The sequence below is a fragment of the Cajanus cajan genome, chromosome 9 (assembly GCF_000230855.2).
Source record: "Cajanus cajan strain Asha chromosome 9, NIPB_CcT2T_4, whole genome shotgun sequence".
Classification (NCBI taxonomy): Eukaryota; Viridiplantae; Streptophyta; class Magnoliopsida; order Fabales; family Fabaceae; genus Cajanus; species Cajanus cajan.
The window spans coordinates 11,825,947-11,898,035 of NC_138525.1; the positions used below are offsets into that span (position 1 = coordinate 11,825,947).

Here is a 72,089-nt window from a genome sequence, read left to right on the forward strand (position 1 = left end):
GTATTGAATGCTACGTTAACTTGTTGAACCAATTAGAGATTGTCTTCTTCTCCTTCCAAGTGAGTCCATTTGACAATGTAAGCTTTGATCATTAGAACAAGTATTGATAGAACTTCTCAGCAACAAACTCAACGTACTCCCTTCCATGAATCTTCAACCTATATACCTCAAGGAATATCCTTGGGTAGCTTCTAATCTCCACCTTGGATGTTGATGATGGTTTTTTCATCCTTTCTCTTGTTTAGATCTAAGAAATGAGGCTTGGAGTATATGTAATGTTGTTGAATGCCTATCCAAGTCATATCATTTGTATATAGGGAGGGAGGGAAGTTGCGTTGGCTCTTGATGAAAAGGCAAAGACGAATCTGGCATATAAGCTTGAGCCAAATGCACAAAGACATGATTTGAGGGGTGGCAAAGGAACAAGATGTGACAAACCTTCTCTAAATTTCACATCCTTTACTTGAGGGTCTATTAAGCTCACTTTAGCCTTACCTTTGATTCTCTCCATTGGATCCCCTATTATGTAGTGAATGTTGGATTAAGGATAATCCAAAGAAAGATCCTTGAACTCCAATAGAGGTAGTATGAGATGAAAAGTCCCTACTAGTGACTTCTACTGGAATCGATCTTTGATAACTAGCACAAGGCACTTATTCCTCCTAAAGCACCTGTTAGAAATACTATGATAATCTCAAAAGGCAAGGCCTTGTTTTCCTCTGAGGTGGTCAATGAGAAGTTTTCAACATAAGGTGTCACCCTTAGTGGAACCTCCTCATACTTATACACTGGTAAAAGGTAGTTGGTGCACCAAGGTGATACAAGTAAAAGAATAGACCAAATTCTATGAAGATCCTCATGAAACAAAACAAGAATCATTTGTCGTGTTTCCTCCCAACCCAAGGCCATGACTTTTAATAAGATAGATATGTCTTGAATATCATAATTGACTCTTCTACTAATGGTGATGGTGATTAGACGTTGCTTGATCCACTAGAAGCAAAGATGAGGCAATAAAGTCTTGATAGAAAAATACAATGAATTTTAAGCCTAACGTTGAGGACTTGAACATAGGGATGTGTTGATTATTCTCAAGATAAAGACATAGTATATTTAGTTTTAATGAATACAAATATAAGCCTCTTAAAAGAAAAGATTGCAAATTGTATCTTGTTATGTATTTAAGCCTTGTTGCTTGTGTGTTTTATGGGTAACTTACTCTTATATCTTTATCTAGATGATGTTTGATGATTAAAAGAAGTTTACAAAATGAGTTGAAAAGGGAAATGGTATGAAAAATCAAGATATTAAGTTTTCATTATAATCAATTATCTTAAGTAACAATCGATCATTTTCTATGTGTTTCAATAATCTGAGCAGCCTTGTTGTAATAATCATTTATTCTACAAAATAATCAAATATTTCACAAACAAGTTAATTTCTAGAATAATTGATTTTCCCCCAAAATAATCAATAAAAATATTCTTGGTTGATTTAAAGATCTGCGAAGAACACAATAATTGATTATTCATGTAAATAATTGATTATTTCTCTTATTAAACTTTATATATCATTTTTCACATTTAGAACATAAAGTACTTGAATATTTGTGATGTTACTTTCAAAAATACTCTCTAAAAAAAAATTTCTTTGAAAAAAGAGGTTTGACACCTTTTGTTGACCTCAACAAAGGATTTAAGAATTGAGTTGATCGTCATCTTCATGGAGTTATAGGTTATGCTACATTGGTTTGATTCACCTCCTTTTGTTACAAGTTAGTGTTTCTTACATTAGGTGAATTCGTTCTTTAATCTGTGACTTGTTTTCTTAAGTAGGTTTCTTAGGAAAAGGAAATCTTGTAGTGGGGTGTTACAAGTTAGTGTTTCTTGGAGTGCAAGAAGTGGTTTCTTTAATTATGTAGAAGTGTATTGCATGTGGTATTGTGATTGTAAAGCATTTGACATTAAAGATTAATAAAAAATCTCAATCAGGTTGATTGAAAACTAGATGTAGATCACAAGTGGATGTGGCTGAACCAATATAATATTGTTGTGTATTTTTCTCTATCCCTACACTTATCTTTACATTCTTACAATCCGATTATATGTTTAATGTTATATGATATGAAACATGAACATTGCATATAAGACTAATTCAATTTACATGTAATCTCAACATCATACACAACTATATATCAATATACTTCTTTGGAAAGTTTTAGAAAAGTTTTTTTCAAAACCAAAAAGATTCAAAAAGGAAATTTTAATAACCAATTCACCCATTTCTTGGTTAACCCATCTTTTCTACTAGGACGCTCCCTAAAGGAAAGGTTAGGGCCCTTATAGAAATATCTTGGATCTTAGGTTGAATGGTTGCTCACCAATACATTAATTATGTAATATCGGCCTACCCTTGGCATTAATGAAGAACTATCCATCTTGGTCCTAAACCGACTTCCTTACAGGAATCCATGAACATACTTGCTTGTAGTAGTTTAGGCAATGATGCATGGGATTTTGTAGGGTATAGTGTCTAGGGCACATAACCTCATACAAATCGTAGAGGATGCTAACAGTGGTTTCGATGACATAGAGCTTTGGTTTCTTTTGTTTCCCTATGTGGATGGGGTATTTTGGATGAGGATTTGTATTGACTTTTATGAAACCATTTGGTTAAGTGATGGCTCCTTCTTGACATGTTTCCTTACATGTGTTTTCCTAGCGGACACAAGTGCTTGTGCTTATGCTTCTACCTCAATAATAGCAACAAAAGCTTGTTCTTGGGCCTTCTCAACTCCTTCCTAGAGTACCTCCTTCTTAGAGTACCTCCTTACTAGGGTTTTCCATAAGAGTGAATGCGAAACTCATCCTCTTAATGTTGTTCATGCCAAAGTCCATCTACAAAATTTGATGTCACCCTAGTCCATGATGGCATTCTGCTCTTGTGGCTTCAAGTTCCAAAAAGGCTTGGTATATCTTTTGGTCCCACATAATCTTGTTTAGAAGAGCCATATCGATAATGGACTCTCATTGGTTCTTCATGGAGTGGCACTAGTACTATATAATCAGGTTTGACAAGTTGAATGGCTTGCTAGTAATAAGGTGAAATAAGGCCAATTTGTGATAGTTAAAGACACTATCCTTAGACTTGGCCTTATGTTAAAAAGTCTTTACCACCTTGGTGAGCTTGGTATATACTAGCTCTCCTTGGGCATCAAGATCCATCAAGGATGAGATGATGGTGTCCTAGCCCCAAATTTTTTTGTAATCAACCCCTCTTTTAATGTGTATTTTTCTCTCTAACACACCTTGAAACTCCTTATAAAATGATATTTAATTTCATTATATTTAACCTTGAAATGCATTATGGGATTTTTAGAAAAACTTACAGCTACAGTATTATAACAAAATATAGGAATATTACTCTTGTAACTATTGCAATCTTCAAGTTGATGTTTGATCCATAACTACGGTGAGCAACAAGACGCTCCTGAAATGTATTCAACTTCACATGTTAAAAGTGCAATCGACCCTAGATTTTTGTTCATCCAAGAGACTAAGTTTTGTCCAATAAAGTGACAAACTCCGGTAATACTTTTCAGTTTAATGCGATCTTCGACATAGTCAACATTACAATAACCTACTAAATTGTAATTTCCACTCCCCTTAAAGAAAAGAACAAAATTGAAGTAAATATTATTAGTATAGAAGAAGAGAGTATCGTTTGATATAATAATAATGATTAACGCTTGGTAGTTTTGGCTCCTAATAAAAAGTTTTTTTATTAGGCAAATAATATGTATATTTGGAAAATTTAAACACCAGTGATATATAAAAAATAAATAAAGGAAGTAGAAAACAGAAATATAATAGAAGTGGTTATAATTGATGTTGTGCGCTAGTAGACGTTGAAGGAAAGTATGGGAGTCCCCCGTGAATTCATTGATGGATGGTTGCAGAGTGAAGGACGCCTCTTGATGATTGTTTATAAATATTGGCGAAGATGATCAATGTCATTATATGCTGTCCTCTTGGAAAACTCGCAACCTATTTAAGACCGTTTGGACAGATATGTGGTAATTGCTCACGTGACAAGGACGAACAGACAGTAAACTTAATGTTTGTTTAGTTTATCATTTAAATTTCATTCATGGTGGTGTGTTTGGACGAGAAATTTTACAAATTCAAAGAATTTTAAATTCTTGGTATTTGAATTATTTTGATTTTAATTTCTATCATTCTTAAAATATTTTGTTTGGATAAGTCAATTTAAATTTCTCAAATTTTAAAATTGTTAGGTTAGATATGATAATTTGATTCCACCATGTTAAAATTAATTTTAAAAATATATTTATATGCTGAAATTTTTAAATTAAATTTTATAAAAATAAATATTAACTAATTTTTAAATATTTAATAATTTTAAAAATTAATATTAAATAATATTTAATAATTTTAAAAATATTTTTGAATATTCAATAATTAAAAACATGAAAAAATAAGATATAAGATAAAATATATAAGTAAAATAAGAAGAAGAAAATATGAGGAATTTTAAATTTTTACTCTTCTAGGAGAATTTGAAATTTTACTATTTCAAGGAATTTCACAAATACTTAAATTTCAAATTCCTTATAAATTTCTCATCCAAACAAAATATTTTACCTCAAAAAATTTGAAATTCTTCAAATAAATGAATTACTCCATTTAAATTTATCATCCAAACACACTATCAACAAACTTTTACACATTTTAATACACTAAACAAAAAAGTAACTCTTTTAATCTATTTAATTAAAAATAAGTTACGTTGAACGTAACTTTTTCTCAAACATACCCTTACTTTGTATAGTAAGTGATATGCATGAAGAAACCATGCATAATGTGAGTTAAACATTTTTTTATCTTTATAAATATATAAAAGTTGGATTTTAGTTTCTTATTTTTAAAATGATGACTTTTGTTCTTCTCTTTTTTAAAATTGGCAAACTTGTATCTCCATCATTAATTCAATTTTTAATTTAACAATGATGCCCAATAAACAGCACTATTTTTTATCCTTTAAGTTAGCATATGTGTATTACTTGTAATTACCATTAAATTAGATTAATAAAATTTGTGTCAAAAATAAATTTGATAAGTTTTATAAATAAATAAAAAGGGAAGGCCAAAAATAGGAAACTAGAAACGCATATTTAAATATTTAGTGACAAAAAAATGTTTAACCCAAAATATAAATTTTAAAATAAATATCTTTTAACTTTCCAAGTTAGTATTAGAATTTTTTTTTCACTTATACTCCTAATAACATTTTTAATATATTATTGGTGTCTTATATCATTTTAAGAAGAAATTTTTTTTTAATAATAAAGTTAATATTAAAAGTTATTAATTTTATTTATTTATTATTTTTTCTTAGTCTTCGTAAACGATTGTAAGACTTTGAACAAAAAAAAATCGATTGTAAGACAATTTATTGTGGATCCGAAAGAGAAATATATTGGAGTTTTTCTCTTTTTCTTTTAGTGTCTTTTTTTAAAACGTTAAAGTTATAGTGTGAATTAATGGACTAACAACTTCAACCTCTCTATTTAATCTCTACAAGTTGAGTAGAACAAACTCGAAGTAGTAATATATGATATCGAGTCCGTATGTATTGCGAGTTAAATGTTACAAAAGTTTTGCAATATTTTATAAACTAAATAAAACGTTGTTGTTAACATGTGGTAATTAGTTCGGAGAATATATATCTGATTTTATTTTAATAAGATTATATCTTTAGTCTTGCATTTGAAAAGGACTTCCATTTGAAAAGTTAATATCATGATATTGTTAATATTCTCAACTTGAATAGAATCACTTTCCATGAAAACTATATGTGACAGACTTAAAAAATATTATCAATTTGTTATCAATTTTATACCATTTAAAAGTTTTTTTTTGTATACTTATATTATTTGAAAAGTTACCAATATATCTTATAAATATATGACGATGAATTAATTAATTGTTAAAAAAAACAAAAAGCATACAAGAATGTTCATAAATATATCCTGAGATGTTCAGTGGTTGAAACTTGAAACTATATATAAAATGTTTGTAAATATTCAAATTAATTCATGCACGACAGAGGAAAGTCATATTAATTTTCCAGTAGCAGAAATTATAATTATATGTAATCCCTAAAATTGCATTTAATTAGGACATTACTCTCTGAATAATTTTTTACTGGTCATATTAATTTTTAGAAAAATGTGACATCAAGATAAATCTAACTGTACAAAATATTAATCAAGAACATATTTTTAATCATTCATAAATAAAAAGAAAAAGAATACTAAGAGTATCTCCAATGGCGGTTGCTCCGAGTGTTGCTTAACCCAAGCAACAGATCCTTCAAAAAATTAATTTAGGCTTAATTATACTTTTGGTCCTCCTAATTTAGTGTAGGAGCAGTTTTGGTCCTCATAATTTGAATTGCTTAATTAATTTTGGTCCATAAATTCAAATAATGGGCAATTTTAGTCTCACAAACAATTTACCATCCAAAATTTAACAGACGTTAATGATCTGGATTTTATGCTAAATAAACATTAATTATATATTATTTAATTTTTTACGTGTCAAATTATTTAATATTCAAATTTTAAAAATTTTAAATTCAAATTCGTTTTCTCATCCTTTGTACCCTTTCCTTTGTTTCTTCACCAGCACCCTCGCCAGCAACGCCGTGTACTCCTCTAGCACCTCCGCCACGATCACCACCAGTATCATCTCTTTCCAACAATCACTGCGAGAATTTTTTACTAAAATAAATTTTAAAATTTTTTTACCAAAACAGCACCTGTTCCAATTTATTTACAGAATTAGTACCTTTTACTGTTCATGCTCAGAATTCGATTCCCAGGGAACCGAATTCTGAGTAGTGTTTAATTTTTTTTTCTTTTCTTTTTGTAGTTCAGGTTGTGTGTTAATGTTACAACTGGAACGACTCGTTCTCAAAGCAGAACAGGTCGTTCTGCTTGCTCGCGTAGTCTGTTAATTTTGAAACTGGAACGTCCAAGTAAAAGGCCGGTTTTGATTCATTCGTCATTGTGTATTTTTGCATCCGGAACGGCCCGTTCTAAAAGAAGAACGAGCCGTTCTGGATTTAGTTTTACACCATGCTCAGATCCAAAATGCAAAAAAAAAAATTAAAAATTCTATTTTAGTGAAAATTCTCACTGCAATTGATATCAATATCGTTTTAATTTTGTTTTCAATGTTATTTGAATTTAAAATTTTTAAAATTTGAATATTAAATAATTTGACACGTAAGAAATTAAATGATATATAATTAATGTTTATTTAGCATAAAATTCATATCATTAACGTCTGTTAAATTTTGGATGGTAAATTGTTTGTGGGACTAAAATTGCCCATTATTTAAATTTATGGACCAAAATTAAGCAATTCAAATTATGAGGACCAAAATTACTCCTACTCTAAATTAGGAGGATCAAAAGTGCAATTAAGCTAAAAATTTGTCATTGGAAGAATCTTACATGGCATGAAAGTACTTAAATTTTTCTTTGGGTTGCTTGTATAAGCAACACTTGCTTAAATAAATTACTACTAGATTTTAACGGAAAAAAGGAAAAGGGAAAGAAAAGAGACCCGACGACAGCGGAGACAAGACAACGCAGAGGCACAGTGGTGACAAAGGCACGATGGAGACGCAAGCACAGTAGCAGTGAAGGTGCAATGGCGATAGAGGCGGGGCGACAAGGAGGTGTGGGAAGAAGAAGAGAGAAGAAAGAAGAAAAAAAATAAAAAAAATTGAAAAAAAAAGTGATGGTAGAGGAAGAAAAAGAAAAAGTTAAAAAAATGTTATTATTTTTAAATTAAAAATTTATCACATATTTAAAATCTTTTTTTCTAAATTAAATAAAAATTTTACTTGATATGCAATAATTAAAAATAAATTTTTAATTTAAATATATCTTAATTTTAATAAAAATTTAACATTAAAAAATTATAAAATATTAAGTTCCTTAGAGTTGTTTGAAAAAATTTACTATTAAAGTAAAAATAAAATAAAATTGTTTAATGTTGATGTGGCACAATAAGAATCATCAAACACGTAAACTCATGCACAAGCAACTCAAAGAGTTGTTCTTACTGAAGATGCTCTAAGATCTAATATTGTAAATGCCCCCACAAAAACGTGTCTAACTAACACGAAGAGAACATTCGTCCCAACTGTCATTGGGCAATCGGGACTACCACCACATGTTGATTAATAACTTAATATAGTGTTTTGGTTGAAAAAATTTAAAATTTTATGGAATATGAAAGTTTAAGAATTTAAATTACTTTGATTTTAATTTTTATTATTTTTTAAATGTTTTGATTGGAAAAAAATTAGTTTACATTTGTTAAATTTTATATTATTAATTTTGATAGGACAATTTAAAATTTCTACCACAAGTAAAATTGACTTTAAACACACACATATATATATATATATATATATATATATATTAAAATTTTAAGATTAAATTTTATAAAATTTAATATTAGATAATGTTTAATAAATTTAAAAAATAATTTTGAATATTAAATATAATTTCAAAAATATATTATTATTTTTTATGTTGACTTTGAAAGAGAAGAGTGGGAGGTAGGAGGGAAAAGAGAAAGAAAAATTTTTTATTTTTAATTTTTTGTAAGAATTTGAAAATTTTTAATTTTAAGAAATTTCACAAATGCTTGAATTTCAAATTTTTTTTAATAAATTTCCCATCCAAACAAAATATTTCATCCTTAAGCATTTAAAATTCTTAAAATAAAAATAAATTACTCCACTAAAATCTCCCATCTAAACATACTCTAAGTGTAACTTTTATCATTCAAAAGTTAATATGAGTAGGATATATTGATAAACTGTTACAAAAGTAATTTTAAAAGGAAAATAAATAAATAAATTTTTTTAAGTTAAAATTATTTTATTATCATAAGTTAATTTGTAGAAATTCTATTACATCACTTATTTGAAAAAAATATTTTTAATTTACACACAAACTACTTTTTAATTCACCAAAAGGTTGTTAGTTGAGGTAGTTTGACACTTGTATCTCTTAATTAATTAGTGAGCTTCAAACCTCAACTTAGGCATGGAATCACAATTGTAGGTACCACTATCTTTATAGGGACTGATGTAGTGAGAAGAAGTTATACCTCTTCATTGAAAAAAAACTAGTTTATAATTTATTAAAAAAATATTTTTATTTTTATTTTTTTTCATAAATATTTATGAAAAAATTTATACAGACATACCCTATAAACAAATTTATATTATTCATAAGTAAATTTAACTATTACTCAAATGTTATCACAAATTTATGATAAGTTTTAATAATACCTAGAAAAATTACTAATAAATTAAAATTTAAAATAAAAAATGAAGAAAAATGCGCTATAAAACAAAAAATAACTTTGTTTGACACTTATGCAAAAGACATCTAATATTTTTCAGGGTTAACGAGTGTTTAGTCCATGCAAAATAAATTATCTTTAGTTTTAGCCACAATCGACTTTTTTTAAAAGAAGAAGAAGAAGAAATTATTCTTAAATTTTAAATATTCAAATTTTAGAGTAATATAGGTTTTTAACCTTAGAATTTGTTTGAATAAACTTCTACAGAAATATTTATAAGAAAGAAAATGGAAAGAAAAAATAAAATACTTTTTTATAAATTAAAATTAATTTATATATAAACTATTTTATAAAAACTTTTTTCTATTAACTCTTTTTAAATTTTCAATAAGTTTTATTTTAATTTTTTTAATTATATTTTCTCTTATAAAATTATTTTTGAAGAAATTTATCTAAACAAAAACTAAAATGTTATTTTCTTTACCAATTTTTCCAAAAGCCCAATAATTGACACAAATATTTTACTGGTAGAACTCAGATTTTCCCTCCGTTTTCTTGCTTCTTTCCTTTACTTTGGTCGTTGCTTCAAGTAATGATGGGATTATTAAAAGGTTCAGTTTGATGGCCATCAATAGATTTGTTGTGTTGCTTTTATGAATATTGGCTTCACTAAGTTAGTTAAAAATGAATGCCCGACCAGAATCGTATGGCATGATGAGCACCTATATATTAAAAATAGTTTTCAACATATATATGTTCTTTAATCAACTAGTAAGGTTTGATTATTCCTGACTTGACATAAAGTAGCATATAAATGTACCATTTTATTTTATTAAAACTAACTATTACATCTCTAAATAATTACATCCGATAATTTTTATTAATTATTATTTCGTTGAATAATTTTTCAAATAAATGATTGTTTTTAAAATTTACCATTAAAAGTTTCCTTCTCCTATATCTTATATACAACATTTTTTATTAATCCAAAACTGTTTCATAATCCATTTATATTAGTCAAAATAAATATGATATATAAATTGTAAAATACACTAAAATATAAATAATTTCATTATCCTTCTTATTATTGTTTAATTTTAAAACAAAATTAACATACGTATTCAAGATAATATAAAATTTTAATTCAACGGATATATGAATAAAATTTATTTTTTATATAAAATTATTAAATGGTATAATTGTAAAAGTTATACAAAAATGGTTTGATCCTCCCTATATATATTTTTTTTTTATCATTTTAAAAGAATCACTTTTTGATCCTCCTTGAAATTTGGTGACTTAGACTCTATTAACGACTACTTATGAAATTTTTTTATTAGATTACATCCATTATCTCAAGTTTTAGATAAAAAATAATCTATATTTATGCAAATAATTTATTAGAGAAAATATAAATATTTGAGATACAAGGCAAATAACTAGTCTTTATAAATTAATTTATTTATATACATAAGTTAAAATATGAATTATATTTAAATATAAAAAATAAAATGAAAGAGAGCATAGAATTTTAAATGATTAAAATTTTTCCAATGCAAAAAGCGGTCACGCCACATATATAATTCTATAAAGGCATTTCCTTTGGTGTAAGATTTGTTTAGGGGGTACCAAAACCCTCTATGACTAGGACCATATAAATAATGACATGTGTTAACTTTGTTAGAACTTATATTTTTTAAGAATGTTTTAATATTTGCTATTTAACCCTCATTAATTTATAATCTTTTAAATAATAGTCTTTAGCCTATTTAAATATCAACATAACACTTTTCGTTCGAATAATCACCATCAAATTTACCAGCAACATCACCATACTCTTTTTTCAAAACAATTTATCGTATATACGGCATCGAAGAATCAAAGCCTTCTAAGTCATGCAACTTCACTACTTTGAAACAATTGAACAAATCAAGAAACGAATTGAAATTATACGTATCTTTAGGGTTTGCAAAATGGAACACCGCGAACCCTCCCGTTCTTAATGTCCAGCCGATCTCTGCCGTGAACTCCGCCAGCTTCGCTGACTGCACGAAGGAGTCCTCGTCGGAGAACACGAAATCGAATGTGAAAAATCATGGTATAGTATGTAGATTAAGAACCACAAAAGAAAGAATTCTGAAGAGAATTAAGGAAATTTCTTATTGCAGAAAAACAGAGAAAGACGATTACAAAAGTCACTAAATAAAAATACATGGCTGAGTATGTATAGAAGAAAAAAAAACAATGATAACAACTAACTAATTGTAATTAATTAAACTAATTGAGAAAGATAAAATAAACTAACTAACAGTAAACTGTTGTTTACATTATATTTTGTAACATGCCCCCTCAAGGTGGAATGTATATATCATACATTCCAAGCTTGGAAATAAGAACTTGGAAGGGACCAGAGGCTAAGGGTTTTGTCAAGACATCAGCAACTTGTTCCTTTGAGGTGATAGACATCAAATGAAGAAAGCCTGATTCAATTTTTTCTCTGACAGTATGACAATCTATTTCTATATGTTTGGTTCTTTCGTGAAAAACAGGATTTGCAGCTATGTAACTTGCCGATTGATTATCACAAAACAATATCACTGGTAATGTTGATGAAATACCAAAATCCTATAAAAGATAGACTATCCATTGAGATTCACATGTTGCTAAAGCCATAGCTCTATACTCTGCTTCTGAGGAAGATCTGGATACAACGGATTGTTTCTTACTCTTCCAGGATATCAAAGATTGTCCTAAAAAGAAGCAGAAACCAGAAGTGGACCTTCGAGAATCAATACAAGTACTCCAATCTGAATCTGTGTAACCTGTAAGTTTCAGATCTGATGCGACTGGAAAGAAGAGACCTTTCCCTGGTGCATTTTTAATATATTTCAACACCCTAAGGGCAGCTTGATAGTGAGCAACAGTAGGACAATCAAGTGACTGACTTAGCTTACCAACTGCATAGGATATGTCTGGCCTAGTATTGGTTAGATAAATCAATCTTCCAAGTAATCTTCTATACTTCGTAACATCTTCAAATTGCCTAATCTCTAGTCGATGTGGGACTTGAGTTTTTCCCAATACACCCCTCACGTCCAGCACTATTGGGCTTGGTACGTGGATAAATGGTGGGTGGCCCTTTTTTAATGATCTGGGATAGGCGGGACTTGGGTTTTTCCCAATACACCCCCTCATACCTATGAGGCATGCATCAATGGTGGGTGGCCCATTTTTAAAATGGATCTAAATGGCTCTGATACCATGTTATTATTTAAACCATCAATGTGTGTAAGGGCAGGTTCATTAGTATGAAACACATTTTCATTATCTAAATGAAAAAGATCATTTGCAAAGAAACTTTGTTGTATTGAAGGAACCTGAGTTTGATGTTCATTGTCTTTAGATTGATGATTATGCTTCTCTAACATAGGAAAATTCTGTTCATAAAACAAAACATCCCTAGAGATGAAAATCTCTCTTGTTTTAAGATCATAAAGAACACAACCCTTTGTGCCATCTTTATATCCTAGAAATATACATTTTCTAGCTCTTTCATCAAGTTTGGTTCTGTTAGAATGGATAGTAGAAGCAAAACACAAACAACCAAAGGTTTTCAAGTAAGAAATATCAGGAAGTTTATCATGTAGAATTTGATAAGGTGATTTTCCTTTTAGAAATCTGGTAGGTAACCTATTTATGAGAAAAATAGCATGATTAACAGCATGATTCCAAAAAGATTTAGGTATGCCAGATTGAAATATAAGAGCTCTAGCAATACCTAAAATATGTTGGTGTTTTCTTTCCACAATGCCATTTTGTTGAGGTGTCTCAACGCATGAGGTTTGGTGCAAAATACCTTTATCTTTAAACCATTCATGCATGTTAAATTCCCTGCCGTTATCAGCTCTGATTATTTTAATTTTCTTATTGAATTGAGTTTGAGTTTGAGCAACAAAGGCTTGAATCAAAGAGGCTGTTTCACTTTTTTGTTTCATAAAGTAAATCCAAGTATGTCTAGCATTATTTTCTACTATGGTTAAAAAATACTTATGACCAAAAATTGAAGGAATGGATAAAGGACCCCAAATATCTATATGTATCAAATCAAAGACATTGTCACAAGTATTACTACTGTAAGCAAAAGGAAGCCTTTTTAGTTTAGCTAAATGACACACTTCACAAGGAACTTTGTCTTTATTAAATTTCACAAAAGGGTACATAGTTTGTATATTTCCGAGTTTCTCATGAGAGGGATGACCTAGTCTCAAATGCCATACATCATTATTGTGACTGTAAAAATTGTTTACACTTTTCTCAAAAATCTCTGGTTGCATTGACGGATTCATTGTATATAAACCATTTTGCAAGTCAGCTGCACTAATCATCCTCAAAGAATTGATTTCCTGAATTTGACAAATAGAAATAGAGAAAATGAATTTGCATGATAATGCTTTAGTTATCTTGGATACAGAAACCAAATTGAGTTTGAAATTGGGAATGAAAAGGACATCTGTCAGGTAAAAGTCTTTGGAAAAGAAAACAGTTCCAGATATAGATGTAGTAACTTCACTTCCATCAGGTAGTTTTATATGAATGGGTTTAATTTTTCTGTATGTTTGAAATTGAGTAATCGAATTACACACATGATCGGTAGCTCCTGTATCAATGATCCAAGAGTCGGAATTCAAAGAATTGAAAATATTGCAAACAATACCTGATGGTTTTGAACCAAGATCTTGTGCAGTGGAGGTAAATTGATTAATGGTGTGATTGTTCTGAATTCCAGGTTGTTGAAGAAGTGCTAATAAGGCCTTATGCTGGTCAGGAGTAAATTCCAAACTTGAACCTTCTCCCATCTCCCTTTGAGACATCATGTTTTGTCTGTCATCAGCATCATCATCATGCTCAGCCACATAATTGTTGATTGCATAATTCTTCTTGAGATGTGGAGGATAACCATGTTTTTTATAGCATGTATCCACAGAGTGTCCATTTTTCCCACAGAAGGAACATACTTTTTGATTCTTTCCTCCTTGGCCCCTACCTCGGCCTCTGCCTGCTGATTGAAAATTATTATCTTTGAAATTCCTTTCTTTGAAGTTTCCTCTGCCATTTGTTCCACTATATGCAGTCAATACATGTTGACCACCATTAATGATATTCATCTGTCTTTCTTGCTGAACAAGAAGAGAGAAAACTTTACTCATTGTCGGTAATGGATCCATGAGCATGATCTGCGACCTCACAACAAAATATTGCTCATTAAGACCCTTCAAAAATCTTATCACGTAATCTCCTTCTGTGTAGGCTTTCATGGTTGGTATTAATTTGCAGTTACATTGATTGGCACAAGTACAACTCGGGATTGGTCTGAAATTTTCCAATTCCTGCCATAATCCCTTTAGTTGAGTAAAATATGCAGTGACCGACAATTCTCCTTGTCTTAAGGCATATACTGCTTCTTGTAATTCTAATATTCTGAATACATCACCTTGATAATACCTATCTCGTAGATCGTCCCATAAATCCTTTGCTATATCAATCCAAAGAACACTCTGAATGATTTCTGGGTCAAGAGAGTTTATGATCCATGATAACACCATATTGTTGCATTTCTTCCATGCAGGTAGCAATGCATCACCAACATCTGGTTTTGACAAAGAACCATTGATAAACTCCATCTTGCTCTTTGATGTTAGAGCCATTGTCATGGCACGTGACCAAGCATGATAATTGTTCCCTTTCAGAACAATTGGAACAATAGAAATAATTGCATTATCACCATTAGGAACATGATAAGGATTCAACGGATCCATGAGTGGGTTAAGATTTGCCATCGACGAAAAAAAAAACTTCAAAGAACTCACTAGGTCTTGAAAAAAAATGATAAAAGAATATCAACTGGTACCTTAAAGAAGCGAATTCTTGGCAGAATAATTGATCAAGAACCGCAAATAATCCTGATGAACGAAAAACGGTTATCATCTATATTCTAATCAGAGTACGAAACGCAGCAGAGCCCCTAGGAAAGGGGCTCTGATACCATGTGAAAAATCATGGTATAGTATGTAGATTAAGAACCACAAAAGAAAGAATTCTGAAGAGAATTAAGGAAATTTCTTATTGCAGAAAAACAGAGAAAGAAGATTACAAAAGTCACTAAATAAAAATACAAGGCTGAGTATTTATAGAAGAAAGAAAAAACAATGATAACAACTAACTAATTGTAATTAATTAAACTAATTGAGAAAGATAAAATAAACTAACTAACAGTAAACTGTTGTTTACATTATATTTTGTAACATCGAAGGTTCCATCGTCGAACGAGATGTGCTCACCTCGGCCGGACTTCACCAGCGGCTTCACCGCCTTTTGCATGACTCCAATGACGTCTTTGACGCCGATCTCCCTCAGCGCGAAGACGTCGCGACCTTTGGGCATCTCCATGCACAACGACTTCGACTCCGGCGAGAGGTAACCACCGACGATCAGGTTCTGGAACGTCGATGAGTAGAAACGAACGCCGTTGATCCAGTCCTTGCTGGTGTAAAGCTCCGGCTGCGACGAACCTCCTCCGAAAGCAGACTCGACGGCGAGAGGACTAGTGCCGGATAGGTTTTGGAGCACCAGATACCAGAGAATAAGAGGTGAGCGGAAAGAGAGAACAACAAAAAATCAGAGGTGAAACAGACAGAAGAAGCAAATGGTGCTTTTCGTATGGAGAATAGATTGTCCGAGAGCAAAGGAGAGAATGGGAGGTGCTTGCCAGAGATGCGACAGAAAGAAGAGGAAAAAGGAAAATGAAACGGGTAGGAAGATGAAGAAGATGAAGAAGATAAAACATATTTAAATAAACTGAGGGCTATTATTTAAAATATTATAAATTAATAAGGGTTAAATAGCAAATATTAAAACATTCTTAAAAAATATAAGTTTTGACAAAATTAATAAATTAATACATATCATCGTTTATGTGATCCTAGTCAGAGAGGGTTTTGGTACCCCTAAACAAAACTTGCACCCCTAAACAAAACTTGCACCAAAGCAAAATGTCTTCTATAAATATCCCCCACAATAGTTACAATCTTCCATCCACACAACTCGTGATGAGCCACATTTACTAGCGACGAAAACCATGCACGTACATACTCTTTCCCTTCCATGGGCCCCAAGAAGCCTTCGCCGCCGCCACCACGTGTCGCCGCCGAAATGTGCGGTGGCCGTCTCAGGGCCGGAGATGCTGTCAATGCCGCCGGAAAAGTTAGAAGTTTTCAAGTCACTTGATGGATGGGCCTGGGAGTGTGTGGTGCCAATGCTGAAGCCCGTGGAGCAGTGCTGGCAGCCACAAAGCCTGGTCCCTGACTCCTCATTGCCGCACGAAGAGTTCATGGAAGAGGTGAAGGCTCTTCGCCAACGCGCCAAGGAGCTACCCGACGACTACTTGGTGGTCTTGGTGGGTGACATGGTCACCGAAGAAGCTCTTCCCACTTACCAGACCTTAATGACCACCATGGAAGGGTTTCAAGATGAGCCCGGAAGAAGCCCAAACCCATGGGCCGCGTGGACCCGAGGCTGGACCGCCGAAGAAAACAGACACGGGGATTTGCTCAGAACTTATTTGTATCTCTCTGGTCGCGTTCACATGAAGATGATCGATAAGACTATTCATTATCTCATTTCTGCTGGCATGGTCAGTTTCCAACTCTTTTTAAAAAAATATATATTAAAAATAAATAAATTTATGAAAAATTTGAGGAAAAAAACACAGAAAGGAAGATGAGATTTGATTTGTTTTGTTTAGGAGCATGGTTTGGGGAACAACCCGTATTTGGGATTTGTGTACACGTCATTCCAAGAGAGAGCGACGTTCGTGTCACACGGCAACACAGCTCGGCTTGCGAAGGAGGGAGGTGATCCGGTGCTGGCGCGCATATGCGGGACCATTGCGGCCGATGAGAAACGGCATGAGAACGTATACACGAGGGTCGTGGAGAAGCTTCTAGAAGTGGACCCCTCGGGCGCAATGGAGGCCATAGCGTATATGATGGAAAAGAAGATCACGATGCCCGCACACCTTATGTACGATGGGGAGGACCCCAGGCTATTCGAGCACTTTTCTGCGGTGGCTCAACGTACGGGCGTGTACACCGCTAATGACTATGCTGACATCTTGGAGTTTCTGATCGGACAGTGGAGATTGGAGAAGCTGGGAGGTTTGACGGCTGAGGGAAAGAGGGCGCAGGATTATGTGTGTGGGTTAGCACCCAGGATTAGGAAGTTGCAAGAGCGAGCTGATGAGAGGGCGCGTAAGATGAAGCCTCGTGCCGTCAAGTTCAGCTGGATCTTCAATAAAGAACTGCTTTTGTGATTCTGGGATTGTTAGAATTAAATGCATGCATCTGCTTTTTTCAATTTCGGTTGAGATTAATTGTGAGATAGGTTCAATTGTTGATGTGTGTGATGTATGTCTTCACTCATGACTCATGAGGGTATTGTTAATTTGAAATTTATAATGATATTGTGTTTTTAGTTTGCTGTAATTGGATACATTTTAAAATGTTGTATATTTGTTTATTTACTGACAAAATCCTTTGGTAGGTTGGAAGCCAAGCACGTACCACAAATAGTTGCAGACATGCATGCGTGCTAGACATATTCTGAATGATAATCTTTTGTCCCAGTAGTAATATGGAAGAGGAAACCATGTTATTTTGAGAAAATGTTTTTCTGCAAAATTGGTTTAGAATCAACTTATTCCACAAGGTAGAAAAGTTTCCTTCTGCAGTATACGCAAAAGTTTGGCTATTGCTCCGGTGCCCTCTTATTTGAAGGAGTTTTGGTGCCCCGCAGTACAAAAATTGGGTTTTTAGGGACAATAAGGTAAATTGATAAATTGTTCAAAGACTATCAATTTACCTTATTGCCCCTAAAAACCCAACTTTTATACTAAGGGGCACCAAAACCCCTTCAAATAAGAGGACACCGGAACACTCCCCCAAAAGTTTTCCCGAATATAGTAGGATTGTCTCGACAGAATTGAGGAGAGAAGACAGATTTCACTTAAAAAAAAAAAAAAACCTTTTAATAACATTTAAATAAGATTTTTAATAGCACTTTAATGTGTTATCTATCACTCTGTTATTAAAAAAAATTATCTTTGACAACACAAAATAAATATTGTTGTAAGAAATATTTAGACAACACTTACAATAAATAAGTGTTGTCTTAGGGTCCAGACACCACTTGTTTAAAAAAAAAATTATTTAAAAAGATTTTATAATAATACTTATTTATTATAAGTGTTGTTTAATTATGTCTTATAATAACACTTGTTTATATTTTAAAAAAGTTTAGGATATATAATTTATTTTTTTACACTGCTTTTGTAACATTTTGTATTTAATATTTTTTTCTAACACAAATTAACAAAATATTGATTAAATGAATCTAATATAATAATTTAATACTAAAATTAAATAAAAGTTAAGTTATCAAATATATAATAATAAAATGTATCTATATCTATTTTAAATTTCTTATATAAAACTTTAAAACTATAAATAAAAAACAGTTAACTTTTTTAATAAATATATACGTTTCTAATATATAAGTAAATAAAAATATGATTAACTTATACATTTAATTTTATCATAATTTAAAAATAAATATTAATTAAATAAATTTAATATATTACTTTAAACAATTTTATTTTCCTTAAATTTAACTTCAATGAATATATTAATAAAATACATCTAATATAAAAATTTATAAGTAAAAAAAAATGCACAAATTTTTTCATATTTCATAATGATGCTAATTTTAGAAACTAAATGATTAAATAAATTATGAATATTTCTTTATTTCTACAAGTTAAGTAATTATTTAAATATACAATATTTTACAAAAAAAATTACTAAATAATAAAATAATGAATGTGACAAATATTCGATTCATAAAATTTAAACTATAAACTAACAAATATAACTAAAAAATATATCTCATAATCAATCCTAATTTTAGATACTAAAAAAATAAATAACCACATAAAAATTTCCTTATTTATAAATATTCAATTAATAATATTTAAACTATAATTTAATAAATATTATGAAATAAATTAATTTTTAAAATTAAAATTGTAATTAACCTATAATAAAAATACAAATTGGAAAACAATAAGTTATGAGACTTTATTAACACCAACTTGCAAAAAAAAATTCATAATATATATTAAAAATTGTACTAACCGTACTTCGCACCCGGGCTCCGAGCCCGGATTAGCAATACAAAACAGTCTCGGGCACGCGCTGCGCGACGTCAGCCCGGTATTTGAGCAAATCATACCTGATTCCGAGGATCTCGTCCCAGACCAGATCCGCCCTTCAATTATATCATATCATATCATGATATATCTTATCTCAAGCCCAAAACTCAAGGCAAACCTAGATCACCTCAAGGTACGTGCATTATATATATGAGACTATTACTCATGCAAACCGTAACTTTGGCATCAGAGTCTCTTTTGCAGGTACCTCCCCCATCTTGGAGCACCAATATATCAAGCAAAGGAGGCTCACCGATCTTACTGGACGGATCACCTCTACGACCAAATTCCGGTAAGAACATTTGGCGCCCACCGTGGGGCCGATCGAGACAGCCCTCATCGGCCACCTATATGGTTTCTACTAGAAGCCACATTAGACGAGCAACAGAAGACGTTGCACACTCAGCCACCATGGACAGCGACGCTGCGACCTTGAGAAGGCTAATCGACCAAGTCGAACAGATGCGCCAGCAGCATGACGCTGACCTGCGCAACACTCGTGCCCAGCACGAAAGTGACATAGCGACGATACGGACCGCCAATGAAACAAACCTCGCAGCATTACGAGCCGAGAATGAGTATATCGGTGCCCAGCTCCCTCGACACCTTGGTAACGTCTACGACTCTCAGCTCAACCTCAGCAGAGCAGCGCGGAGTGGGGCAAGTCGGGAACCCGGATCAACCCTCTCACGGGAGGTAATCGGTGCGATCGTAGGAGGCTTCGCAGGAGGGGGAGCCAGCAGCTCGGCCCGCAAGAAACACCTGCGCAAGGTTAATCGCGTACACTCTGCCACCTGCGCTTTACGCCAGAACCCGCCAGTGATAACTTTCACCGACGACGACTATGTCGGGGTCATAGCTGTGGCATTGGCCAATTGGGAAGTTCGCAAGACCTTGGTCGACCAAGGAAGCTCGGCCGACATCCTATACTGGCCAACATTCCTCAGGTTAGACATCCCCCACTCTCTCATACAACCTCATACCGAACCTTTAGTCGGTTTTGCAGGAAAAAGCAATCACACTCGGGGATATGTAGACCTACTGACGACTTTCGGAGCACCCCCGGTTTCCAGACAGGTCCTGATACGATACCTACTCGTGGAAGCCGACACCTCCTATAACGTCATCATCAACAGACCAACCCTAAATCAGCTCGGGGCGGTGGTGTCCACTTCGCACCTCACCATGAAATTTCCAGGGCACGATGGGAAGATCATCTCCATCAGAGCAAACCAACAGGTAACGCGACAATGCTACGCAGAAAGCCTGGAAACCGTCTCACCGAGCGAACAACGCAAGAACGACCTTACCGCTCTGGCTCACACCGACCACGAAAAAATCATCGATCTCGACCCGAGATCCGACACTCATGACGAACGACCCAGCACCGTCGATGAGCTTGACGACCTTCAAATCGGCAAACTCCCCGGACAAACCACGAATATCAGCCGGCAATTAACCCCCGAACTACGACAGCGACTCCAAGCGGAGATCCTCAAGAACGCTGACCTCTTCGCCTGGTCTAGCGCTGACATGCCCGGTATAGACGCAGACTTCATCTGCCACAGATTAGCAATACATAAGGAAGCAAAACCAGTCGCCTAGAGAAAGAGGAAGGTCGGCGGCGAAAGACGGGAAGCCGTCATTGCCGAAACGCAGAAGTTGCTCAACGCTGGCTTCATCCGTGAAGTCAGGTACACCACATGGATGGTAAACGTGGTCCTAGTAAAGAAGCACTCGGGAAAGTGGCGTATGTGCGTCGACTATACCGACCTCAACAAAGCATGCCCCAAGGACTCATACCCCTTGCCGAGCATCGACAGGTTAGTCGACGGAGCCTCCAGACATGCCCTCCTCAGCTTCCTTGACGCTTACTCCGGGTACAACCAGATAATGATGTACCCACCTGATAAAGTGCACACGTCCTTCATCACTGACCACGCCAACTACTGCTACTGGGTGATGCCCTTCGGCCTCAAAAATGCGAGAGCAACATACCAGCGGCTGATGGATAAAGTATTCCACCACCAAATTGGGCGAAACTTGGAAGTTTATGTGGACGACATGGTGGTTAAAACCATCTCAGCAACGGACCACGCCTCCGACCTCGCCGAGGTGTTCGCCTAGATCAGGAAGCACAACATGCGCCTCAACCCGGAGAAGTGTGTCTTCGGCGTCCAGGGGGTAAGTTCCTCGGCTTCATGATCACCAGCAGAGGAATCGAGGCCAATCCCGAGAAGTGCAAAGCCATCATACAAATGCAAAGCCCACAAAACGGTAAAAGAGGTTCAACGCCTGTCCGGACGGCTAGTCTCGCTATCCCGCTTCATCCCCAAACTTGAGGAGAAAGCAGGGCCAATCTTTACCCTGCTAAAAAAGCCAAAAAACTTCCTTTGGACAGATCAATGCGAAGAAGCTTTTCAAAGATTTAAAAACTTCTTCACAACTCCGCCAGTCTTACAGAGGCCGGATCACAATACCGACCTCCTTCTCTCCCTGGCGGTGGCAGAAAACGCCATCAGCGCTGTCATCGTACAAGAACACCAAAAGACACAGACGCCTATCTACTTCATCAGCCGAGTCCTCCAAGACTCGGAAAGAAGATACCAGATGATCGAGAAGCTGGCGTTGGCACTGGTCACCGCAGCCCGGCGACTCCGACCATACTTCCAGAGCCACTAGGTGGTAGTTAAAACTGACTACCCCATCAAACAAATTCTACGAAAACCTGAGCTCGCCGGACGTATGATTGCCTGGTCGATAGAACTGTCCGAGTTCGGCATCCAGTACGAAAACCGTGGACCCCTGAAAGCCCAGTGCTTAGCCAACTTCGTAGCCGAGCTCACGCCAGCTACTACTGAGGAATCCCAGGCATGGACCCTACATGTTGACGGGTCCTCCAACTTCAAAGGTGGGGGTGCAGGCATCATTCTGGAAGGGCCAAACCAAGTCACCCTGGAGCAATCCCTCAAGTTCGGCTTCAAAGTAACCAATAACCAGGCAGAGTACGAGGCGCTCCTTGCCGGTCTGAGGCTAGCCCACGATCTTGGAGCTCGAAGAGTGAACTGCAACAACGACTCGAAGCTCGTGGTAGAACAGCTCAGTGGGACATACCAGGTAAAAGACACCCTCCTATAGCGGTACTTCCACATTGCATCTCGCCAGATCTCGTCCTTCGACGAATTCTCTATAAAACATGTACCACGAGAGCAAAACGCCAGAGCAGACCTCGTATCAAAACTCGCTAGTACTAAACGGCCAGGTCAACACCGAACCATCATCCAGGAAACCCTGCACTCACCTAGCCTAGACGACAAAATCGTCAATGTCAACGACATTGAAGAACAGGAATGGATGGCGGACATCTGGAACCACCTGAAAGAGGGGACCCTGCCCAAAGACAAAGACGAAGCACGAAAGGTGAGAATGAGATCGGCCAAATTCATCATCATCGATGATGAATTATTCAAACGCGGGATTTCCACTCCACTGCTCAAATGCCTGACCACATCTCAAGCAACCTACGTCATCAAGGAAATCCATCAGGGGATATGCGGAATGCACTCTGGAGCGCGCTCAATGGCAGCCAGGGTACTCCGAGCTAGATACTACTGGCCCACTCTGAAGTCGGACTTCCAAAACTACATCCAAAAATGCAAAGAGTGCCAGCAATTTGGCAACGCACATCGACAACCCCCCGAAGCCCTTCGCCACATGATGTCAATGTGGTCTTTCTCCCAGTGGGGAATGGACATCCTCGGGCCATTCCCCCTCGCGAAGGGTCAGCTAAAATTCCTCCTAGTGGCAATCGACTATTTCACCAAGTGGATTGAGGTGTGCCCACTCGCCAAAATCACCACCGAGAACGTGCAAAAATTCACCTGGAAAAACATAGTCTGCAGGTTCGGGATCCCCCACACCATCATTACCGACAATGGACGACAGTTCATCGCAGAAGAATTCGAGAACTTCCTCCAAGAACTCGGAATCAAGCATCTCCCAACCTCAGTGGAGCACCCCCAAACCAACGGCCAGGCCGAAGCAGCCAACAAGGTCATCCTCCGAGAGCTTAAAAAACGGCTCGGGAACGCAAAAGGGCAGTGGCCCGACATGCTCCCCAGCATCCTCTGGGCATATCACTGCACCCCCTAGTCGACCACGCAAGAAACACCCTACAGGCTAACTTACGGAGCCGACGCAATGATCCCAGTTGAAGTCGGAGAAGCGTCCCACCGACGCCAAGTCTTCAATAGCGAACAGAACGCCCAAGAGCTGGCAGCCGACCTCGACTTGGTGGACGAACTTAGAGACGAGGCCCAAATCCATGAAGAGGCCTGCAAGCTCCGAGCTTCACGGCGATATAATTCCCGGGTGAAACCCCGCTCCTTTCGAGCAGGCGACCTGGTATGGCGACTATTAGGAGAAGCACGGAAAGACATGTCAGATGGGAAACTCGCACCTACTTGGGGTGGCCCTTTCTTAGTCACAGAAGACTTAGAAAATGGAGCATATAGATTGGAAGAACTCAGCGGGACACCCATACCGCAAACGTGGAATGCTTCGCATCTCAAGTTCTATGTTAGTTGAACTTTGTACCAATGAGCCGTGCATTCTTTTCCCGCCTCAGTCTTTGGCTGAGAGGGTTTTTAACGAGGCACACATTTTCATCAATAAAATGACTCGTCCCCTTTTATTCACACTCTTACTTTCATCATTTTGTCCACAACTACTAGAGGTCGAGTACGAACCTCGCCACGATTATTAGAGGTCGAGAACGAACCTCGCCGTGATTTCTAGAGGTCGAGTACGAACCTTGCCACGATTACTAGAGGTCCAGAACGAACCTTGTCGTGACTATTAGAGGTCGAGAACGAACCTCGCCGTGATTTCTAGAGGTCGAGTACGAACCTCGCCATGATTATTAGAGGTCGAGAACGAACCTTGTCGTGACTATTAGAGGTCGAGAATGAACCTCGCCGTGATTACTAGAGGTCGAGTACGAACCTCGCCACGATTATTAGAGGTCGAGAACGAACCTTGTCGTGACTATTAGAGGTCGAGAACGAACCTCGCAGTGATTATTAGAGGACGAATACGAGCCTCGTCGCGATAACTAGAGGTCGAAAACGAACCTCATCATACCTATACTCAATTAGAGGTCAAAAACGAACCTCGTTACGTTCATTAGAGGTCGAAAACGAACCTCGTCACGCTTATTAGAGGTCGAATTCGAACCCCGGCATTGCAAAAGATAAGCTCGAACCCTCGCAACACGCCATTAAACAAAAAGCCGAAGCCGACTTCGAGTCTCGATACAATAAATTCAAAATAAAACCACCTACGCAACGGGCACCGAATGCGCGCCCTAAACCTTGAGAAAAAACCAAAACCAAATATTGGTGCAGAACAAAACTCGTATACAAAGGTCATGATCCATACATAAACACGGATACAAAAATGTATACACAACAAAACTGTCCTATACAGAGACGTCGTCGCTAGAACTCTCCTCGACATCGTCCTCCCGGACTAACCGCCCGAAGCGAACAACCTTTTCCAAATGCATACCAAAAAAGTCGCACCCCGGCGCGAGGAGCCTAGCCTGCCGAGCAGCCTTGAGAAAGCCTCTCTTGTGTTCCATTACCACAGAACGTTCAACTTCCTCAAGCCTCCTCTTCAACGCCGCATTCTCGGCCTCCAAAGCCGAAAGACTTACCCTCTGGGCAGCCACCTCCTCCTCCTTACTACCGAGGACCACCTCGTCGCGGAGACGCTCCTCAGTTACGGACACCAGCTCGCCCTTCAAAAAGGTCACCTCCTCTTCCAAGGAGCGAACCTGGCTAGCGTAACCCTCATTAGTGCCCAAGGCGGCCTCCAGCGATTTCCGGGCCTCGGCGAGATCCCCCCGGACCGCCTGGAGCTCAGCCCCCTGCATCTTCTCCTCAAACAGGGTGGCGGCCAAAACCTTGTTCTCCTCCACCAAAGGTTGCACTTGGCCCTTCAGCTTCGAGTACTAAATTAGAGGACGAATACGAGCCTCGTCGCGATAACTAGAGGTCGAAAACGAACCACATCATACCTATACTCGATTAGAGGTCAAAAACGAACCTCGTTACGTTCATTAGAGGTCGAAAATGAACCTCGTCACGCTTATTAGAGGTCGAATTCGAACCCCGGCATTGCAAAAGATAAGCTCGAACCCTCGCAACACGCCATTAAACAAAAAGCCGAAGCCGACTTCGAGTCTCGATACAATAAATTCAAAATAAAACCACCTACGCAACGGGCACCGAATGCGCGCCCTAAACCTTGAGAAAAAACCAAAACCAAACATTGGTGCAGAACAAAACTCGTATACAAAGGTCATGATCCATACATAAGAGGTAAAATTAAAAAATTTAAAACAAAAAATTAAGAATATTTTAAAATTTTAATTATTTTTTTTAAAAGGAGGTATACTTATAAAAAAAAAAGAGGTGTATATAACATGAACCTATGAATTGAGAGCAAGATTACAAGAGTTTGTTCACTCGCTTGTACTTTCGGAGAAGCACGTGGGCTTGGCCCAATCCACATTTCCTTCACAATCCTTGTTCAGTTCATGATATATACACTTCCTTTTTTTTATAAATACACCTCTTTTTAAAAAAAAATAATTAAAATTTTAAAATATTCTTAATTTTTTTGTTTTAAAATTTTTAATTTTACATCCACATTTAGTACTATTTTCTCACACATCTTTTCTCCTTTTTTCAATTTTTACATGCACCCCCTTATTTTTCCTTCACCCCACCTATTTTGGTAACATGTGAAAATTGAAAAAAAAAAAAAAAGTGTGTGAATAAGAAGAAGAAAGTAACAAATTGAAAGTTAAAAGTGTAAAATTAAATTTTTTAAAAAAATTATAAAATTATATACATTTTTTTTAAAAAGGAGGTGTACTTATAAAAAAAAAGAAAAAAGGAGGTGTATATATCATGAGCCTCCTTCTTCCTATTTATTTTTGGTGCACATATTGGGCTCGTACCCACCACCCTCCTTTACTGATTTTTGGGAGTGATCTAGTGTACTGGGAGCAACCTGGTGGGTCTAGTATTTCTTCAAACCATAAAACCATACATTTTAGTATTAGAAAACTATTAAATTATAATCGTCCAAAACCCTTTAGCATAAAAGAATAGAATAAAACAAACTAATTGATCAATCTTCACATATTATTCTTTTATCCTATCATTTTTCCTAAAGAAGATAAAAAAAATGCTTTTAATGAACCCACGTTTATTGTGGTTGTTAACTTATTGATTTATTAGTGTCTATTGTACATTAAAAAATTCACTTTGAGTTTTAGACGATATTATAAGATAAAAAGAAAAAAAAAATATTTATTAAAATAAAAAACTAGTGTTATTTTCTTAAATATTTCCTAGTTTCAAATAATAATAGTAAATTAATTATATTGCTTTCTCCAAATATCACTTTGAGTTTTTCATTAGATTGTAAGACATGGAAAAGTATGAATAACAAATGAGAAGTTTTCAACATAAGGTGTCACCCTTAGTGGAGCCTCCTCATACTTATACACTCGTAAAGGGTAGTTGGTGCACTTAGGTGATACAAGTAGAAGAATAGACTAAATTCTATGAAGATCCTTATGAAACAAAACAAGAATCATTTGTCATGTTTCCTCCCAACCCACGGCCATGACTTTTAACAAGGTATGTATGTCTTGAATATCATAATTGACTCTTCTACTAATGGTGATGGTAATTAGACATTGCTTGATCCTCTAAAAGCAAAACGAGTCTAAGATGAGGTAGTAGAGTCTTGATAAACAAATACAATGAATGTTAAGTCTAAGGTTGAGGACTTGAACATAGGGATGTGTTGATCAATCTCAAGATAAAGACATAGTATATTTAGTTTTAATGAATACAAATATAAGCCTCTTAAAAGAAAAAAGTACAAATTGTATCTTGTTATGTGTTTGTTGCTTGTGTGTTTTATAGGTAACTTAGTCTTATATCTCTATCTAGATGATGTTTGATGATTAAAAGAAGTTTACAAAATGAGTTGAAAAGAGAAACGATATGAAAAATCAAGATATTAAGTTTTCACTTAAAATAATCAATTATCTTAAGTAATAATCAATTATTTTCTCTATTTTCAATAATCTGAGCAGCTTTGTTGTAATGAATATTTATTCAACAAAATAATCAAATATTTCATAAACAAGTTTCTAGAATAATTGTTTTTCTCTCAAAATTATCGATTAAACTATTCTTGGTTGATTTATAGATCCGCAAAGAACACAATAATCAATTATTCATGTAAATAATTGATTATTTCCATTTTTAACTTTATATATCATTTTTCACATTTAGAACTTAAAGTACTTAAGTATTTGTGATGTTACTTTCAAAAATACTCTCTAAAAACAATTTTTTTTCTTTGAAAAAAAGAGGTTTGACACCTTTTATTGACCTCAAGAAAAGATTTAAGAATTGAATTGATCATCATCTTCATGGAGTTATATGATAAGCTACATTAGGTGAATTTATTCTTTAATCTTTGTTACTTGTTTTCTTAAGTAGGTTTCTTAGGAAAAGGAAATCTTGTAGTGGGGTGTTACAAGTAAGTGTTTCTTGGGGTACAAGAAATGTTTCCTTTAATTAGGGGTGTTCAAAAAAATTTAAAAAACTGAACTGAATTTAAAACTAGACCGAACCATTTTAAAAAAAACTAGAACCAATTATAATAAAATTGAACCAGATTTAATTTTTTAAAATAAAACGAAAAAACTGAACCTATTTTTTTAAAAGGTTTGGTTTACTAATATATTTGGATTATAGCAATATGGCTCGCTCACTCGGACTCGACGGAACTCTCACACTCACTCTATCTCTCACACTCTCTCTGTGACTCTGTCTCTCAGACTCGCACTCTCTCTGTCTCTCGCATCGCACTCTCTCTATCTTTCACACTCTCTCTGTCTCTCAGACGCTCGCACTCTCTCTGTCTCTCGCACTCGCATCACCCATTCTCAATAGTTGGCAATGGCAGTACCCAAAGCCCCAAATTTCCAAGTGAAATCAGAGGAAGAACCCTAATATTTGGTGTAGTTTCACAAGTTCAAGGAGGTTAGCTTTTGTTTCCTTTTCTGTCCCCGAACCCTAGTTTTTGCTATACGTATCTTCTAAGTTTTAATTAGCTTCTGTTACTTTGATTAGCTTATGGGTTTTAATCTAGTTTTTGTTCACAGAGGATATTTTTCTGTTGTGAACAGTAACTACTGATATATGGATATTTAAAATTTTCAGGTCTATGAAGGAGTTTTATTAATGGGTTATTGTGATTAAATTTATTGTTGTTCAATCTATAGATCTTCAAGACAGCTACATCAATCAATGGCTGATCAAGATGACATTTTTCCCTTTGAGACAACAAATCATTTAGTTTCTCCTCCACCTACTATTGTCTCTAACACAAGTAGAATGCCACCTCCTCGTAGTTTTGATTCACGTAAAAATTGATCTAAAGTATGGGATCATTTCCCTAAGGAATCCAATGAAGATAAGATAGCTAAATGCAACTATTGTGATAGGTTGATCAAATTTGAAAGCGGAACAAGTGCAATGCGAGCTCATCTATGTAGATGCCAAAATAACCCAGATAAAGAAGCAAGAAAGAAGCAAAAGTCAAATTCATCCACAAATGTTGTTTCTTCTCCTTCCTTGGCTAGGCCTAAAATTGACCAAGAAGCATGTTGGAATGCATTGGTCAAAATGTTCATAGCAATGGAACTCCCCTTTCGAAATATTGAGCATGAAGCTTTGCGAGAATTTTTAAGCATTATAGAACCTTCTCATACTGTCTACTCACGCACTACCCTAGCACGTCATATTTTGAAACTTTGGGATAGTGAAAAAGCAAAGCTAAAAAGTTTCTTTCTCGACACTGTCATAGGGTTTGCCTCACCACTAACATGTGGACTTCACGTCAAAATCTAGGTTACATGTGTTTGACAGCTCATTTCATCGACAATAACTGGAAGTTGCAAAAGAAGATATTAAATTTTTGTCAAGTCACAAGTCACTCGGGAAAAACTATGGCTAAGACAGTTGAGCATTGCTTGAGTAGTTGGGGCTTGAATTGGGTCCTTAGTTTAACAGTTGATAATGCCTCATCGAATGATGTTGGAATCCAATATCTCAAGAAGAGGCTAATGTCATGGAATAGTTTGGTTATGAAGGGAGATTATGTTCACATGCGTTGTTGTGCACATATTCTTAATTTAATTGTGAAAGATGGATTCAAAGAAAATATTGATGTTGTTATGAGAATTCGTGCCGCTATCAAATATGTAAGATCTTCCCCTTCTAGGCTATCTAAATTCAAGGCATGTGTTGAGCAACAAAACATTGAATTTAAAGGGCTTGTTTGCCTGGATGTTGAAACCAGGTGGAATTCTACATACATAATGTTGGAAGCTGCATTAAAACGTCAAAAGGCATTTGAAGAGCTTGAGATGCAAGATAAAAAAATACATTGAAAAGTTAGAAAAAAGGAAGGGTGTTCCTACATTTGGTGATTGGGAGTTTGTGCGTGATATCTTTCCATTTTTAAAGTTGTTTTATGATGCTACTATTCGTATCTCTGGTTCATCTTATGTGACTAGCAATATGTACATGTTTGAGGCCTCCGGGATTGGAATATAGATTAAGCAAATGTGTGCTTCCAAGGATGTGATTATAAGTATGATGGCTGAAAACATGAAAAAGAAATATGACAAATATTGGGACAATCCTGATCGACTGAACATGTTATTATTGATTGCTCTTGTGTTGCATCCAAGATATAAGTTAAAATTCATGCATTGGTTGATTAATCAAAGTTTTGATGGTGTTGTGGCATCTAATTTGAAAAACAAAGTGGAATCAAGTATAAGATTACTTTTTGAAGAGTATAATGTTGGGAGAATTGAGTTTGAAGCTAACTCATAGGAAGCTCGACTTAATGAAGAAGCAAGTGACGATCCTTATGGCTACAACCAGTTTTTCAAATCAACTGGATCTCATAAATCTGAATTAAGTAAATACTTAGAGGAAGCCTTAGAAGAGATTCAAGGAGATTTGGATGTTTTAAATTGGTGGAAGCTAAATTCGGGTCGATTTCCAATTCTTTCAAACATGGCAAGAGATTTGCTTGCTATACCTGTTTCTACTGTGGCTTCTGAATCTGCTTTTAGTACCGGAGGAAGAGTTCTTGATGCATATCGTAGTTCTCTTACACCACAAATGGTGGAAGCACTTATTTGCACGCAAGATTGGCTCAAAGGGACACTTCCACCATTGTCCTTGAATGAAATAGAGGATTTTGTGGAGCTCGAGAAATTTGAACAAGGTAATAATTTTTTTTAATTGCCTTGCACTATTATTTTATTATCTACTTAATATAACATGACTAGCTACTAATTGAATATTTTTCTTTATGTTGCAGATATTGTCCCCTCACAAGACGGTGCTTATTCAGCCTCCTCCGTTACACTTGATGATGATTAGAGAAATACTTACATTATAGTTTACATTTGTGTTCATGTCTATGCGTCTGTGTGTGAGAGAGATTAACAGGATATTTGTTTTTTGTTGCTTCTGTTGTGTTCTATTTCATTAACCTATCGAATAAAGCATGAAGTATTATTATGGATTCTAGTGCAGTTGGATTCTTAATTTTGTCCTAATTATGAGATTTGCTTACAATATTCATAATGTAGATTGTGAATTTCAATGTTAAAAGGTACAGATCACTTTTAGATGAGCATTATGGACAAGGTGACTAGTGTAGGAGGGAAATATAATAATCGTTTATTAACTTTGTTCTAGGTAATTTGTTAACTAGTGTTGCTGCTGCTGCTGTGGGAAGTGGGTTGGTGAGCATTGTGGACAAGGTGACTAGTGTAGGAGGGAAAGATAGTTGTTTTTCAACTAACATTAACAGGGGCCATCTGAATTATTATTATGCACTACTCACTTTCTTAGGTATAATTAACTTCCTTTACTTTCTTGTTCTTTGTTGGGCTTATGGTCTTGCTCCGGGACAATAACTTGAAGATTTAGCAAGCCAGGAAGAAGACCAATTTCATTAAACCAAAACCAAAACCTACTGGTTGGAGCTGATAATAGCAATAGTACAATATTCTTTTTAAACGACAACCTTTGAACTTGTTGTAGAAAGTTAATCATATGTCAAGTCTGTGGCTTTAGCTTAAACACTAATTATTTGTAATTGCTTTAGCTGGCGTTTGCTAGAGTCATCATCCATGACTTGGTTTTGTGTACTCCTTCAAAAAGAGTCTAATTGTGTTTCAATACTTTGTTTTCCCAGTGAATTATGTCATAGTTGATGAATTATGTCAGTGTTGCTTCCAACTAAGTGGATTAGATAACCTTCAAGACTGGTTGTAATTTTGTAAATTTTTACAAACATATTATGCAGGCTAAGTGGATACCCTGAAATTAGATTTATTTTTTTTCTTCATCATTTGTGTGTAGACTACAAGGATTTGGATTTAAGAGAGGTTGGGGTGATACAGCAGAGAGGGTGTCAGAAATGGTGCATCTTCTATTAGACATCCTTCAAGCTCCTGATCCAAACACCTTAGAGACATTTCTAGGAAGAATTCATATGGTGTTCAGTGTCGTAGTTGTATCACCACATGGTTACTTTGGCCAAGCAAATATTCTGGGTTTGCCTGATACTGGTGGGCAAGTATTGTTTCATAAGTTTTATGAATTCTACATGACATTAAGTACAACTAAAATCAAACAATTGGTTATTGTGCTTATGATGTTGACATGTTATAATACTCTATAAAGAACTATATTTCCTTGTGCTTAATGTCACTCATGATGGACAAACTATATATATACTTGATCAAGTGCGTGCCTTGGAAAATGAGATGGTTGACAAAATTCAAAAACAAGGACTTGATGTGTCTCCGAAAATTCTGATCGTATGTGATTCCAAAGTCCTCTGGCACTTCTAGGTATGGCAAAAGAAATATTTGTATCACATTTTAGTGAAACACTTGTGGTGCTTCCAAGTTACAAGATTGATACCAGAGGCAAAAGGGACAACATGCAATCAGAGACTGGAAAGAGTTAGTGGAACTGAGCACACATATATATTGCGAGTAACTTTCAGAACTAAGAATGGAATTTTGAGAAAATGGATTTCAAAGTTTGATATGTGGCCTTATTTAGAGACATTTGCTGAGGTAAGTATCAACTGATGCATAATCTTTTGTCTTGTCTGCATAGTTTAATGTCATTTCTGGGTTTTGGAACATGATTGTCTCTTACTCTATATAAAGGATGCATCACACGAAATTGCAGTCGAGTTACAAGGAATTCCTGATTTGATAATAGGAAATTACAGTAATGGAAATCTTGTGGCAACCTTGTTATCTTATAAGCTAGGAATCAATGTTCAAAAGATTCATTTCAGTTTAAGACAAATGTCACATTAGATTTTACATAATCATGTGATTTTTTTGTATGTTGACCTAATTTGGATCTTCCTGCCACAATCAAACAATTTCTCTTTGTCTCTTACTCTATCCTCCAAAACATACAGGCATGCACAGAGCATAAGAAAATTGCATCTGTTTTGTGCCTGACAACTGTTAAGAATGAAGATAAATTGGAGTTCAGCAGAGTCTTGGAGGCTATCAAGGTGGCATTGATTGAGATTTTTGGTTTATTTTTTGTTGTTAACGTTGTGGCCAATTATTAATTGTGTTGTGTGATTGATTTCCTTTCAGGCTAACTTCAATGACAAATATTTGCCAAGGAAGCTGCTCAGAGGATGTCTTAGGAGAAGTTTCTTACATTTTGTTGCTTTGCGAATTCTCTTTTGTGTGTTTTGTTTATTAGTGTTACTCTATTTTACTTATTGTCTCCATAAAAACATTTGTTATTCACATGAGCTAGAGTATTTCATTATGATCCTCTGGCAGACCTATATATTTCTTTGGCCCCATATATTTCTTAAAACATATTAACAATTTATTTAAAATTGGTTTATTTCTTAAAACCAATTTAAAACTGGTTTATTTCTTAACATCAGTTCAAAAACTGGTTTGATTATGAAACTGGTTTTAAACCGATTATAATCTTGTTTATTAAAGTAATTCAGTTTTAAACTGGTTTGCTAAAGTGGTTCACATAATTTATAAACCATTTTATTTTATTAAAATGGTGTGGTGCAGTTTGGTGCGATTTTTTTAAAAAACCAAACTATGCACACCCCTACCTTTAATGGTGTCGAAGTGTATCACATGTGGTATTGTGATTGTAAAGCTTATGACATTAAAGATCACTGAAAAATCTCAATCAAGTTTATTGGAGACTAGATGTAGATTATAAGTGGATGTGGCTGAACCAATATAATATTGTTGTGTATTTTTTTCTATCCCTGCACTTATCTTTACATTCTTGCAAATCCGATTATATGTTTAATGTTGTATGATATGAAACATGAACATTGCATATAAAACTAATTCAATTTGCATGTAATCTCAACATCATATCCTATACACAACTATATATCAATATACTTCTTTGAAAAGTTTTATAAAAGATTTTTTCAAAACCAAAAAGATTCAAAAAGAAATTTTAATAACCAATTCACCCCCCTCCCCTCTTGTTTAACCAATCTTTTCTAGCAGGGCGCTCCCTAAAGAAAAGACTAGAGCCGTCAAAGTGGGCCAGAACCCGTGGGCCAACCCGGCCCACCTTGAAAACGGGCCGGGCCGGGCCAAAAAAAATTAAAGTTTTGTAGTAGGTGGGTAAATCTCAACCTGGGCCACTTTGACCCAGCCCACCCGAGCTAAACCCGTGGTGGGCCGGGTAGCCCACCAACCCACCATTTTTTTTTTTGCAATAAAAATTAAAGTATAATTTGTAGTTAATTTTGTATGATAGGATATTGAAAATTTTTATTTTAGACTTTTATCATGATTTGTATTTAATTTTGTATGATAAATTATGATTTATGACTATTATTTATGCTAATTTTATGACTATTATGTTAATTTATAATTAATTTAAAATTTTGAATTTTGTTGATAATTTTTTTTAATTTTTGGTGGGCTGGTGGGCTGGCCCGTATAACCCACCAACCCGTGGTGGGCCGGGCCGGGCCAAATTTTTTTTGAGAAAATTAAAAGTGGGCCGAGTTAGGTTGGCTCGTTTTTAAAGTGGGTCAAGGTGGGCCGGCCCACATGGGCCGGGTTGGCCCGTTTTGACAGCTCTAGAAAAGACTAGGGCCCTTATAGAAATATTTTGGATTGTAGGTTGGACGGTTGCTCACTAATACGTTATGTAATATCGACCTACCCTGGGCATTAATGAAGAACTATCCATCTTGGTCCTAAATTGGCTTCCTTACAGGAATCCATGACTAGACTTTCTTGTAGTAGTTTAGGCAATGATGCATGGGATTTTGTAGGGTATAATGTCTAGGGCACATAACCTCATACAACTTATAGAGGATGCTAACAATGGTTTCGATGACATAGGGCTTTGGTTTCTTTTGTTTCCCTATGTGGATGGGGTATTTTGGATGAGGATTTGTATTGACTTTTATGCAACCATTTGTTGGAGAAAGTGAGGGCTCCTTCTTGACATGTTTCCGTACATGTGTTTTCCTAGTGGACACAAGTGCTCATGTTTATGCTTCTACCTCAGTAATAGCAACAAAAACTTGTTCTTGAGCCTTCTCAACTCCTTCCTAGAGTACCTCCTCACTAGGGTTTTTTGTAAGAGTAAATGCAAAACTCATTCTCTTAACGTTGTTCATGCCAAAGTCCATCAACAAAGGCATTTGTTGTTGCCCTTGTCCATGATGGCATTCTACTCTTGTGGCTTCAAGCACCAAAAGGCTTGGTATATTTTTTGGTCCCACATAATCTTGTTTAGAAGAGCCATATTAATGATAGACTCTCATTGGTTCTTCATGGAATGGCACTAGTAATGAATAATGAGGTCTGACAAGTTGAATGGCTTGTTAGTAATAAGGTGAAATAAGACTGATAGTTAGAGACATTATCCTTAGACTTGGCCTTATGTTAAAAAGTCCTTACCAACTTGATGAGTTTGGTTTATACTAGCTCCCCTTGGGCATCAAGACACATCAAGGATGAGATGATGATGTCCTAACCCCAATTTTTTTTGTAATCAACCCTCCTTCTAGTGTGTATCTTTTTCTCTAATGCACCTTAAAATCCCTTATAAAATGATGTTTAATTTCATTATGTTTAACCTTGAAATGCATTATGGGATTTTTGGAAAAACTTATAGGTGTAGTATTATAAAAAAATATATAAGAATATTACTCTCGTAACTATTGTAATCTTCAAGTTAACTATTGTAATCTTCAAGTTAATGTTTGATCCATAACCACTATGAGCAACAAGATGCTCCTGAAATGTATTCAACTTCACATGTTGAAAATGCAGTCAACCCTTGATTTTTGTTGATCCAAGAGACTAAGTTTTGTCCGATGAAGTGAGAACCTCCAATGATACTTTTCAATTTAATGTGATCTTCAAAGGAGTCAACATCACAATAACCACTAAATTGTAATCTCCACTTCTTTCAAAGAAAAGAACAAAATTGAAGTAAATATTAGTATAGAAGAAGAGAGTATAGTTTGATCTAATAATAATGACTAATGCTTGGTAGTTTTGGCTTCTAATAAAAAGTATTTTTATTCGGCGAATAATATTTATATTTGGAAAATTTAAACACGAGTGATATATAAAAAAAAAAAAATCAATTAGAAAACAGAAATATAATTGATGTTGTGCGCTTGTAGACGTTGAAGGAAAGCAAGGGAGTGTCCCCCGTGAATTAATTGATGATTGGAGAGTGAAGGACGCCTCTTGTCGACGATTCGGAGTCTTGTTTACAAATACGCTGTCCTCTTGGAAAACTCGCAACCTATTTAGGCCCATTTGTACAAGTGTGGTAATTGCCCGCGTGACAAGGACGAACGGACAGAAAATTGCCCAGTCTTTTTATAAATATATAAAAGTTGGATTTTAGTTTCTTATTTTTAAAATGTTAGACTTTTCTTCTTCTCTTTTTTAAAATTGGCAAACTTGTATCTCCATCATTAATTCAATTTTCAATTTAACAATGATGCCCAATTAATAAACACCACTATTTTTTATCCTTTAAGTTAGCATATGTGTATGACTTGTAATTACCATTAAATTAGATTAATAAAATTTGTGTCAAAAATAAAATTTGATAAGTTTTAAAAAAGGGAAGGCCAAAAATAGGAAACTAGAAACGCATATTTAAATATTTAGTGACAAAAAAATGTTTAACCCAAAAAATAAATATCATTTTAACTTACTCCTAATAACATTTTTAATATATAATTGGTGTGTTATATCATTTTAAGAAAGAAAAAAAAGGAGTTAATAATAAAGTTGATTTTAAAAGTTATTAATTTTATTTATTTATTATTTTTTCTTAGTCTTCGTCAACGATTGTAAGACAATTTATTGTGGATCCGAAAGAGAAATATATTGGAGTTTTTCTCTTTTTCTTTTAGTGTCTTTTGTTTTTAAAACATTAAAAAGGTTAATTGTGGATCCGAAAGAGAAATATATTGCGAGTTAAATGTTAAAAAGGTTTTGCAATATTTTATAAAATAAATAAAACGTTGTTGTTAACATGTGGTATGATATCGAGTCCATATGTATTGCGAGTTAAATGTTAAAAAGGTTTTGCAATATTTTATAAACTAAATAAAACGTTGTTGTTAACATGTGGTATGATATCGAGTCCGTATGTATTGCCAGTTAAATGTTAAAAAGGTTTTGCAATATTTTATAAACTAAATAAAACGTTGTTGTTAACATGTGGGACGACGGTTTTTAACATGAAGTAGTAAAAAATGTGCCTTATGAATGAGACACTAAAATGATCAGGAATAATAAGTTTTTAATCGGAAAAATATAAAAAAAATTACAAAAATATTTGAGAGCTAAGGTGACATCGTCGCCGTTACGTGTGTGGCCACGGTGACAAGGCACCGTCACTATCCAATGAAGAGGAATCGTCCAAAACCCTCACCGTTCGAGGGATCGATTGCGTTGCCATGGAACAAATCTTGTTCTCTCCGATTAGCCATAGCCACGGTGACGCCACTACGCGTGCAGCCATGGTGACGATGCTGCTGCACGTGCGGCCACGGTGGTTCGATTGGGTTCGACGGGGATGAGTTGAGAAAACTAATTACCAGTTATGTGGGTTGCCTTACCGGTTAAGAAAACAATCTCATACGTTAATTTTTTTTATTAATATATCCAATGACTAAAACTAATGATTCGTTCATGAGGGACATTTTTTACTACTTCATGTTAGAATCCATTTAACATGTGGTAATTAGTTCAGAGAATATATATCTGATTTTATTTTAATAAGATTATATCTTTTGTCTTGCATTTGAAAAGGACATCCATTTGAAAAGTTAATATCATGATATTGTTAATGTTCTCAACTTGAATAGGATCACTTTCCGTGAAAACTATATGTGACAGACTAAAAAATATTATAAAATTGTTATCAATTTTATACGAGTGCTTATAACATAAAGTAGTTGAGCACATGCCTCATCCATGAGGCAGTAAAATGATTGGTTGTAAAATAGTTCTTATATTATATGCAAGGGCACAGTGGAGGCGTAGTGGCGGCGGAGGCACGGTGGTAGCGGAGGTGCCGTCTCCTTCCATGGTGGTGGTAGCGGAGGCGTGACCTCCTTCGCACGATGGCAACGTAGGCGCAATCTTCTTCAGGCAGTGGCAGTGAAAGCACAACCTCATTCGCGTGGTTGCAGCGGAGCCGTGGGCTCCTTCAAACAATGGCAGCGAAAGCGCAACTTTGTTCACGCAGTGGCAGCAGAGGTGCCGTCTCCTTCCATGGTGGTGGCAACGGAGGCATGACCTTCTTCGTGCCTAGCTCGCCCTCGACGGCCTCACCGTTGCACTCACCGCCGTCGTCTTCCTCGTCCTCACCACCGGCACCGTCTTCACTCTTCTCTACAACATTGCCACTGCCCTCCTCTTCGACCTCCCCATGCCCGTCCAGTCCATGAAGTCCATTGTCGTCGTTGCCATCTCCGCCTCCCCACCCCTCACCATCCCCCAAATCTCCACTGCGGGCCTCTCCGTCGCCGCCGTCCTCCTCCTCCTCGGCACCATCAGCCTCACCGCTACCTCCCCCTCCCCGTCATCTGCATCGTTCAACTCTCTCAGGACCTCTCATTTGCCTTCTCCACCGTCAACTACATCCGCTACGACCAAAACCTAGCCACCTCCAAATCCGGCCCTCCCCGCCCTTGGCTCGCCCTCGATAGCCTTGTCGTCGCACTCACTGTCGTCGTCTTCCTCATCCTCACCACCGACACCGACGACCGCCCCCCCACCCTCACCACCACACAAAAACCAAAACAGGGACTAATATGCAAAATACAAAAATTTTCGTTTCCAAGTTACAAGTAACAAATCTGAACCGTCGATTATTATATTATTAAATCTAATGGTTAAAAATAGTGTTTCATCCATGTATCACATTTCATACTACTTCATGTTAGAATTTTTTTTCCCGATTTTATACCATTTAAAAGTTTTTTTGTATACATATATTATTTGAAAAGTTACCAATATATTTTATAAATAAATGACGATGAATTAATTAATTGTTAAAAAAAAGCATACAAGAATGTTTGTAAATATATCCTGAGATGTTCAATGGTTGAAACTTGAAACTATATATAAAATGTTTGTAAATATTCAAATTAATTCATGCATGACACAGGACAGTCATATTAATTTTTTAGTAATAGAAATTATAATTATAGTCCCTAAAACTGCATTTAATTAGGACATTACTCTCTGAATAATTTTTTACTGGACATATCACTAGTACTGATTATACATATCACGTCGGTCATTTTAGGGGGTTTTATGTCGGAACAAGATGCGATGTAGAAGCGGGAGACGTAAATTTACATCGGGGCACGAAAATCGACGTAAATTTACGTCGGAGATTACAAGATCCGACGTAAAAAGTTGCAAAAAATTTATAAAAAAGAAAAAGAAAAACGACTGCAGGCAGAACAGGCCGTTCTGCTTGGAGAACGGCCCGTTCTCCGTGCAGAACGGCCCGTTCTGGAACCCAGACTTGGCTTTTCTTCTCGCTTTTCTTCTCGCTTTTCCTCCTCCTTATTTCCAGCATCTAAAATAACAAACAGAAAAATGAGAAGAAGTAATAAAAACCACACCTCTTGAAGACGTAGCATCTAGATCAACTATCAAGGCACAAAAAGTAATGAAAACAAAAAAAGTAAGTCTAAAAAATTAGAAGGCAGAGGGACGAAGGTAAGCAAGAAGAAGGAAATATGAAAGAACCCTTCACATACTGGAATCGTGGTAGCAAGAAGAAGCGTAGAAGGAAAGCGTAGAAGTAAAGAGAGGGACGAAGGGAGAAGTAGTAAGAAGGAGGTCGGAAACCCTAACCACTAACCCAACGAGCTCTGGAATCGTGAGTTATATGGAGAAATTTACGTCGAACAAGGGTGTTCCGACGTAAATTAGCCAATCTACGTCGGCTACAAAATAGTCCAACGTAAATTGTCTAATTTACGTCGAACTCTCATATGTCCGACGTAAATTTCCCCTCTATATTTACGGAACTGCCACCGCGTTTTTACAACGTCGGCTGTTCCAGTTTCCGACGTAAATGAGGAGACGTAGTAGCCCCTTTTTGCACTAGTGTATTAATTTTTTTAAAAATGTGACATCAATATAAATCTAACCGTACAAAATATTAATCAAGAACATATTTTTAATCATTCAAAAATAAAAGAAAAAGAATACTAAGATCTAATATTACAAATGCCCCCACAAAAACGTGTCTAACACGCGGAGGACAAGCGTCCCAAACTGTCATTGGGCAATCGGGACTACCACTCCATGTTGATTAATAACTTAATAGAGTGTTTTGGTTGAAAAAATTTAGAAATTTATAGAATATGAAATTTTAAGAATTTAAATTACTTTTATTTTAATTTTTATTATTTTTCAAATTTTTTGTTTGGAAAAAATTAGTTTACATTTGTTCAATTTTATATTTTCAATTTTGATACGACAATTTAAAATTTCTACCACAAGTAAAATTGACTTTAAACAAATATATATATATATATATATATATATATATATATTAAACTTTTAAGATTAAATTTTATAAAATTTAATATTAAATAATGTTTAATAAATTTAAAAAATGATTTTGAATATTGAATAATTTAAAAAATATATTGTTATTATGTTGACTTTGAAAGAGAAGACCGGGATGTAGGAGAAAAAAGAGAGAGAAAAATTTTAATTTTTTTATTTTTTGGAAGAATTTAAAATTTTACAATTTTAAGGAATTTCAATTTTTTTTTAAATTTTCCATTCAAACATAGTATTTCATCCTAAAGCATTTAAGATTTCAAAATAAATAAATAAATTACTCCATTAAAATCTCTCATCTAAACACACTTTAAGTGTAACTTTTATCATTGAAATAAACCGTTACAAAAATAATTTTAAAAGGAAAAATAAAAAATAATAAAATGAATTTTTTTGAAGTTAAAATTATTTTATGTATCATAAGTTAATTTATAGAAATTCTATTACATCACTTTTTTCAAAAATTTATTTTTAATTTACACATAAACTACTTTTTTAATTTACCAAAAAGTTGTTAGTTGAAATACTTCGGCACTTATATCTATAGTTTTAAAAACTGGGCCGGTCATCAAATCAGTTAGGGTACTGGGTCAATGGGTCAAAGGTCAAACCAGTGGGTCACTAATTGAACCGCATAACTTGGTTTTTATTAATTTTTTTAAAAAATATGCATGTTAAATATATTTTATACTTATAAATTTCAATAAATTCATATCCTATTTTAAATTTTAATTTTCATCTTATTTAAAATTATCTTTATTTTTATTTTGTATAAAGAAATACATAAAAAAAAATTACATGTTAAATTGTATTAATACAAATTAAAAATATAAATAATATGTACATATATAATATACTTGCAATTGATATCACAAAATAATCTATGTAATATCTATATAGATATTATATTATTAAATATATAATTTAAAATTAATAAAATACTATAAAAGTTATTTAATTAAGTTGCATATATTACAAACAAATACATTAGAACAAGTAGTCATTCTTATGTTTAATAAGACTTTTTGCACTTCTATTAAAAGATTCAATTCTTATTGCTATTTTTGTGGTTTGTGGTCCCTTAAAAAAAATATAAAAAAAATTTGTGGTTGAACTGGTTTGACCCACCGGTTCATTGGTCGAACCGGAAAATTGACCAGTTCAATCTGGTTGAAACGGGTCGAATGCATAACTGATCCAACTTAAGATTCGGACCGGCTGGACCACCAGTCCCGATTCAACCGATCTGACCAGCCGGTCCGATCCGGTTTTTAAAACATTGCTTATATCTCTTAACTAACGAGTGAGCTTCGAACCTCAACTTAGACATGAAATCGCAATTGTAGATACCACTATCTTGGCTAAACGACCATTGTGGTGCAGTTTTACAAACTATATATCAAAATGGGGTTGTTTTGAAACATATTACACCTTTGGGGCTGTTTTCTTGGGTGTCGCTATGGGCCACAACGACACCCATGACACGTGGAAATTTTTTTTTTTTTGGTCTAGGATGGGCTGGAATGAGCCACAACAGTGTCGCTATAGGCTGGGCCAACACAGTTGATGGACTAACAAAAATGATGTAGCCCATAGCGACACCCTCTAAGAAAAAAAAAAGAAAAAAAAGAAAATAATAGAAATGTAAAATAAAAATAATAAACTGAGTTATTTATTATATATTTATAAAAATAAAATTAAGTTTTTTAAAAATGTAATTTTTAAGAGAGGCGCTATAGCCCATAGCGACACTGTGTCGCTATGGGCCATAGCGCCTTACATTTTCAGAATTTATATATGATTTTTTTAATATAATATAATTAAATTTTAAAATAAACTGGGCCACAAAAATGTAATTAAACGTAATATATTTTTTTCCCTTTAAAAAACGTAATTAAACGAAAAATACGTAATTAAAAAAAATGAAAAAAAAATAAAAGCAGTGTCGCTATGGACACTGCCAGTTGTTTATATATATATATATATATATATATATATATATATATATATATATATATATATATTTTCTTTTGAATTTTTTTATTTTATATTTTTTTTCCTTTAAATATTTATATTACGAATTAAATATGTATTTAAATATTTAATAATTTCTTTATATATTAATTAAAAAATATTAAACGAAAAATGCATAATTAAAAAAATTAAAAAAAAAATTAAAAACAGTGTCACTATGGATACTACCAGTTGTTTATATATATTTTTTTCTTCTTTTAAATTTGTTTATTTTATATATTTTTTTCCTTTAAATATTTATATTACGAATTAAATATGTATTTAAATATTTAATAATTTCTTTATATGTTAATTAAAAAATATTAAACGAAAAATGCATAATTAAAAAAAATATTAAAAATGATTATTTGTGTAGTTTTAATTAAATTTTTAGTTTAAGTTTATTAAGATTTTTTTTTATGTTAATTTAAAAAATAACTGACAAAAAAAATAAGTATTTAAAATAAAATAAAAATATGAAAATAAGTATTGAAAATAAAATGAAAATAAATGCTGATAGATTTACTGGATAAAAAAATTTAACGTTTCAATTCATTCTAATTAGACTATTTCAATTCATTTGTTGTTAATAAATGCTGGTTGGTTCGCTTAATTACCAGAGACACGTTGCAGTTCTTTAAATCACACATCAGGGATTGTGGAGGCTCCTCACGAGGCGCTATGGCCTGTAGCGCCGAAAATTCGCTATAGGCCATAGCGACTTATTTATGTTTTTTTTTTTCCTTTTTTTTTCAAATTTTATATTATTAATTTATTTAAAATATTAATTTTATATTTCTGTTATTATAAAAATTTATTTAATTTTAATAAATTATTTATTTTATTTTCTTTTTTTCTTATTTATATTATTAACTTTTTTCAAATTTTATTTTTAAATTTTTGTTTTATTCCATTTTATTTTTAAATATTTTTTTTCCTTTTAATTATTTTTTCCTTTTAATAAAGAAAATACAGAAAAGATAAATATATAAATATAAATTTATATAAAAATTCATAAAATAAATTAAAAAATGGAAAAAATAAATTAAGTAAATAATTAAAAGTGGTGCTATGGCCTATAGCGACACAGTGTTGTTATAGGCCATAGCGCCACTTTCACAAATTTGTATTTTTTTTAAAAAAAAACTATTTACTTATTTTTTTTAATATTTTTTTTAATATTAAAAATGGGGCGCTGTAGGCTATAGCGACTTCATTGAAGCCGTTTTGTGTCGCTATAGCCCATAGCAACATTATCAATATGGCTTTCATGACTTTCCTAAAGTTTAAAAATTCCACGTGTCACGAGTGTCGCTATGACCCATAGCGACACCATTATAAACAGCCCCAAAGGTGTAATTAGTTACAAAACAGCCCCATTTATGTAAAATGTTTTAAAAAAAGCTGCACAATGGTCAAAAAGCCCACTATCTTTATAGGAACTAATCTAGTGAGAAGAAGTTATATCTCTTCTTTAAAAAAAAAAAACTAGTTTATAATTTATGAAAAAAATAATTTCTTTTTTATTTTTTTCATAAATATTTATGCATGAAATTAAAAATTTATATATAAACAAATTTATATTATTCATAACTAAATTTAACTATTTACTCAAATGTTATCACAAAGTTATGATAAGTTTTAATAAAACCTAGAACAATTACTAAATTAAAATTTCGTTGAATAATTTTTAAATAAATGATTGTTTTTAAAACTTACCATTAAAAAGTAGCATAGAATTTTATTTTTATTTTCGGATAAATGATTAAAATTTTTCCAATGCGAAAAAGCTACTAATCACATTCACCAATCACCGGTCACACCACAGATATAATTCTATAAATATCCCCCACATTAGTTACAGTCTTCCATATACTAGCGACGAAAACCATGCACGTACATACTCTTTCCCTTCCATGGGCCCCAAGAAGCCTTCGCCGCGTGTCGTCGCCGAAATGTGCGGTGGCCGTCTCAGGGCCGGAGATGCTGCCAATGCCGCCGGAAAAGTTAGAAGTTTTCAAGTCTCTTGATGGATGGGCCTGGGAGTGTGTGGTGCCAATGCTGAAGCCCGTGGAGCAGTGCTGGCAGCCACAGAGCCTGGTCCCTGACTCCTCATTGCCGCACGAAGAGTTCATGGAAGAGGTTAAGGCTCTTCGCCAACGGGCCAAGGAGCTACCCGACGACTACTTGGTGGTCTTGGTGGGTGACATGGTCACCGAAGAAGCTCTTCCCACTTACCAGACCATATTGACCACCATGGAAGGGGTTCAAGATGAGCCCGGAAGGAGCCCAAACCCATGGGCCACGTGGATCCGAGGCTGGACTGCCGAAGAAAACAGACACGGGGATTTGCTCAGAACTTATTTGTATCTCTCTGGTCGCGTTCACATGAACATGATCGATAAGACTATTCATTATCTCATTTCTGCTGGCATGGTCAGTTTCCAACTCTTTTTATTTTTTTTAATATATTATTGATGACTACCAAGTTACAAAGAAAATCAAAAATAAATTTGAGGAAAAAAACACAGAAAGGAAGATGAGATTTGATTTGTTTTGTTTAGGAGCATGGTTTCGGGAACAACCCATATTTGGGATTTGTGTACACGTCATTCCAAGAGAGAGCGACGTTCGTGTCACACGGCAACACAGCTCGGCTTGCGAAGGAGGGAGGTGATCCGGTGCTGGCGCGCATATGCGGGACCATTGCGGCCGATGAGAAACGGCACGAGAACGTGTACTCGAGGGTCGTGGAGAAGCTTCTAGAAGTGGACCCCTCGGGTGCAATGGAGGCCATAGCGTATATGATGGAAAAGAAGATCACGATGCCGGCACACCTTATGTACGATGGGGAGGACCCCAGGCTATTCGAGCACTTTTCTGCGGTGGCTCAACGTACGGGCGTGTACACCGCTAATGACTATGCTGACATCTTGGAGTTTCTGATCGGACAGTGGAGATTGGAGAAGCTGGGAGGTTTGACGGCTGAGGGAAAGAGGGCGCAGGATTATGTGTGTGGGTTAGCACCCAGGATTAGGAAGTTGCAAGAGCGAGCTGATGAGAGGGCGCGTAAGATGAAGCCTCGTGCCGTCAAGTTCAGCTGGATCTTCAATAAAGAACTGCTTTTGTGATTCTGAGATTGTTAGATTATGTGAAATTATGATGCAAATTCTATAAAAGAAAACATAAAATAAGATGTATAAGAAAGAAAAAGAAAATTTTAGAAACATAAGAAAAGTTGTATAAGTCTCTAGAAAAATCTAAAAGAGTGTAGAGACTTTAAAAGTTTAGAAAATTGTAGATATTTTCATCATCATCTAGAGATGGAACATCATGCCTATAAATAGTCAAATTGGGATTTCATTGTAACAAGATCAACAACAATTACCACAATTACTACTACTCTCTAAATACAAATAAGTTTCTATTATTCTTCCAATTATTCCTTTGACAACTATCATATATTAACAGATTCAAATGCATGCATCTGCTTTTGTCAATTTCGGTTGAGATTAATTGTGAGATAGGTTTAATTGTTGGTGTGTGATGTATGTCTTCACTGATCATGAGGGTATTGTTAATTTGAAATTTATAATGATATTGTGTTTTTAATTTGCTGTAATTGGATGAAACATTTTAAAATGTCGAATATTTGTTTATTCACCGACAAAATCCTTTGGTAGGTTGGAAGCCAAGCACGTACCACAAATAGTTGCAGACATGCATGCGTGCTAGACATACTCTGAATGATAATCTTTTGTCCTAGTAGTAATATGGAAGAGGAAACCATGTTATTTTGAGAAAATGTTTTTCTGCAAAATTGGTTTGGAATCAACTTTATTCCACAAGGTAGAAAAGTTTCCTTCTGCAGTATACGCAAAAGTTTTCCCGAATATAATAGGATTGTCTTCGAGAGTTTAGGAGAAAAGAGAGATTTCACTACAACATAAAAATGCCTTTTAATAACACTTAAATAAGATCTTTAATGTGTTATCTATCTCTATGCTGTTAAAAGGAAGTTACCTTTGACAACACAAAATAAGTGTTGTTTTAAGATCCATTATTTAGACATCACTTAGGTAAAAAAAAAAAATGTTGTTTAAAAATATCCTATAATAACACATTTATTACAAGTGTTGCCTAACTAAGTTTTATATAATAACACTTGTTGGCATTTTGGACAAGTTATATATATATATATATATATATATATATATATATATATACCGGAAGGTCCCTATCGGTCACGTTGACCAACACGTGCCGTTCTGTCAGACACCTACGCCATGATGTCGGAAACATCGGTCCAGCCAACGTCCGAGACGAATGTTACTAACGGCTCGGCATAAGACCGAGCCGGAGAGTCCCCCGTAGGGCAAGATAGTCAGACAACTGTTGATCAACCCAATTAATAATAGCGCCCCATCCCTTTACCTATCGGATCGGCGAAATACCGTACCGATAGGTGAAGGACGGCTATTAATTATGGTTAGCAGGTAAGCGCATGGTTAAGTCAGTAAGTAAGTAATTAACATCGTATTACCTAATTTAGTAAACACCTGAAAAGGCCCACAATGCTCAGGCCCACGTCAGGCACTATAAATAGGTCACACATAACGAGGTAGGTCACTGTTTATTTTTACCCTAGATATTCGTGCATATACTGACTTGAGCGTCGGAGTACCCTTTGCAGGTACCTCCCCCATCCCTTGGAGATATCGTTGGAGCTCTTATTCGGTCCCCTTTCACCCAGAAGAAAAGGAGTGTGCCCTCAGACAGGTACATTTTGGCGCCCACCGTGGGGCCAAACCGAGAGCCATTCCGAGATTATTATCGAAAGAATGGTGAAGACGAGAAAGAATAACGTTGAAGAACACCAGTCCGAGGACGAGCATCAGTCAGGGGCCGAGACGACGGAAGAGACAAACTTGAACAGTATGGTGCGACAGATGAAGGAGGAGATGGCCGCTATGAAGCAACAGCGGGAGAGAGATGCGGCCGAAATGGCTGCGCTACGGGCGGAAAATACCGCCCTCAAGAACCAGTACCACGATCCTACATGGAAGCCCTCCGAGACAACCCACACTCAAGGGTCGTTCCATTCGCATGGCCAGCACACCTCGGTCCCTTATACTTCTGTTGCCCCTGCCGCCCACGCCTCGGCCAGTCGACCGATACAGCCCATGCCGGCAGGATCACACCGACATCCCTTTACACCCAATATCATGCAGTCCGTCCTCCTTGACAATTGGAAGTCCTTGTCTCTCGACAAGTACGATGGAACCACCGATCCAGATGAACATGTTGACGTGTTCTTGACTCAGGTCACATTAAGCACCACCGACGACGCCGCCCTGTGCCGAATCTTCCCGACGTCGCTAAAAGGGCGAGCGTTGAGCTGGTTCACTCGGCTCCCGGCCAATTCGATCGACTCATTCGGCACCTTAGCCTCTCAGTTTACCATCCAGTTCGCTACAAGCCGACCACACCAGTTGACTTCTCTATCACTAGTTAGTATCCGCCAGGAGAAAAAGGAGTCTCTCCGGGCGTTCATGAGCCGATTCAACAAAGCGGCGTTAGAGATCAGGGACCTCAACCCAGCCGTCGCCTTACACCATCTAACCACCGCGTTGAAGCCGGGTCCCTTCGCCAACAGTATTTGTAAAAAGCCACCGGCAGACATGGATGACCTTCGGCGCAGGGCCGACAAGTATATGCAGATGGAAGAACTAGCCGAGTTTCGCAACCAGGCCAGAGCAGAAGTGGTGAGCAAGACAGAAAAGCCAATAGAAAACAATTTTCGCGGTCGTCCAAAAGAACTCGTACCCCGCGAGCGGCCACCCCGTGGTCTGAAGTATACACAGTACACACCACTGAACACCAGCCGGTCAGCAGTACTAGAACAAGCATTGGCTTCAGAAGTGCTGACTATCCCGAAGAGAGCATCGACCCCTCCCCGAGCCGACACAACCAAATCCTGCAGATATCACCGCAATCGTGGGCATTCAACTGACGAATGTTCAGCCTTGAAAGACAAAATTGAAGATTTGATCAAGCAAGGACAGTTGCAAGGTTTTGTGAACCGTCCCGACCGGCCCCGATACGGCGAACAATCACAGAGACGTGACCATTCCGAACACTGCAGAGCAGAAACGCGCTCGTATAGAGAGCGCAGTCGGTCACGGGATAGGCATGAAGAACAGCAAGCAACACAGCCACGGCGAGTTATTAACACCATTGCTGGCGGATTTGCTGGCGGGGGCTCATCTTCGTCGGCACAACGAAGACACCTGCGAGCTGTCCGACACGTGCATGTCGTGGAAACAAATCGTTGCCGTTTGCCAACCATTACCTTCATCGAGGCCGACTTCAAGGGAATCGACCCAGATCAGGACGATCCGATGGTGATCAGCGTTGAAATTCACAATTGCATCGTCCGTAAGACATTGGTTGACCAAGGAAGTTCAGCGGACATACTATATTGGAATACGTTCAAGCAGTTGGGAATTCCAGAGTCCGAACTGGTCCCTTACGATGAACCTTTGGTGGGATTCTCTGGTGAACGAGTCAAAACAAAAGGATATATCAAGTTATCAACACGATTTGGGTTCGAAGGGGCGGAATACCGAGACATCTCGGTTAAATACGTGGTCGTTCATGCGAGCACCTCCTATAACATTCTGCTCGGTCGGCCATCCCTGAATCGGCTCGGAGCAATCGTGTCTACTCCTCATTTAGCTATGAAGTTTCCGGCACAGTCAGGACGGGTTATCACGGTACACGCCGATCAAAAAACCGCACGCGAATGCTACTTTGCCAGCTTGCGGCTACCGAAAGTGCAAGACGAAACGATCAAAGAGCCACAGAAAGTCCACTCGGTAACCCAACAGTCCTCCATAGACCTCGACCCCCGAATCGGGCACGACAAAAGGGTCGAGCCTATTGAAGAAAGGCAACCACTCCAAGTTGGAACCCTTGATACCCAACTGACTTATTTGGGAACTGTTCTGACGGAACAAGAGAAAGCAGCCATCGGACAGGTAATACTTGATAACCGAGATCTATTTGCATGGCACCCCTCCGATATGCCGGGTATCGATCCAGAGTTTTTGTGCCATAAGCTCTCAATTAGTAGGGAGGCAAGGCCGATCGCCCAGCGGCGTCGGAAGACCGGAGAGGAGAAGAAGGCGACAATCGATGCTGAGGTAGCCAAATTATTAGAAGCACAGTTTATACGGGAGATCCACTACACGACGTGGCTGGCTAATGTGGTCATGGTCCGAAAGCCGAACGAGAAATGGCGTATGTGTACCGATTACACGAACTTGAATAAAGCTTACCCGAAAGACGCCTACCCGTTGCCCAATATTGATCGTCTCGTAGATGGGGCGTCTGGCCACCGTTTCCTATCCTTCTTAGACGCGTATTCGGGGTATAACCAAATTCGCATGCACCCTCACGATGAAGACAAAACAGCATTCATCACCGAGACAGCCAACTATTGCTACCGTGTAATGCCGTTCGGTCTGAAGAACGCCGGTGCCACATACCAGCGCCTGATGAATAAAATTTTCCATAGTCAGATTGGTCAGTGCCTCGAAGTTTATGTTGATGACATGGTCGTCAAATCTGATGAAGTTTCTGCCCATGTACGCCACCTGGCCGAGGTATTCCAAGCACTCAGACAACACCAAATGAGGCTGAACCCCGAAAAATGTGTGTTCGGTGTATCGGGTGGAAAATTCTTGGGATTCATGTTGTCTAGCCGGGGCATCGAGGCAAACCCAGACAAGTGCCAAGCCATACTGGAGATGAAGAGCCCCACCACTCTCAAAGATGTACAAAAGTTGGCAGGGCGGCTGACTTCGCTTTCACGGTTTCTTCCCCGGCTTGCCGAGATATCTCAACCTATCCTCGCCCTGCTGAAGAAAGCAAAGCAGTTTACATGGACTCATGAATGTGAAGAAGCGTTCCAACAGTTTAAGCATCGTCTTAGTTCACCTCCCATACTGTCCAAACCTACTGCCGGCTCCGACATGGTCATTTACCTTGCCGTGTCAGGGCATTCGGTCAGCACTGTCTTAATACAGGAACAGAGGGATCAAAGGCCGATATACTTCACCAGTCGAACACTGCAAGAAGCCGAGAAGCGTTACCAGTTAATCGAAAAGGTAGCTCTAGCGCTCGTCTACACGGCTCGCAGGCTCAGGCAATACTTCCAGAGTCATAGGGTGGTTGTCCGAACCGACTGCCCGATTGCGAAAGTTCTTCGTAAACCGGAAGTCGCTGGCAGGATGATGGCCTGGTCGGTCGAACTCTCAGAGTTTGACATATCGTTCGAGCCGAGAGGACCCATCAAATCACAGCATTTGGCCGACTTCGTCAATGAGCTTACCCCAGCAGGTAGTTTTCACGACGAGCCGTGGACAATGCATGTCGACGGCTCATCCAGTGCGCAGGGAAGCGGGGCGGGAATAATTCTAGCTAGCCCCTCGGGCATCACGGTCGAACAGTCACTCCGGTTCGGTTTTCGGGCATCTAATAACCAAGCCGAGTACGAAGCACTGCTGGCCGGTATGAGACTAGCAGCTGAGATGGGTGTGACAAAGGTCGTATGCTGTACCGATTCAAACATCGTGGCCGAACAAGTCAACGACAATTTTCAAATTAAGGATGCTAATTTGTTGCAGTATTACCACCTCTTCCAGAAGCTCAAAGAGGATTTCACTGACGTACAAATCCGACACGTTCCCAGGAGCACCAACGAACGAGCCGATCAGTTGGCTCGGCTTGCTAGTAGTCGAAAACCAGGACAGCTGAGAACAACCATTCACCTGGAAATCCCTGCCCCAAGTGTGGCGATTGAATGCATGGCGGCCGATACTGACACACCGAACTGGATGACTCCTATTCGGAACTACATTCTCCAACAAGAGTTGCCCACCGATCCGAAGGAGGCAAAAAAGCTTCGCACTCAGGCCGCTCGGTACTCCATAGTGGCTAACGACCTCTACAGGCGAGGATTCTCCACTCCGTTGCTCAAATGCATTGATAACTCGCAGGCGGATTATGTGATGCGGGAAGTTCATGAAGGTATCTGTGGGTCCCATTCCGGAGGCCGTACCCTAGCTGCAAAAGTGTCACGAGCCGGTTATTATTGGCCAACTCTGACGGGGGATTGCGCTGAGTTCGTCAAACGTTGCATACAATGTCAGCGACATGGAAACCTCATCCATGCCTCCGCCGCCGAACTGCACAGCATCAGCTCTCCATGGCCGTTTGCCTTATGGGGCATTGACGTACTTGGCCCGTTCCCCGTGGCAAAGGGACAGGTTAAGTTCCTCCTCGTGGCAGTAGATTACTTCACAAAGTGGATTGAGGCCGAGCCGCTCGCCTGCATCTCCGCTGCTAACGTCCAAAAGTTTGTATGGAAGAACATCATCACCCGTTTTGGCATCCCATATGCCATCATCTCCGATAACGGCTTACAATTTACAGACAAAAAGTTCAACTCATTCCTCGAAAACCTTGGCATTCGGCACAGATTCACATCGGTGGAGCACCCTCAGTCAAACGGCCAAGCCGAAGCAGCCAACAAGGTTATCCTGACCGAATTAAAAAGAAGACTCGGCTCGGCAAAAGGAGTGTGGGCCGATGAATTGCCAGAGGTTCTCTGGGCGTACCGGTGTACACCACAATCCACTAATAGAGAAACACCCTTCCGCCTCACATACGGCACTGATGCGATGATCCCGGTTGAGGTTGGAGAACCATCTTTCCGGCGACAAAGCTTTCAGGAGGAATCTAACGACGACGCACTCCGAGCCGAACTCGATGTCCTCGAGGAAGTGCGGGACAAGGCACAGGTGGTGGCCGAGGCATGCAAACAGCGAATGACTCGGCGCTTTAATTCCAATCTAAAGCCAAGAACTTTTCACGAGGGCGACCTTGTGTGGCGTGCAACGGGGGCAGCCAGGCGTAACTCTTCTGAAGGAAAGCTCTCTGCCAATTGGGATGGACCATTCCGGATACGACATGCACTCCACAATGGGGCATACAAGCTAGAAGAGCTGTCCGGCAAGGTTATTCCAAGAACCTGGAATTCTACCCACCTAAAGACATACTACAGTTAAATTCGAATTTGTAATACTTGAACTATGTAATTGTATCGCGGTGCACTCTTTTCCTTGACTGATCTTTTTCCCTCTTGTAAAAATGTGAAAAGAGGTTTTTGATTAGCAAGGTTTTTAACGAGGCATCTTCTTATCAATGAAAATACATTTCCCACTTAATTATCTCCACTTATTTCTTCAAGTCTTCCCTCCCGAGAAGTCTCTCGGCCAAGGATGTGGCTTAAATTTAATTACAAGTCTTCCCTCCCGAGAAGTCTCTCGGCCAAGGACGTGGCTTAAACAATTACAAGTCTTCCCTCCCGAGAAGTCTCTCGGCCAAGGATGTGGCTTAAATTTAATTACAAGTCTTCCCTCCCGAGAAGTCTCTCGGCCAAGGACGTGGCTTAAACAATTACAAATCTTCCCTCCCGAGAAGTCTCTCGGCCAAGGACGTGGCTTAAACAATTACAAGTCTTCCCTCCCGAGAAGTCTCTCGGCCAAGGACGTGGCTTAAACAATTACAAGTCTTCCCTCCCGAGAAGTCTCTCGGCCAAGGACGTGGCTTAAACAATTACAAGTCTTCCCTCCCGAGAAGTCCCTCGGCCAAGGATGTGGCTTAAATTTAATTACAAGTCTTCCCTCCCGAGAAGTCTCTCGGCCAAGGACGTGGCTTAAACAATTACAAATCTTCCCTCCCGAGAAGTCTCTCGGCCAAGGATGTGGCTTAAATTTAATTACAAGTCTTCCCTCCCGAGAAGTCTCTCGGCCAAGGACGTGGCTTAAATAAATAATTACGTCTTCCTTCGCGAGAAGTCTCTCGGTTACGGATTTAACTTAGAATTACCCAAAAATTGCGAGAATTTAAATTTCATTCAAAAGGCCCTAATCGGCCTGGAAGTACATGCAAGGGGGGGGGGCGCTATCGGCCCAGCATTACAAAATAAAAATTTCAAGACACGACCTCAGGCTCTCCCTGGTTCGCATCATCCTCGGCAGCAGGCTCCTCGTAGGCCGTTTCCTCCTCATTCGGCCTGGCGGGCCGCTCTGGGGCCTCAGCATCGGCCTCTTGGTCCGGCGGAATCGAGCTTAAGTCCACCAACTTCCCCTGAAAGAAGTCCTTCGTCATATCCAGTTGAAAGTCAGGGGGGAAGTCACCAAAGTAGCTAGCTTGCCGAGCAGCTTGGGCAAAGCCAGCCTCATGCTGGGACAGGAGCTTGTCGCGAGCCTTTTCCCTGAAGGAACCAAAAGATATTTTCTCGGCCTCCAGTTCCTTCTCGAGCAGGGTAGCCTTCTCAGTTTCATTCTTCAAAGACGTCTCCAAGCGCTGGACCTTTAAGGTGAGATCGTCATCCATACGCCCCCGGCGGTCAAGCTCGGCCTGGAACTTGCCGTTAGACGTCTGAGCATCGGTCAACGCCATCAGCGTCTCTCGCAGCGACTTCTCCTGCTCAGCTAGTTGACGACGAAGCCCATCAGCCTCCCCATTCGGTTCCATGACGATGCTTTGAGCCAAAGCCACAGCCCGAACTTGGAACTCACAGAAGAAGTTCCACTTCTGCGCCGAACTCATCCGGCCCAAAACTGCCTGCCCAGCCTCAGAAGTCAAGTCTTGGCTTAGGAAATCCTGCGCGTTCACATTAATGGCCAAGAAGTTTGGCCCAACCAAGCCCTCCGGGGCATTGGGATTGGCTAGCCGCTGCTGCTTGGCTTGGCGGCTCTCCTCCACAGCCCTCCCTTCAGTAGGTTTTCTTTTTTCGGGCTGCCGAGAGGAACCCTTGCCCCCTTTCTTGGGATTGGTGGGTTGCCCCGCTCCGCCCTGTCGTGGAGCCGGTTGATTCCCACCTGCACGCGTCTCGGTCGGGGTCTTGTTTCCTGTGACCCCTGCCACTCGGCTCCCGATCAGATTGCGGATGTTCAAGTCATGGTCAAAGTTCGCCATAATACCTGCACATCATTAGTCAAAATCAATGGTAACGCAGGAATTTCAACAAACAAGAGTTACTATACCGATTAGTTCCTCGGTGACGTTGGCCGATTCGAATAATCGGACCAGGGGACGACACGGTAATGGCCGCGGCAATTTCTCCAAAATATCCAAGCTCTGCCTTTCCTCCGGCGACATTCGGGATTTCGATACGGTATCGTACTTTCTCGGCCTTCGGGTCCAATACAGGGGAAAGACCGAGTTCCCTTCATCATCAAAAAAGTATTTATTCCCCGTCTCGGGTCGAATCATCACCTTCATAAAACCCACTTTAAATTTTTTGTAAGAAGTGGTGAATGGCTGAAGCAAGCAATCACTGTGTTGAATCAATGACAACCACTTCGCCTTCTTCGTCGGCCGAGAGGAGTAGTAATATAAAAATAAATGTGGAGTAGGTTGGAGGCCAAGAGCTAAGCACAACCGTCTAAATCCTTGCATTGCTGCCCAGGTGTTGGGATGGAGCTGAGTCGGCGCCACGTTCAGAAGACGAAGTATACCCGAGAAATAATTATCAAAGGGGAGGGATATCTTCAAATCCCGAAACATATAGTCATACACATAAAAGAACGGGTATTTGGACGACCCCTGGTCTAGATAAACAAAATCCGGATTAGGAACCCCATCACCTCGGCATGGCTGGAAAAAGATAGCAGACGGCTCCTCGTCTTCGGGAAAGTTTAAAAATTTCATTGCCGATACGAAGTCAACAAGTGATTTCTTGGTCGTATACCGGGAGTACACACTACCAACTTCCCCGTGTACCCATGAAAATCCAGGAGTCGATACGGGAGGAAAGCTTCTTGATGAACCCCCACCCCCACTTGGACGGTCATCAGAACCTATAGCCGAGGCGGAACCTGTAACATCTCAGTTTTCAACATGATTATTACTATTATTATTATTATTGTCATTATTACTATGTGGTATTTGGTCATAATTTGGTGGTTATATTTTACTTCAATTATAGATAATTCACACTCCATTTATGCTTAGAAAGATATGTGTGTTGTTAGATCTAATTAGATAGTTGTGAAATTTTTTTTTTTAGAATCATTTCTCGCTGGGCTGACTGACTAGTCTCGGTGTCCGAGGTATAACTTGGGCTGTGATGGTCCAAATGATGCAAAATTGGTGTCAATGGAAATCTAAGAGAAAAACGCACAACTTTTGCAGAAATAGCCATTTGCAAAATCGGTCGTTTAGGAGGCCAAAATTGGACTTTTATTGATACAATTTTTTCTCGCTGGGCTGATTGGCAAGCCTCGGTTTTTGGGGTATAACTTGGTCGGTGGTTGTTCAAATGATACAAACTTGGTGGCTATGGAAAGATAAGAGAAAATCCTACAACTTTCATGAAGGAAATATTTTCAGATTCGGCTGTCTATAAGGTCCAAATCAGTAGCCAAAGTCGGTGCGGAAAAGAACATGGCACCAACTCCATTAATTCACACCAACTCCATTAATTCATCCCACCAACTTCTATAATTCATTCCACTAATTCATTCCACTTAGTTTTGTCTATCTTTTTCTCCATTATTTTACATTTTTTTAATGTGTTTTGGAGGCTATAAATAGGCCTTCACTTCTCCATTGCAAACCATCCCAAGAAATACTTCTCATCCCTCAATTCTCATTCTCTCTTCTCTCATACTCTCTTCTTTCCCTCTTCTTCTCTTTAAAGACCAAGGGAAATCTAGAGGAGGAGGTTCTGTCCTAGTTTTAGCTCCGGCCCCTATTTTAGACGGAAGGAGCCTTGGGGAGGCAGCTGTGCTATAGTCTCAGTTTCTGCCCGAGTTTCAATTCAGGTTTATCCAAGTAAGGGTGGCATTTATAAAATTAATCTAGTATGGGTAGTACTTATAAGACTTAATCTAGTATACATGAGCATGATAGGAGTAGTATAACTTTTAATATGCTATTTTGTTTGTATGAAGGTTGTTATTTATTTAAATTGATGGTTGTTATTTATTCAAGTTGGTGGTTGTTTTGGATATTTAATTTGGCATGGTTATGATTATGTTTATATATATAATTATGAAGTATGTGTATGTGGTTTGGAAAAGTAAATAGGACTGAGAGGAGTAAGGTTATGGATGGGAGGTCTCTTGGTGAGATCAGGGATATAATCTTTGGAGAAAATATGGTATTTCGGAATCCCATTGTGAGGATTTCCAATTTGGAAATTTTCCAAGGATTATATAGTAAACCACTTCAGATGTTAGGTGGATTCTGAAGTACTCCTCTAAGTATCTATTTGCTACCGGTATGGGTCTGGGTCGAGTCATACCGATGGATGAGGTGACCCCACCAGGGTTACGTGACGACGTAATCCAACTGTATACTTTCCATGAGAGGTTAGGCGTGAGACATGGGTTGCTGACATGTTTCACCGTATCAACACTTGGTTTGGATAGGTGTTGAGGCCAACATTTGGTTTGGATGTGTTGGTTACATCATGGATTATACGGTGGTGTGACTTTGCTTTGGATGTGGATTATGTATATATATATGGTATGAATTGTATACTTTGGTTATGGATTTCTTTAATTAATATGTATGCATTGGCATGGATGTGTATACATTATATTGGTTGGTTTGAATAAATAATTGTTAAAATGATATTTATACTATGGTTGGTTTTATACGTGCTAACCCTTATGTTTCCATGTGGTGGAACTGTGATGATCTCACTATGTGGGGGAGCAGATCAGGTGTGAAGCCATAGGATAGCAAGGAGTCTTCTGGGTAGCTGCTTTGAGAAGTGGCTAGGCTTAGAGCTTGACCAGCACCTAGGGTGTTTCTGTTAATGGTTAATGTTAATATATTTTGGATGACTGTATGATTTTACTGAGAATGACTAATATACTTATGTTTGCTATTATGAAAACAATTTTTACACTCTAGCGTAGCTGGCTTTTGCTCTATTTTTTTTATTATAAATGCTCTTTTATTTTGGTTGGTTATTGATGTGATGACCTAAGGTGGGTCGTTACAATTTTGGTATCAGAGCTGGTCAAGTCTCTTTAGGATTTGTGGGGAATGGTCTTGTTATGTTTCCGTTGTATGGAAACGAATTTTGAAAGGAACTTCATGAGTAACTCATGAGTTTCTTAATCTTGATTAGGAATTTCTTATGAGTTTCGTGTAAACTCATAAAGTTCTTTGACCTTTTTAGGATGACTGGTAGGGGAAATCATTCTAATTTTTCTTCAAGCATGGATGGGCGGCAAATTGCTCGAGCTATGGAGCTAATTGCTGCTACTATTGGATAATAGAATACTTTATGGTGAGCTTAGGTACCAATAGTATGAATAAAGCCTTGATAATCAACTAGAAATTATTGACACCTTAGATTTAGGTGAGACATTGATTTGGCAAGAGTTTACAATTAATGGAATTTAGGAATCTATAGTAGTAGTGATTGAATCCAAAGAGGTTGTATCTGAGAATTGAAGTTTTGATGGGAGATTGGAACGTTCCTTGAGTGTTGGTGCTTGCATGATAACTTTTATGGTTGAGGTAGTATGTGAATTTTATTTTGTGAGCTGTTTTGGTTTAGGATTGTAATGAAAAGCTTGAATATGAGTTTAAGGTGGAAAGGAGTGAGTTTGGAATGATTAAGGTATGTTAGTACACTAATGCTGTATGATATGGGGATTATTTTTGTTGAAATTTTGTTGTGCCAGTATGAGTATCATATTGATAGAATCTGATTTTGTGGTCTTTATGAGAATTATGGCTTTAGATACTATCTTTCTAATGGAACTGGAATCAGGTAAAAAGCAGGTCTAGAACTCTAGTTATGACTGCTTTGGTGATCAGAAGTCTAGTTGTTAGAGCTGAATATACTTGAAGTGATTGTTGAAATTTTAGTTAGGAAGGTGATCTTTTTGAAGTCTTAAGAGTTGTAGCTTATTCATTTAGCTTTCATTTAAGACAGGTTTGAAATCATTTGGATGAGTATAACTCTATAGATATATACTGTCATGATAGGCATAACAAGGATAAAATAGATTTGGTGATGTTTTGAGGTTTGGTCATTGAAAGGTTGATTAAAATGATATGCTTGGTTCATGGTGATCAATTCATATATGCTTAGGGATAGTATATGTGAAGGAAGTATTCTAATATGAATTGATATGCAAGTATGTGACCTTATGGATCAATTAGTGGATATTTGTGTGTTAATGAAAGGTTTTGATCTTAGGATGTGATACCATCATATTAGAGTTAAGTGTGAAGATATATCCAAGATAAACTTAGGCTAGATTATCTAAGTATGACTCTGATTGTATTAGGTGCGTGTTTTAGGCCATGTAATTTCTTGTGAAGGTTTAACATAGAGCTACCTAAGGTAGAAGTTGTAGTGAGAGATACCTAATTCAATTAGTAAAATTAAGAGTTTTCTTAGGATAATTTATAGGAGATTTATTAAGTAAATTTCTAAGATAGCAGTTCGAGGTTTAGGCTACTCTCATCTCACTCGCCTCTACTACAGGAATCGCTTTGCTTTCTTTTCCTATAGCTACTAAGATAGATTCGGGAAGAGTGTTGATGCATGAAGGAAAGATAGTAGCTTGTGATTCTAGGCAATTGAAAATTCATGAGAGGAATTACCTTACCCATGACCTTGAGTTAGCAATTTTAATTAAGATTTGGAGACACTACATATATGATTCTAAGCTAGAGGTTTTTAGCGATCATAAGAATTTTAAATAACTATTGACAAGAAGAGATAATTGGAATTTTTAAGGACTAGGATTTTGATCTTAATTGTCATTTGGGCAAAGCTAGTATGGTGGTTGATACTTTGAGTAGAAGACCTCTAGATATATCTTCCCTTATGGTTAGAGAGATAGATCTTTTGGTTTGGTCTAAAGATTTAAGTTTGGCTTATGAGGTTACCCTTAGTAGTATGAGACTAGGTATGACTAAAGTAACAAGTGAATTATTGAAGGAAATTGGAGAAGCATAATTAGTTGATTCATTTTGAAAACAAGACAAGAGGATATAGGACAAGGTAGTGGATAAGAGCTGCCTTCGGTATAGATGAGGTGGTAAGACTTGGAGATTGATTCTGTGTAAAACTTACGCTTAGGCACATGATTTTTGGAGAGGGTCGTAGAAATGAAAATATTATTCTGGCAGATACCTTGAGTAGGATGATCTTTCGCCTACCACATTTGATGATTTAAGGGTTGGATTTGACTAAAGAACTTAGAGACTTAAGCGTGATGTGTGAGCTCACCCTTAGGAGCATTGAATTTAGTATGTTGAAAGTAACTAATGAATTAATGGACGAGATTAGAGAAGCCTAGGAGTTAAATTCTTTCTTAGTGAACCAAGTGGAGAGGATTAGTAGGGGTGGGTATAAATAGCCCTTTACGAGTGGAAATTGATGATGTTTTGGGGTTCAATAATAGGATCTATGGCCTAGTAATCTTGAATTTAGGAAGATGATCTTAAAGGGAGGACACAAGTGTTCTCTTAGTATCCATTGAGGAGCTACTAAGGTGTATCAAAGTCGTGCAGTGGAAGCATGGTGGCCTTAAGTGTAGAGAGGAATAGAGGATGGTGTGTACTCATATTTAGTATAGTATAAGTCTGAGACAGAACATTAGGTGCCTTTTAGGACTTTTGTAGCCTTTAGATGTTCCTATTTGGAAATGAGATAATGTGTATAAACTTTGTTGTGGGTTTTCCTAGGAGGTTTAGGAAGAATTTTGAACAAGGTACAGATGGAATTTTGAGGTACAAGAGTAGAATTTGTATTCCACAGGATGAGGAGTTGAAGAAATTGATATTTGAGGAAGCTCATAAAAGCAAATTGAGTATACATCCAGGTATGACAAAAATGTATCAAGATTTGAAGAAAATGTTTTGGTGGAATGGAATGAAAAGGGAGATAGCTGAGTATGTTGCATCTTGCATTGTGTGTCAAAAAGCTAAAGTGGAACATCAAAAACCAGGAGGTTTGTTACAAATGATGGAGATCCCTGAATGGAAATGGGATAGTATAACCATGGATTTTGTTGTTGGATTACCAAGGTCTGCTAAGAATTGTAATTCTATTTGGGTGATCGTGGATAGATTAACTAAGTGTGCTCATTTTCTTCCGGTGAATATAAAGTGGTCCTTAGAAAGGTTAACTCAATTGTATATTAAGGAGATTGTTAGATTACATGGTGTGCCCTCTAGTATCATCTCTGATAGGGATCCTCGTTTTACATCCCGATTTTGGCAGAGTTTGCATCAGGTGTTAGGAACTAAGTTAAGACTCAGTTCTGCTTATCACCCACAAACTGATGGGCAGTCTGAGAGGACTATTCAATCTTTGGAGGACTTGTTGAGGGCTTGTATTTTGGATCATCTAGGGAGTTGGGAAGAGATGTTGCCTTTGGTTGAGTTCACTTATAATAACAGTTTTCACGCAAGTATAGAAATGGCACCATTTGAGGCTCTGTATGGGAGGAAGTGTCGAACACCTTTGTGTTGGTTTAAAGAAGGAGAATCAATGATGGTGGGACCAGAGATTATCTTGCAAACTACTGAAAAAGTGAAACAAATTCAGGGAAGAATGAGAGCTACTCAGAGTCGACAAAAGTCTTATGCAGACAAGAGGAGGAAACCTTTGGAATTTTCAGAGGGAGAACATGTATTTTTGAAGGTAACTCCTACCACAGGTGTGGGAAGAGCTATCAAAGCGAAGAAGTTGAATCCTAAGTTTATTGGACCGTATCAAATTCTCAAGAGGATTGGACCAGTGGCATATCAGATTGCATTACCTCCATTTCTATCTAATCTGCATGATGTATTCCATGTGTCACAACTGAGGAAGTATATTCACGATCCGAGTCATGTCTTGGAATCAGAGGCAGTGCAAGTGAAGGAGAATTTAACTTTTGAGAAACAACCAGTTTCAGTGGCAGACAAGAGAGTTAAGAAGTTGCGAGGTAAATCTATCAATTTGGTGAAGGTTATTTGGGATGCAGACACTAATGAAGCCACTTGGGAGTTGGAAGACAATATGAAGGATCAATACCCATATCTCTTTTGAGTAAGTGAATTTTCGAGGACGAAAATTTTTGTTGTTGGGGAGAATTGTAACATCTCAGTTTTCAACATGATTATTACTATTATTATTATTATTGTCATTATTACTATGTGGTATTTGGTCATAATTTGGTGGTTATATTTTACTTCAATTATAGATAATTCACACTCCATTTATGCTTAGAAAGATATGTGTGTTGTTAGATCTAATTAGATAGTTGTGAAATTTTTTTTTTTAGAATCATTTCTCGCTGGGCTGACTGACTAGTCTCGGTGTCCGAGGTATAACTTGGGCTGTGATGGTCCAAATGATGCAAAATTGGTGTCAATGGAAATCTAAGAGAAAAACGCACAACTTTTGCAGAAATAGCCATTTGCAAAATCGGTCGTTTAGGAGGCCAAAATTGGACTTTTATTGATACAATTTTTTCTCGCTGGGCTGATTGGCAAGCCTCGGTTTTTGGGGTATAACTTGGTCGGTGGTTGTTCAAATGATACAAACTTGGTGGCTATGGAAAGATAAGAGAAAATCCTACAACTTTCATGAAGGAAATATTTTCAGATTCGGCTGTCTATAAGGTCCAAATCAGTAGCCAAAGTCGGTGCGGAAAAGAACATGGCACCAACTCCATTAATTCACACCAACTCCATTAATTCATCCCACCAACTTCTATAATTCATTCCACTAATTCATTCCACTTAGTTTTGTCTATCTTTTTCTCCATTATTTTACATTTTTTTAATGTGTTTTGGAGGCTATAAATAGGCCTTCACTTCTCCATTGCAAACCATCCCAAGAAATACTTCTCATCCCTCAATTCTCATTCTCTCTTCTCTCATACTCTCTTCTTTCCCTCTTCTTCTCTTTAAAGACCAAGGGAAATCTAGAGGAGGAGGTTCTGTCCTAGTTTTAGCTCCGGCCCCTATTTTAGACGGAAGGAGCCTTGGGGAGGCAGCTGTGCTATAGTCTCAGTTTCTGCCCGAGTTTCAATTCAGGTTTATCCAAGTAAGGGTGGCATTTATAAAATTAATCTAGTATGGGTAGTACTTATAAGACTTAATCTAGTATACATGAGCATGATAGGAGTAGTATAACTTTTAATATGCTATTTTGTTTGTATGAAGGTTGTTATTTATTTAAATTGATGGTTGTTATTTATTCAAGTTGGTGGTTGTTTTGGATATTTAATTTGGCATGGTTATGATTATGTTTATATATATAATTATGAAGTATGTGTATGTGGTTTGGAAAAGTAAATAGGACTGAGAGGAGTAAGGTTATGGATGGGAGGTCTCTTGGTGAGATCAGGGATATAATCTTTGGAGAAAATATGGTATTTCGGAATCCCATTGTGAGGATTTCCAATTTGGAAATTTTCCAAGGATTATATAGTAAACCACTTCAGATGTTAGGTGGATTCTGAAGTACTCCTCTAAGTATCTATTTGCTACCGGTATGGGTCTGGGTCGAGTCATACCGATGGATGAGGTGACCCCACCAGGGTTACGTGACGACGTAATCCAACTGTATACTTTCCATGAGAGGTTAGGCGTGAGACATGGGTTGCTGACATGTTTCACCGTATCAACACTTGGTTTGGATAGGTGTTGAGGCCAACATTTGGTTTGGATGTGTTGGTTACATCATGGATTATACGGTGGTGTGACTTTGCTTTGGATGTGGATTATGTATATATATATGGTATGAATTGTATACTTTGGTTATGGATTTCTTTAATTAATATGTATGCATTGGCATGGATGTGTATACATTATATTGGTTGGTTTGAATAAATAATTGTTAAAATGATATTTATACTATGGTTGGTTTTATACGTGCTAACCCTTATGTTTCCATGTGGTGGAACTGTGATGATCTCACTATGTGGGGGAGCAGATCAGGTGTGAAGCCATAGGATAGCAAGGAGTCTTCTGGGTAGCTGCTTTGAGAAGTGGCTAGGCTTAGAGCTTGACCAGCACCTAGGGTGTTTCTGTTAATGGTTAATGTTAATATATTTTGGATGACTGTATGATTTTACTGAGAATGACTAATATACTTATGTTTGCTATTATGAAAACAATTTTTACACTCTAGCGTAGCTGGCTTTTGCTCTATTTTTTTTATTATAAATGCTCTTTTATTTTGGTTGGTTATTGATGTGATGACCTAAGGTGGGTCGTTACAATTTTGGTATCAGAGCTGGTCAAGTCTCTTTAGGATTTGTGGGGAATGGTCTTGTTATGTTTCCGTTGTATGGAAACGAATTTTGAAAGGAACTTCATGAGTAACTCATGAGTTTCTTAATCTTGATTAGGAATTTCTTATGAGTTTCGTGTAAACTCATAAAGTTCTTTGACCTTTTTAGGATGACTGGTAGGGGAAATCATTCTAATTTTTCTTCAAGCATGGATGGGCGGCAAATTGCTCGAGCTATGGAGCTAATTGCTGCTACTATTGGATAATAGAATACTTTATGGTGAGCTTAGGTACCAATAGTATGAATAAAGCCTTGATAATCAACTAGAAATTATTGACACCTTAGATTTAGGTGAGACATTGATTTGGCAAGAGTTTACAATTAATGGAATTTAGGAATCTATAGTAGTAGTGATTGAATCCAAAGAGGTTGTATCTGAGAATTGAAGTTTTGATGGGAGATTGGAACGTTCCTTGAGTGTTGGTGCTTGCATGATAACTTTTATGGTTGAGGTAGTATGTGAATTTTATTTTGTGAGCTGTTTTGGTTTAGGATTGTAATGAAAAGCTTGAATATGAGTTTAAGGTGGAAAGGAGTGAGTTTGGAATGATTAAGGTATGTTAGTACACTAATGCTGTATGATATGGGGATTATTTTTGTTGAAATTTTGTTGTGCCAGTATGAGTATCATATTGATAGAATCTGATTTTGTGGTCTTTATGAGAATTATGGCTTTAGATACTATCTTTCTAATGGAACTGGAATCAGGTAAAAAGCAGGTCTAGAACTCTAGTTATGACTGCTTTGGTGATCAGAAGTCTAGTTGTTAGAGCTGAATATACTTGAAGTGATTGTTGAAATTTTAGTTAGGAAGGTGATCTTTTTGAAGTCTTAAGAGTTGTAGCTTATTCATTTAGCTTTCATTTAAGACAGGTTTGAAATCATTTGGATGAGTATAACTCTATAGATATATACTGTCATGATAGGCATAACAAGGATAAAATAGATTTGGTGATGTTTTGAGGTTTGGTCATTGAAAGGTTGATTAAAATGATATGCTTGGTTCATGGTGATCAATTCATATATGCTTAGGGATAGTATATGTGAAGGAAGTATTCTAATATGAATTGATATGCAAGTATGTGACCTTATGGATCAATTAGTGGATATGAGCAATATTTAAATTTGTCATTACGTACCTGAATGCTAAACTTCACAGATCTTCCTTCGACGAACACTCGAATGCCGATTTACTAATTCGGATCCGGAGATAATGATTGTGCGCGTATGTGGAGCCCCCTCTTCATGCCTATTTATAGACCCTGCATGTTACACATTCAAACGTCGCAGCCTTGGGAAACCGTTGGATCAATTTAATCCAACGATCCTCAATACGCAACCCCTCGTATGCTCCACCTAAGCCCAACTGACACAACCTTTGGCGTTCCACACTTGATGCGAACCCTAGCATGCACCATTCCATGCATAATGATGGCAACCCTTGACATCCCATCAGCAGTTGTAACCCCTCACGCGTAATTAATGTCTGTCAGTTATGCACCAGAGAAATTAATGCTTGCCAGCTACGCATCAGAGAGGCACTTTAATCATAACCCCTCACATTCCTGAATCTTTCATCGTATCCCAATCGGAACAATTAACCCTTTGCGTCGCTTCCCTCCTCAAGGCTGGGGGGCTTGTGTACCGGAAGGTCCCTATCGGTCACGTTGACCAACACGTGCCGTTCTGTCAGACACCTACGCCATGATGTCGGAAACATCGGTCCAGCCAACGTCCGAGACGAATGTTACTAACGGCTCGGCATAAGACCGAGCCGGAGAGTCCCCCGTAGGGCAAGATAGTCAGACAACTGTTGATCAACCCAATTAATAATAGCGCCCCATCCCTTTACCTATCGGATCGGCGAAATACCGTACCGATAGGTGAAGGACGGCTATTAATTATGGTTAGCAGGTAAGCGCATGGTTAAGTCAGTAAGTAAGTAATTAACATCGTATTACCTAATTTAGTAAACACCTGAAAAGGCCCACAATGCTCAGGCCCACGTCAGGCACTATAAATAGGTCACACATAACGAGGTAGGTCACTGTTCATTTTTACCCTAGATATTCGTGCATATACTGACTTGAGCGTCGGAGTACCCTTTGCAGGTACCTCCCCCATCCCTTGGAGATATCGTTGGAGCTCTTATTCGGTCCCCTTTCACCCAGAAGAAAAGGAGTGTGCCCTCAGACAGGTACAATATATATATATATATATATATATATATATATATATATATTTTAGACTTGTTCTTACTTGAGATTGGTGGGTGAGACAATTTCTGGGTAAGATCGGTGAGCCTCCTCTGCTTGGTATGTCTGTTGATCCGAGATGGGGTTGGTACCTGCAAAAGAGACTCCAATGCTTAAGTTAGTTTTTGTGGGTGTATGTGTCTCATATATATAATGCACGTACCTTGATATAATTAGGGTTTTTCCCTTGTTGATAATTGAGTTTGTTAGGATATGATAAAATCTCCTTCTTATCAGTTTATTTTATCTGTTGGAGAGATGGGCCGACCTTCCGAGTTGGCGTGGTCCAAGCCCATCAGTCCCCCGAGCTCCGAATGTTTTTAGCCGAGGAGTTAGTGTCGATGTGGGTGGTACAAGACTCCTTTTATAACATCGTGTATTTAATATTTAAATTAATTCATTCAATGTTTAAAATGTTTTAATTAATTGTGCACAACATTTAATTTAAAGAGCGAATTAAATTATTTATTCTTGTTCAATAACATTACTTAAACCATGTCACTACAAAAAAAAGTTGCATTTAGCGACCATCAAAATCGGTCGCTAAATTACTAAAATCAGTCTCTAATTACCTTAGTGATCAAATTTAAGTAGTCGCAAATCTATATAGCGCCCGAACATTTTTGTTTAGCGACTGAAAATTTTGGTCGCTGTTTAGTGACCGAAAATTTTGGTCACAAAATGGTTGCAATGATTTTGGTCGCTGATTTGTATGGGGACCAAATTAGTGACCGAAAAAATCGGTCGCTAAAGATTTATTTTTTATTTTATTAAATTTTATAGACGTCGCAAATGCGGTCGCTACAAAATACTCATATTTAGCGTCTCAAAGATTTTATTTCACAATACTTCACTTTTCAGCATATTTTGTCCTTAATTACACAATTTTTTTGGGAAACTTCTCAAAAGGTCACCCATCACTCTAAGTCAAACATACTTAACTGTGAAGTTCTGATGAGATAAGCTACCGAAAAACATATGCATGTTGTTAGTATATGTAGCACAAATTAATTCATTTAAGTCATCCTCAACTATACAATCTCAACTTATACTATCTTTGGATCTTTCTCATTTCGATGTGTCCAGACCGTTATAATATATAATAATATATGTACTGACCGCATTTCGCACCCGGGCTCTCAGCCCGGGTTGACATTATAAGGATCATCACGGGCACGCGTTGAACAACATCAGCCTGGAATCCGGACAGATCACGCCCGAGCCCGGAGATCTCGTCCCAGGCTAAAACCGTTCTCCAATTATACCATATTATGTCACAACGTGATCATATCATATTATATGATATCGTATCACATCATATCTTATCTCAGGCCCAAGACAACCCTAACTCACACAAAGGTATGTGCATTATATATACGAGACTCATACTCATACAAACCCTAACTTTAGCATCGGAGTCTCTTTTGCAGGTACCGCCCCCATCTCGGAGCACCAATACACCCAGCGAAGGAGGCTCACCAATCTTACCCGACAGATCAGCTCTACAGCAGATTTCCGGTAAGAACATTTGGCGCCCACCGTGGGGCCGATCAGACCAAGCTCTCATCGGCCACCTGCATGGTTTCTACCAGAAGCCATATTAGACGAGCAACAGATAACACAAGCAACTCAACTACCATGGACAGTGATACCGCGACCCTGAGGCGTTTGGTCGAACAAGTCGAGCAGATGCGGCGACAACACGACGTCGACCTCCAGAATATGCGTGCCCAGCATGAGAATGACCTCGCGACGATGCGCACCGCTAACGAAGCAGACCTAGCGGCGCTACGCGCCGAGAACGAGCGCATCCGCGCCCAGCTCCCTCGGCATCGCCCCGGCCAGCCACCGCACGACAGCGGTGATCATGAGGAGGAGGCGCATTCAGCCCCCCATTCCCAAGCAACCACCAGGGCACCACATTCGCAGCCCGCCACGCACCGGTCTCATGCATCAACACACAGATCAGGGCAGGGCACCAGCAAGGCCCCCACTCACGTCTCCGAGGGCCAAGATCCTTTCCGCCGTCATCCCTTTGTGAACGGCATCATGGAGACTTCGTTACCCCGCGGGTGGAAGCCCCTCCACCTCGACCGCTACGACGGCACTACGGACCCCGATGAGCACGTCGACGCGTACACGACTCAGGTAAACCTTTACACTAACAGTGACGCTATACTGTGCAGGGTCTTCCCGACCTCGCTTAAAGGACCCGCGCTCCATTGGTACACCCAACTGCCGGCAGGGTCCATTGACAGTTTCGCCACCTTGGTGCGGCGGTTCACGGCATAGTACGCCACCAGCCGGCCTCACCACACAACCTTGGCCGCCTTGGCCAACCTCAGACAGAATGACGATGAGCCCCTATGGGCCTTCATGGAGCGCTTCTCTAACATATCAGTCCGGATCCGAAATCTAAACCTGGAAGTCGCCCTACACGCCATGCTCATGGCACTGAAACCCGGATCGTTCGTCGATAGCCTATGTCGCGACGCCCCTCGCGATATGGACGAACTGCGCGCCCGCGCCGCCGGCTACATTCAAATGGAGGAGCACGCGGCCTTTCGCGACCAGGTTCGCGGTAAGGGCCCCGCAAAACCAGAACAGGGCCACAAAGACAAGGTTAAAGTCAACAACGACAGCCAGGACAAATAGAGCCGGGAGGTACGACTTCTACACCCCTCTGAACGCCCCAAGAGTCCACATTTTGGAGGAAGCCAGTAACAGCAACCTGCTAGACCTCCCACCACCCGGCCACACACCAAACAGTGCTGACAAGTCCAAACACTGTCGGTATCACAAAAACTATGGCCATACCACAGACGAGTGCCGCACACTCCGGGACAGCATCGAGGAACTCATCCAGGCAGGACACCTCGGCCACTACATTCAGCGACAGCCAGGCTCCCGAGGTGGCTCCGGAGGCCGGGGACGCGGGAGAGGCCGCGGATCAGGAGCTCGGGGGGACCTACCCACAGGACCTCAGCAAAATGCCAATGGCGCAGTACAGGCTAAAATAAGCCAGGAGACCGAACCACCCCCCTACGGGGAATAATCAACACAATTGCAGGCGGCTTTGCCGGAGGAGGTGCCAGCAGCTCAGCCCGAAAAAGACACCTCCACAGTATCAACTGCGCCCATTCCACTGCCTCGATCCCCTACAAGAGCTCACCACCAATCTCCTTCTCCGACGAGGACTACGCAGGGATCAGCCCCAATCAGGATGACCCCATGGTCATCGGGGTAGAAATCGCAAACTGGGAAGTCCAAAAGACACTCATCGATCAGGGGAGCTTGGCAGACGTCCTGTACTGGCCAACTTTCCTCAAGCTCGACGTCCCTCACTCTCTCATCCAGCTGCATACAGAGCCCCTAGTTGGCTTCGCCGGTGAACGGGTCCACACCCGCGGATACGTGGACCTGCTCACAACCTTTGGCACACCCCCGGACGCTAGAAGAATCATGGTCCGATACCTCCTCGTGGAGGCCAACACCTCCTATAACATCATAATAGGGAGGCCAACTTTAAATCATCTCGGGGCGGTGGTGTCCACCCCGCACCTCACCATGAAGTTCCCAGGAAAGGACGGAAAAATTATCTCCGTCAGAGCAAACCAGAAGACAGCTCGGCAATGCTACGCCGAAAGCCTGAGGATCTCCGCGTCCGGCAAGGAGGGCAAGAAGAGTCCCCCCACTACATGCCCCTAAACTCTAATTTCACATTTGTAAAAGCGAAACCGCGCACTCTTTTCCCGCCTCCGTCCTAAACGGATGATGGACCTAGGTGAGGAGATTGATGATTCCTTCACTTGCTCCATGCTTAGGACCGTGAATGCTATTGAGGTTAAGACTCCAATGACTCTTTGAAGCTCCTTGAAGTGTTCTTCAATGGAGAAGAAGCCTTGAAGTGGCTCGGTTACTCCTTAGCTTGAGGTAGAAGCTTAAGGAACCAAGGTAAGGTTGAAGCACCTTTGGAGAGAACTTAGGAGAGAAAGTTCTCTTCGGTTTTTGTGACTCTTGATTTAGAGAGAAAATTCAGATTTCATTTCTCAAATTGGTCAAAAGTGTTTTACAATCAAAGAATTACAAGTTTATAGGAGTAGGAAACTTGGAGAGCAAGCTAGTCTTGACCATGGTTCACTAGGAACCATGGTTGAGTCTAGATAAACCGTCCAAGGTCAAGAGGCTTGGAGAGCAAGCTTCTCACTTGGCTTGCTTGGTAAGCTAGCCAAGGAGAAGCTTGTGCTTCAAGCTTCCAAGCTTAAGAAACTCAATGAATTTCGTCCAAGTGTGAACACAAGTGTTCACACAAGTGTGAACACAAGTGTGAACACACTTCTAAGGTGGGCGGCTTCTTGGAATTAATTTACTCCTTTTGATTTGAAAATGGTTAATTTGGTTTAGTTAGGTTCATTCAATGGGAATGGAACCTAGCTAAATCAAATCTATGAAAAATTAGGAGTAAAATGAGTCCAATATGAAAAATTTAGCCTAGGACCACCTTTGGCTAAATTGCTAGGAACACTCTCTAGCTTACTAAGGACACTCTCTAATTTGCTAATGCCACTCCTACTAGAAAACTAAGAAAAGAATGTATTTCTAGGTTAGGTTAAATGGAGTCAAAGTGTCCAAGTAACCTACCCTAGAATCAATATACAATAGCTACTAAAAAGGGAAATAAAGTGCCTTACAAATACAAAGGCAAAAATAACCTATACAAAAGAAACTATGTACAAAACATATGAAAAGGTCTTGAAGATCATCCCATTCCTCTTGGTTCTTTTATGATATCACCTCTTGGATTCCTTGGCCTTGGCCATAGTCTATCAACCTTGCCACGCGCCTTGCCCCTGGCAGACGCAGAGGATCCGGCACCACTTCCACCGGCCATGAAAAAAGATAAGAAGCAAATAAAAAGGAAGTACCTGGTACTCCTCCTCAGAAAACAACCCTACCAAAGAAGGGACTACCGGAAACGACGTCGGCGACGGAAGCGCAAAAGAGAAAGGAGGTAAAGGGAACCAAGAAAAGCTCTCGTACTCGAGAAGTCAGAAGAAAGACAGGAAAGAGGCGCGAGAAGAGAGAAAGGCTAAAACTCTCCTCGAAATTCAAAACCGACGCGACACATGTCAGTTGAAAGGCACACCCGACGATACACTTATTACCAAACCATCATTAAAAAATCGTCACTGCCCCCAATACGTCAATCAAACGTCTCTAGAGCATGAACAGTCGCGACACGTGGCGAGCCTCCAGCTAGCGTACGCGCAAAGCCACCTCTCCTCTCACGAGCCCGACCTTAACTCCTCGGCCTACGGCCTTCGGAGCTCGGGGGGCTAGTGTACTGACCGCATTTCGCACCCG

The 72,089-nt window shown here is 37.9% G+C and overlaps 3 protein-coding genes and 1 long non-coding RNA gene across 4 annotated transcripts; all 4 read left to right on the plus strand.

Annotated features, from left to right (window-relative positions):
* Positions 1-16,495: 16,495 nt before the first annotated feature.
* Positions 16,496-17,956, plus strand: LOC109801153 (stearoyl-[acyl-carrier-protein] 9-desaturase 6, chloroplastic). Its single transcript, XM_020362161.3, has 2 exons — positions 16,496-17,106; positions 17,218-17,956. The coding sequence occupies exons 1-2, from the start codon at positions 16,552-16,554 to the stop codon at positions 17,782-17,784; spliced, it is 1,122 nt and encodes a 373-aa protein (XP_020217750.2). The 5' UTR covers positions 16,496-16,551; the 3' UTR covers positions 17,785-17,956.
* A 5,984-nt stretch (positions 17,957-23,940) lies between these two features.
* On the plus strand, positions 23,941-24,327 carry LOC145951939 (uncharacterized). Its single transcript, XM_083064133.1, has one exon. It carries the CDS (start codon positions 23,941-23,943, stop codon positions 24,325-24,327), a length of 387 nt encoding a protein of 128 aa, XP_082920259.1.
* An 8,664-nt stretch (positions 24,328-32,991) lies between these two features.
* LOC145951737 (uncharacterized) lies at positions 32,992-33,748 on the plus strand. The gene is made up of 2 exons (XR_014429630.1): positions 32,992-33,471; positions 33,560-33,748. It is a non-coding gene; the product is annotated as an uncharacterized LOC145951737 (long non-coding RNA).
* An 11,088-nt stretch (positions 33,749-44,836) lies between these two features.
* LOC109801125 (stearoyl-[acyl-carrier-protein] 9-desaturase 6, chloroplastic) lies at positions 44,837-46,383 on the plus strand. Its single transcript, XM_020362124.3, has 2 exons — positions 44,837-45,499; positions 45,628-46,383. The coding sequence occupies exons 1-2, from the start codon at positions 44,954-44,956 to the stop codon at positions 46,192-46,194; spliced, it is 1,113 nt and encodes a 370-aa protein (XP_020217713.2). The 5' UTR covers positions 44,837-44,953; the 3' UTR covers positions 46,195-46,383.
* Positions 46,384-72,089: the final 25,706 nt, after the last annotated feature.

Coding starts and splice junctions, on each gene's coding strand:
- LOC109801125 (XM_020362124.3), top strand. CDS start 44,954: ATGCACGTACATACTCTTTCCCTTCCATGGGCCCCAAGAAGCCTTCGC. Junction 45,500..45,627: donor ATCTCATTTCTGCTGGCATG/GTCAGTTTCCAA, acceptor TGTTTTGTTTAG/GAGCATGGTTTCGGGAACAA.
- LOC109801153 (XM_020362161.3), top strand. CDS start 16,552: ATGCACGTACATACTCTTTCCCTTCCATGGGCCCCAAGAAGCCTTCGC. Junction 17,107..17,217: donor ATCTCATTTCTGCTGGCATG/GTCAGTTTCCAA, acceptor TGTTTTGTTTAG/GAGCATGGTTTGGGGAACAA.
- LOC145951939 (XM_083064133.1), top strand. CDS start 23,941: ATGATCCCAGTTGAAGTCGGAGAAGCGTCCCACCGACGCCAAGTCTTC.